At 46.5% G+C, this 72,089-nt stretch overlaps 2 protein-coding genes and 3 pseudogenes across 2 annotated transcripts; 2 read left to right on the forward strand and 3 right to left on the reverse strand.

Moving 5' to 3' along the window:
• The first annotated feature begins 19,406 nt into the window (after window positions 1–19,406).
• Window positions 19,407–20,289, forward strand: LOC136472354 (uncharacterized; annotated as a pseudogene).
• Window positions 20,290–20,514: 225 nt separating this feature from the next.
• Window positions 20,515–25,632, reverse strand: LOC136476557 (choline transporter protein 1-like; annotated as a pseudogene).
• Window positions 25,633–29,061: 3,429 nt separating this feature from the next.
• On the forward strand, window positions 29,062–33,360 carry LOC136476556 (uncharacterized). The gene is given in 12 exon segments (XM_066474434.1): window positions 29,062–29,261; window positions 29,373–29,591; window positions 29,707–29,805; window positions 29,975–30,057; window positions 30,371–30,487; window positions 30,583–30,688; window positions 31,343–31,427; window positions 31,522–31,631; window positions 32,204–32,308; window positions 32,310–32,335; window positions 32,536–32,632; window positions 32,756–33,360. Coding segments are annotated over 12 exon segments (1,461 nt in total). The 5' UTR covers window positions 29,062–29,168; the 3' UTR covers window positions 33,077–33,360.
• Window positions 33,361–33,745: 385 nt separating this feature from the next.
• On the reverse strand, window positions 33,746–38,539 carry LOC136472355 (single-strand DNA endonuclease 1-like; annotated as a pseudogene).
• Window positions 38,540–43,979: 5,440 nt separating this feature from the next.
• LOC136472356 (probable ascorbate-specific transmembrane electron transporter 1) lies at window positions 43,980–45,075 on the reverse strand. Its single transcript, XM_066470070.1, has one exon. The coding sequence runs from the start codon at window positions 44,884–44,886 to the stop codon at window positions 44,179–44,181; it is 708 nt and encodes a 235-aa protein (XP_066326167.1). The 5' UTR covers window positions 44,887–45,075; the 3' UTR covers window positions 43,980–44,178.
• Window positions 45,076–72,089: the final 27,014 nt, after the last annotated feature.

A 72,089-nucleotide genomic window follows, 5' to 3' on the forward strand; every position in this document is an offset into this window, starting at 1 on the left:
TACAGCTTGTGTTCCTTTAATCGAGTTAGTACTATTCGAAGGTGATGTGCATGCTCTTCATTGTTCTTGGAGTATATCAAAATATCATCAATGAACACCACTACAAACTTATCCAACTCTGGCATGAAGATTGAATTCATGAGATATATAAAGAATGAAGGAGCATTGGTGAGACCAAAGGACATGCTAGGTATTCATATAGACCATACCTAGTAGAGAAAGTTGTCTTTGGTATATCTTGTGATCGGATCTTAATTTGGTGATACCCAGAATGAAAAATCAATCTTTGAAAACACCTTGGCACCAACCAACTCATCAAACAAAGTATCAATATGAGGTAAAGGATACTTGTTCTTAATGGTTACCGCATAGAGAGGGTGATAATCCACACACATCCACAGAGTACCATCCTTCTTCTTCACAAAAATAGCTGGGCAACCCCATGATGAAGAGCTAGGATGGATAAAGCCCTTCTCCAATAATTCCTCTAACTGCATCTTCATTTCTAATAGTTCTTTAGGAACCATGCGGTAGGGATGCTGTAAAATAGGAGCAGTGCTAGGTTCTAACTCAATAGTAAACTCCATGTCCCTATCTGGTGGCAACCCAAGTAGATCTTTAGGAAAGACATCTAGAAACTCACAGACTATGGGAATAGAAGCAAGATCAAGAGAAGCTTCAATATGATCAACAACTGGTAAGGCTAGATCTGAGGGCATAAGGAGAGACATCCTATCCTCGGAAGAAGGAAGTCGTAACTCAACAACTCTCTACTTAAGGTTCAAAACTACCCCATAAACTGGCAACTAGTTCATGCCCAGAATTGCATCTATGCCTTGCCCAGGCAGCACCATGAACTGGAGGCGGTAAGTGTGAGTGGCTAGCACTAATATGACTGTGTCCACCCGAGTATTAATGCACAATTATGCACCCAGAGTACTGATTCTATAAGCAATAGGAATAGCCATAAGAGATATATTGTGCCTCTATGCAAACTCCATGCTCATGAATGAATGTGATGCACCAGAATCAAACAACACATATGCTGGGTGGGAGTCAATGGTTCATTCTACAAAATCTCCTTAGCCTTAGTGAAGTTGACTTTCTTAGAGCGGCTTACGGGCACCTTCTTCTTGATAATCGTTCTCTTGACTAGACGAGAGTTGGCTGAAGGCTGGGAAGACTGCGTAGGCCGGTTCTGTGGTCATTCCCGAGCATAGTGGCCCTCCTTGCCACACTTGAAATAAGCACCAGACTTGTTCCCCTATCCCTGATGAGGCGGAACCTACTGTCCCTGAGGATGTTGTTGCACCTGCTGAGTAGGTGCATGCTACTAGGTGGGAGGTGCCTGGTAAGCCTACTGAGACTGACGGGATGACTATCCACCTAACAACCTGCACCATCTAAGCCCATGACTGACTAGAAGATCCAGTGATCATCCGCTTGCTCTTCCACTCCACCTGAGAATCACGCTGAAGTCCCTCCATAGAAATGGTTGCATTCATCAAAGCACCAAAAGTCTGATATCCCCCAATGTATAGCTCCTTTTGCAAGATGCAAGAGAGGCCATGGTAGAAACAATCCTTCTTCTTCTCATTAATGTCTACATGGATCCTAGCATACTGTGTAAGAAGGTTGAATTTGTTCACATAATCCATCATAGTCATACTCCCTTGCTTTAGATCTAGGAACTCAGTCAACTTCCTATTTAGCAAACCAGTGGGAATATAGTACTCATGGAAAGCAGTGGTAAACTCCTACCAAGTCACAAGGTGGTCCACTGGCTGCATGGCATTGAAAGTATCCCACCACGCACTAGCAGACCCTAGAAGCTGCTGTGCGGCAAAGCGCACCTTTAGCTCTTCAGTCACAGTGAGCAGCTAAAACTTTTGCTCTAGAATACGAAGCCAATGCTCCACATCCAGAGGCTCAGCAGTCGGCATGAACGTGGGTGGGTGTGTCTTCAGGAAGTCCTAGTAGGAATAGGGACCCTCAGGAGCACGAGCACCACCCCCGTTCCCATCTTTGTCACCAAGGCCTCCACAGGCGAAGCCACCTATAGCCTAGGCAAGCATCTCCAAGCCATGGGCTGACTCGCGCCGAGCAACCAGCATCTCCGCCATAATCTCCACATGGCTCATCAAAGGTGGTGGTGGCGGAGGAGGAGCTAGAAGTGGGGCCTCGCGGCTATCCCCATTGGTGTTGCCATTGTCCTCACCACGACCGTTATCACCCTGATCTGCCCCAGCGCTGGTACTCCCCCGACCATACCTCAGGTTAATCTATAAATAGATAAGAACTAACCATTAGGGACAACCCTCTAGATTAGGAATAAGAGACTTAGAAAAATGATATGGCTTTTTATTAAAGCATTCTTTTAGGTTATCCTATCAATTCACTAATCCAAATTATACGTGTGGGGGGAAGTTTAGTTTAAGCAAGATTCTCTTTTCATGATGCATGCATCGGCCTACCCGTTCACTCAAGCCGAAATATAGAGGCATTCATATTTTTTTGGCACATCGCACGCTCACTTTCCACTTGCTAAATGATTCTTATGCAACATAACTACGTAGTTAGTATACCTGTAGAAAATTGATTAGATAAAACTAGTGCCGCTATCTTAGATAGACCATATTGCTAGGGCTTATACTTATTTACGTAATTTTTTCGCATCCTATTTTTCGCAAAGCTTTTGTTAGTCAAATTTTAGGTTTTGAAAAGAGTTATGAAACTCGTAACTCAATATTAGCTCTGATACCATCTGTGGCAGAACCGCCCGAAATAGCATGCTTCCGAAGGCGCTCGTCTTCCACTATACACTAAGCACCCCCAAAGTAAACTATATCGGATAGTTCCGTCGAGCACACCCGAAGGGAGAACTCAAACAATCCATGTTTTTCATCCAGGATCTAATAATGAGAATGAGTTTACAATACTTAGTCTAATTCATACAATAAGAGTTCTTAGAAATACATTATTACAATACCAAGTTCAAAGTGCGGAATTTAATAACAGAATTGAAATAAACATCTAACGATAAGATACAAGGATCCGTCCGTGCCCACCAGAAGAATCCTCCACACAATAGCCATTCCTCAAGCTACACCTGCAACAAGGGTGAATAAACCCTGAGTACACAATATACTCATAAGATTTACCCGACTAGTGAGAATAATTTCTTGACTTTAAAGGATATGATAAGCTTTATAGTTTGTTGGGTTTCCTTTTTGTGAAAACATTACTAGTAGTGAATCCTTATATATATGTTTTATTAGCAGTCATGATTAGTTCATTAGCTATTCATTCTATGTAAGCACCTATTTCTAATTTCAAACAAGAGTTGAGCAATCAGATCCATTTCACTATCTTTCATCTTCTAGTTATTGCTACGGTGCTAGACCATAGCCAAGTCATACCATATCACACGGTGATTCGCAAACCAATGTATCCTAGCTAGGTACCCCAAAACACATGCCCCACATTTACCCTAGGCATAAGCAAGACCAACCCACCACTCTCCTGTTAAGGGGTCCAGGTCCCCATCCAAACTTGGACTCCAAGCCCCCACTCCTGAGTTCCGGACTCAGTGTGGTGCTTAGACCTCCACCATCCCTGCCTCCATTCAGTCGGTCCGAAAAGAGCCAGAACCCACGATAAGAGAGGAACGAGCCTTCCCGCTCCCATAAGCAAGTATGTGCTCAGCATAATAAGTCTGTGACCTGACTAGAATCCACAGCAACGGACGGTCCTTAACCGACACGGATAGGGGAAATAGTGTAACCAAGTGTCAGGGACCAATACTAGGATACCAAAAGAGGAGGAGCTAATGGTCATCAATATTGATTCATCCGAGCAGTCAAGAGTGCGACTACAGCTCCAACCGACCCCTAGGTGCACGGGCTCCGCCTCACCTGACCTCCGGATCAGGGGCCCTGCCTCGCTCGCCCTCTAGGTTGGGGGCCCACCTTGCCCAACCTCTGGGTCAGGAGCTCTACCTCGCCCGGCCTCTAGGTCAGGGGCTCCATCTTGCTCAACCCCTCTGGCGTAACTCCTAACGAAAGCCCATACCGCCGCCAACCACTACAAGCCAGAAAGTACAATCCAAGGTCAAACTTCTAGCATCGTGCAGGGAGTGGGCATATTTCAACCTGACCCATGTCCATGACATGTCACTCTAGGGAACTCACATCACCAACAGTGATGGACGCATGGTCACTATGCTGCCTACTCCCTTTATGGCCGCTGACTAGCACGCTGGTTCGCCGCGTCGCTCGCCGGGATAGAATGAGATTTCACGACCCGCTGACAACGCCAGGGCGTGGCATCAGCGATGAACAGGCACCCGGCGTGGAGCCATCCCTATCGCCATCTACAGTGTCAGTGGGACCCACATAAAGGAGAAGAAAGGCCTAGCGGTTCTGGAAGCCTTCCTCTCCTTAGCTCTTCTATCTCTTTCTCTATATGTAACCTGCTCTTCCCCTTCATCTAAAAAAGGGAAAGCTAGACGCCCTAGGAGGGAGGATGGTGGTTCACCACTCTACATGGCTATCGACATCAAAACACATGTCCTAACACGCCTTAGGAGCACATGCACATAAGAGACTTGGGACCTATCCCTCTCTCGCTCGTTTGTAACCCCTACTATAAACTTTCAGTGCTAGTAATATGAGCAGCAACAACGAACTTTAGTAATATGAGCAGCAACAACGAACTGGACATAGAGACTTTCTGCCCGAATCAGTATAAACCTCGTCTCCTCTAAGCACATCTTTCGAGCCATACGCGCAATACTAGAAATTTACTAGTTGGTAACTCGAAACACTGACAGTTGGCACGCTAGGTAGGGTCTTTTTACGTGTCTCGATGTCCACATCAGGCCTCGGATGGCTAGTCACGACATCAGCTAGGTCCCGGGCACGCATGTGCACTTTGGGAAATTGGACTTCATCGTCACGATAGGGGAAGAGTTGGTGGAGGCACCCATCGCCATCCAATCTCTCAACTCCGCCGGCCTCAACATGATCGACGAGGTGCTTGAGGAGCTACTGCTGCACGCACAGGAGGCCCACACCCCTTAGAGTGACCAGCTCCTCGGCTTCGATTACAGGAGGCAAGAATGTTAGCTCGGTAGCTTCCTAGGACCCCAACCATCATGGGAGGACTTAGGCCGCCTCACCTTCTCATTCGCCAACATCATGACGTAGCTTGCTGGAGGAGAGCCGCTTTCCCCAGAATACCTCATCCAAAGTGCCCCAACAGCGCTCCCGTTTGGTCTATGCAATGCCACCAAGACCGTTGGCCACCTTGTGGCACAACGCAGGCCCCCATCCCCCACAAACGATGAGTTCATGGGGATGACCGATTATGTCATGGAATCTTTCCACGACCTCCTCGTAGGAGAATCAGAGTCGCCCTCCAACTCTGACTCTAGCAGGGGGAGCCATCACCCCTCTCATGAATGTTTCATGGTAGGTACCCTCGAGGGGTACGTCGAAAGCATCACTGAGGGAGAGGCTACCTCAACGAATGGCTTTGACGATGAGGTCGAGGGGGATACAGGGGCCCCACCTCGCCTGCGGGTAGATCAGCAAAAGGCCCGTCACCAAGAGCTTGAGGAAGCATTACTCCAGCTTGAGCAGGAATGCATGGAGCTTGAATGAGAGATCAAGCGCCACAGAGACGGTGGGCATGCGTGCGCCATGGCCCGTGAGGTGAACCAAAGGATCATCGAAGACGACGAAGCCCTCCCACACTTCACTCGGGCAAGCCAGAACATCGCTACCATGGCAGCCTTGCTCTAGGGTCTTTCAAAGCCTACAACACCCGAGGATCATCGGGCCTATCTCAAGATTCGCACACTACTCGAGCATGCGGTGGCGTAATAGGCCAAGAGCCCGCTGTCCCAATAATGCGAGCTTGATGCCAGCTAGCGTGCGCCCTCAAAGCAACCCAATAGGGATGTGTCAGTCCACCAAGCACAGCAAGGTGGTAGGTCATGCGCCACGGTCCTGGTGCATGAACATCTTGGCCTCCACCGTGATGCGCGCGACACCCTCGACACCCGTAAGCGTATCCGCAGGGATGTGAGGGAGGAGGCTAGCTACGGCTACCATCATCGTCGTGGCAGACGCTACGACAGTGGTGAAGACCAAAGCCCGAGCACCGATTTGTCGGGACCTTAGGCCTTTGGCCTACACATCCTCAATGCCGCCTTCTCATCGTGGTACCGACCGCCGACCAACATCCCAAAATACTTTGGGGAAACGAACCCTGAACTATGGCTCGAGGATTATCGGCTTGCTTGCCAAGCCGGTGGAGCAGATAATAATGATTTCATTATCCGCAACCTTCTATTGTTCCTAGCCGATTCGGCATGAACATTTTTGGAACACCTTCCGCCCAACCGAATCCAAAGTTGGGCGGACCTAAAAGAGATATTTGTGGGAAACTTCCACGGCACATACGTGCATCCTAGGAACCCATGGGATCTCAAAAACTACCGATAGAAGTCCGGGGAAACTCTTTGTGGGTACATTTGGCGCTTCTCCCGGCAGTGCAACGAGCTGCCCAATGTCGCGGATGCCGATGTCATAGGAGCTTTCCTATCTAGGACCACCTGAGAGTCCCTAGTTCACAAGCTAGGACGTAAGGGCCGGCGAACCACTAAGGAGTTCCTCGACATCACCATCAGCCATGCTTCAAGCGAGGAGGCGGTCGGGACAATTTTTGACTGCCTTAAAGGCAAGGCAAAGTGGGACAAGGACGCCGGTGAAGGCGCCTCTAATTGTCCCAACAAAAAGAAGGACAAACAGTGGCGCGAGGGCTTGCTTATGGCCACCGCCGATCACAAAGGGGGTCGGAAGCCTGCCGAGGGTACCCTAGACCACTTCGAGAAGTTACCCGAAGGGCCATGCCCAAACCATGCTTTCCCCATCAAGCACCTATACAAGAACTGTGTCCTCATGAAGTAGTTTTTGTCTAGAGGCTCCAACAAGGGGGAGCATGGGAAGAAGCCCAAGTTGACCGTAGACGACACCGAGGGGAAGGACGATGGATTTTCGGTGCTGGATGGCTGCCTCATGATCTTTGGAGGGCCGACAGCCTATGACTCCAAGCGCAGCTAGAAGCTTGTGTGCCATGAGGTCTATATAGCTGTGCCGGCCATGCCTACCTTCCTCCAATGGTCGGAGTCCGTCATAACCTTTGATTGAACCGACCACCTAGAAAGCGTCCCACAGCCGAGAAGATATCCGCTCGTGGTTGACCCAATCATCGGCATGAAGCGGCTCACCAAAGTGCTGATGGATAGAGGGAGCGACCTCAACATCATGTACACTGAATTGCTCGATGCCATGGGCATCGACCAAGCACGCATCCGGCTGACCGGGGTGCCTTTCCACGGCATTGTGCCAGGAAAGTAGGTCGTACCACTTGAGTAGATCAATCCACTCATCACCTTTGGGGATCCAACCAATTACATGATGGAGACCCTTACCTTCATGGTACTCAGGTTCCACGGAACCTACCACGCCATCCTGGGACGTCCATGCTACACAAAGTTCATGGTCATCCCCAACTACACCTATCTAAAGTTAAAGATGTTGGGTCCACATGGGTCATCACCGTCGGCACCTCCTTCCAGTGTGCCTACGAGTGCAAGGTCGAGTGCGGCGAACACGCTGCGACAATTGTCACCTCCAAAGAGCTTGTGGCCATCAGGGAGGGGATCGTCAAAGAAACGCCCGACCCTAAGCGGTCGGCCAGTCCTTTTGAGCCTAAAGAAGGTGCCAAAGAGGTCCTCATAGACCCCAGCGGCTCTAAGAGCAAAGTGGTGTGTATTGGCACCACACTTTCCTCTAAATAGGAAAGCATGCTCGTTGACTTCCTCCACGCCAATAGAGACATCTTTGTATGGAGACCCTCAGACATGCCAAGCATTCCAAGATAAGTCACCGAGCATGCCTTGAAGATCAGGCCAGGCTCTAAGCCGGTAAAGCAGTGCCTGCGTCGCTTCAATAAGGAGAAATGCAGGGCCATCAGCAAGGAGATTGTGAAGCTTTTGGCGATCAGATTCATCAAGGAAGGATACCACCCCTAGTGGTTAGCCAATCCCATTCTTATACGAAAAAGAGTGGGAAATAGAGAATGTGTGTTGACTACATGGGTCTCAACAAAGCATGTCCAAAGGATCCATTTCCTTTGCCATGCATAGACCAAGTAGTCGACTCAACCTCAGGGTGCAAAACCCTTTGCTTTCTTAATGCGTACTCCAGGTACCATCAAATCACGATGAAAGAGTCCGACCAGCTCACGACATCTTTCTTCACCCCGTTCGGATCATTCTGCTATGTCACAATGCCGTTTGGACTAAAGAACATGGGAGCTACATACCAACACTGCATGCTCAAGTGTTTTAGGGATCTCATCGGGTGGACCATTGAGGCCTACATGGATGATATCATGGTCAAATCCAAACGGGCTGACCAGGTCATAGCCGACCTTGAACAGGCCTTCGCGAAACTCTGAGCAAACGACATTAAGCTCAACCCCGAGAAGTGCGTTTTTAAAGCCCCAAGGGGTATGCTGCTAGGTTTTATCGTCTCCAAGTGTGGCATCAAGGCCAACCCAGAGAAGATCTCGGCCATCATGAGGATGGGCCCAATTGAGAACATAAAGGGGGTACAACGAGTTATAGAGTGGCTCACCGTGCTCAGCCGCTTTATCTCATGCCTCGGTGAATGAGGTCTCCCCCTCTATCAGCTTCTGAAGAAGGCCGACCATTTTGAATGGATGCCCGAGGCCCAGGAGGCACTTGACACGGTCAAGCAGCTTCTGACGAAGGCCCAGATACTGGTACCTCCAACCGATAGGGAACCGCTTCTGCTCTACATTATGGCCACCACGCAAGTGGTTAGCGCTGCCCTAGTGGTAGAGCAAGAAGAAGAGGGACACACGCTCAAAGTGTAGCATCCCATGTACTTCATCAGTGAGGTCTTGTCTGATTCTAAGACTCACTACCCCCAAATCCAGAAGCTCCTATACGCCATCCTTGTCGCTAAGAGGAAGTTGCGTCACTACTTCAAGTCGCATCCGGTGATGGTCATGATGTCCTACCCTCTCGGCAAGGTCGTCTAAACCCAGGATGCCACAAGAAGAATTGTGAAGTCAGCACTCGAGCTGATGGGTCAAGGCATTTCATATGCCCCTCGGATGGCATCAAGTACCAAGTGCTGGCCGATTTCATTGCAGAGTGGACCGAGGTCCAAATGTCGCCAGCAGTCATCGACCAAGAGTACTCGATGATGTACTTTGATAGATCGCTGATGAAGAAAGATGCCAAAGTGGGGCTAGTCTTCGTTTCGCCCCTTAGGGTATGGATGAGGTACATGGTTCACATACATTTCCCCTCCTCCAATAATGTGGTTGAGTATGAGGCACTCATCAATGGCCTACGCATCGCCATTGAGTTGGGTATCCGATGGCTCAATGTCCAAGGTGACTCCTAGCTAGTCATCGACCAAGTCATAAAGGAGTCAAGCTGCCACAATGCCAAGATTGCTGCATATTGCCGAGAAGTTCGCCAGTTGCAAGACAAGTTCAAAGGTCTCGCCAAGCACCGTCGCTTGGGCCACCGATGCCATAGGTCGCGCCAATGCCTCAGGCGATGCTACGGTTGTGCCCAGCTGTGACCCATCTATCATGGCCACCGCCACCTCCACCTATGTCGGCGGGGTCATGACCGGCTATGTCGCGCCCGCCATGGTCGGTAACCACATCCGCCCCGCCGTCGGTAGCGGTATCGTGGCCGTCACTGACTGCTCCACAACCTTTGAAGGTGCCCCTTGAATGCCTATGTCCACCTATCCTATCGAGGGCATAGGTGACGTGGTCACACTGGTACCGCTCCTACCCGAAATGGGCATGACACCAGCCGATGGCGGCCGCCCCGATTGGAGGGTGATGCCCTTCTTTGGCGCCAGTGCCAAAGGATTCCGCTACCTGCCAACGCTGCAAGGGACGAAGAACATAAGTCATGATGAAATCCGACTAAAATAGGAAAAAACAGAGGAATTGATAACTCACCTCAGCGTCGTCGGGTGGCAGATGCGTTTAGGGGACGACCCCCCCGACCCTTGCTATGCCTCATCGAAACGACATCATTTTGAGCATGTCCCCTACTCCTGGGTAGAGGGGCTCACCCCTAGCAGCTCTTGGGCACATTGAAGGAACATCTTGGGGCATGGCCCTTGCTCCACGTGGCTCTTGGGGCATGACGGCGGAGCCGCCTACCTCCGCTGGCACCTTAGGCACGGCGGCATAGTTGCCTGCCGCTGTTGGCTCTTGGGGTAGGCCGACGATACGTCCCACCTCCGTCAGTTCCTAGAGGGCATTGTTGGAACCACCTGCCTCCACTGGCTCCCTAGACGTACCCTCCCCTCCATGGAACGGGAAGGGTCCCAACGCCTACAAGGACAAACCGATGACTGCCAGCGCATCCTCGTTCTCTAGGTTGTCCCTCTCGATATCATCGGCTACCATTTCTTCTTCCTCCATCACCTCGTCGTCGTCACCATCATCATCGTCATCATCATTGTCAGTGTCCTCCCCTCGTTCCCATGCCTGCAGCTTCCACTGCTTCTTCCTCTTCTTTTCATCCTTTGCCTTCCTCAGCCGCTCGCCCTTGGCGTGATTCGCTGCCCTCATGGCCAAATTACTCGGCATCAGCGCTGGGTGATCCATGAGGATGGGGTCCCTCGACTGGTATTGCCCCTCTCAAAGTTAGTCTCACAGGGTCAGGAAATCAATTAAAGACAAGGCAAGAGAAAGGAAAACTTATGAAGACAACATAGCCTGGCTCTAACCGCATCGAAGCATGCCCCGACACCAAGTAGACAAAGTTAGGGGCGGCACCCGCATTGTCCCGCAAAGGCTCCATTGCCTTCTTGATGCGTTGCACAATCTTAGAGTTGGGGATCGTTCCCTCGGCGAGTGCCGTTCCGTCGAATGACGCCTCAAGCACCATCACGTATAGCAGGAGCACGCGCGTCATCAACGGCGCCACCCTCCTTGCATGGTAAGCCCTGATGACACCTAACCCTTTTAGGCCATTCTCCTTCAGGATGTGAATGGTGGTGATGTGGTCTCGAATCTTCTTCTTGTCCTTCTCTGAGATGCCCCACTTCCTCCATTGCTCCGGGACCTCTTCGATCAGGTGCCCGGTGAACTCTGGCAGAGGGACGGTGGTGTCATTCTTGAGGTAGAACCATTACGAGTGCCACCCCTTATTAGACATCAAGAGCTGCATGGACGGGTACTCGCTGACCCGATTATTCCGAAGTTGGATGCCGGCGCACCCCATTAGCATATGCAACTCCTACATACCGCCCTTCTCCCTCTTCTTCTAGAGGTTGGTGGCGAAGAAATAACTCCACAAGTTGAAGTGGAGGCTAATCCCCAGGAATCCTTCACACAGCGCGACAAATGCCGCCATGTGATGGATCCCGTTGGGATTGAGATGCTGTAGCTCAATCTTGTAGAAGTGTAGTAGGCCTTAGAGGAATTTGTGGGTGAGGGTCATGAGCCCATGCTCATGGAAGTGGGCGAATGACATCGTGTAGCTGTCGGGTGGCGACGGCGAATCCTCGTTGCTGGGTAGCAACCACTCCTTGGCCAAGGTCTACGCGTGAAGAAGACCACGATGGATGAGGCCCTCTATGCACTAGAAGGTGATGTTGAAATGGCACCATGGATCCATTGGAGGTGGTGCGGATGGATGCAAGCTCAATGGCGATGGAGATGTGAAGGTAGGAAACCTAAGCGTTGGCGGTGGTGGCATGGCTATGGAGGGGCGACGGGTGCAAGGAAATCAACCGCACGCCTAGATCTCTGCGCCTACCATGACCTATCACCATGTCTTGTCATGGGGCGTGCACACGCAACCTATGGCCGTCCCCTTAGAAAACATGCCAGATGTTTTGCCTCCTCGAATGGGCCACGACCCATCATAGGTAAGAGGGATACAGAGCCGAAAACGCTCCTATGGCCCGTCTAGGCCCAGGAGTTCGAAGGTTGGCCCACCGATGGGTTCGACAACCGCTCTGGGCACCTTTAGAGTGAGGGGTTGAAAGGGATGGGCCCGCTAGCAGCCAATACTCGGGTGCACGAGCACCGCGGGCATCCTAGGCCATGTTTGAGTCTCGGCCAGATACGATCCTTGGTTTTTCCTTGAAGAAAGGTAGAGAGCACTCGGGACCGGTCAAACAGACCCGAGAACTTATGGATTGACTGCTGAGAATCTAGAGTTGGTCACCAGCTGACCCAAGCTGGACCCCACGAATAGGATGTTGGGGCCCCACTCGGACTAGCCCATTAACAGCTCATCGAGCACCATGATTCGTTCATAAAGGAAAATCATGGCATGGCTCAGCCCCTCCATTTTTATCAGAAAAAACACTTGAGGGAAAATGATCACAAAGGCAAGCCGACCCTCGACCGGACCCCTGCTACGGGCGGGGGCTCGAGGAAAGTTGGACTCGCAAGGAGACCGAACATGCAGTCGTAGAACGATAGACAGCTGTAGGGGTTAGAATCAGGAAAGACCTTTTCTGACCCACCAAATCTCATGGCTATACCCCAAGGGGTCCGATCACGACAAAAGGGAATCACCGTCCCTAGGACACACCATGAGTGACAAAAGAAGGCCAAGGCCCTCAAAGTCCTCCCATTCAGAAAAGCCTCCGAAGGAGTATTTTACTCCTCCGTAGGCTCGAGGGCTACTGTTGGGGAACAATACTAGGGTACCCAAAGAGGAGGAGCTAATGGTCATCAACATTGATTCATCCGAGAAGTCAAGAGCATGACTACAACTCCAACCGACCCCTAGGTGCGTGGGTTCCGCCTCGCTCGACCTCTGGGGGCGGGCTCCGCCTCGCCCGACCTTTGGGTCAGGGCCCCTGCCTCGCCCGACCTCTAGGTTAGGGGCTCCACCTTGCCTAACCTCTGGGTCGAGGGCTCTATCTCACCCGACCCCCTCAGGCATGGCTCCTGATGAAAGCCTGTACCACCGCCAACCACTATGGGCCAGAAAGTACAACCCAAGGTCAAACTTCTGGCATCGTGCAGGGAGCGCGCACATCTCAACATGACCTATGCCCATGACATGTCACTCTAGGGAACTCACATCACCAATAGTGACGGATGCATGGTCACTATGCTACCACGACCTGTACGGCCGCTGACAAGCATGCTGGTTCGCCACGTTGCCCGCCGAGACGGAATGGGACGTTACGACCCGCTGACAACACCGGGGCGTGGCATCAGTGACGAACAAGCACCCGGCATGGAGCCATCCCTGTCACCATCTACAGTGTCGGTGGAACCCGCAAAAAGGAGAAGAAAGGCCCGGTGGTCCTAGAAGCCTTCCTCTCCTTGGCTCTTCCCCCTCTTTCTCTCTGTATAACCTACTCTTCCCATTCGTTTATAAAAGGGGAAGCAGGACGCCCTAGGAGGGAGGATGGCGGTTCACCACTCTATATGGTTGTAGACATCAAAACACATGCCTTAACATGCCTTAGGAGCACACGCACATCAGAGACTTGGGACCTGTCCCTCTCTCGCTCGTTTGTAACCCCTACTACAAACTTTCAGTGCTAGTAACACGAGCAGTAGTGACGAACTAGACGTAGGGACTTTCTCCTAAACCAGTATAAACCTCGTGTCCTCTAAGCACACCATCCGAGTGAGACGCGCAATACTAGAAATTTACTAGTTGGTAACTCTAAACACTGACACCAAGCTATGCCCCGTTGGCCGTTGAACACAACCAATTACACCCATCAATACCCATACCATATCCCTACCCAGTCTCCATTTCCTTTCACCATTTTATCATGAGAGTAATAATAATATTCACCTTTTATGAGAATGGTAGGTTACTCATGCTACCGATAGCCCAAGCATAGCAGCTACTCGACCTATGCTAGTAGGACTCTTAGGTAGGTTATCTATGCATGTAGTTTCAATATAAATCCTGTAATGTAAATGCACATCACATATGTATATCTAGTGATCATTCAAAATAAGGGTTATGCATCGGGGCTAGCCTTGGGTAGGTGGATTGTCAGCTTATGTTAGTCATCGGTGGCTATAGGGCTTCCTCCTATATGAGAACCTCCTCCTCATACTCCTACTCTCCGGCGATCACGAACTCCACCAACTCATTCTCTACATGCATGCAATAATGATGCAACACTTAATATTTTGGCAACAACAACTCTTAAAATAAGAATACACATGCTAAGCTACTAAGCTAGCTCTAATGACTAAGATACTAAGCTAATCATTATCTCTACCAAATAGATTTCAAGCTCACCCTACAAGTGCTTAACTTTTATAAACCAATATCATGCTATTATTCCTTTAGCCTTAATGGGTATTTAGCTACCATATTAAATAGTCTATTCTAGGGCTACAAAAATTACAGTGAACACCCAATAATACAATGAAGCTACTATAAAAATTTTAGGGTTAAAGCTATCACGGATTTGCCACAACAATTCCTACAAATATTATCATAATAATTAAGCACTCTCAAATGATTTAATAGCTCCTAGTATCAACATGTATATATATGAACTAAATGCACTAATAGATAGAGCATAATTTTAGGAACTTAACAAAATTTATTGCACAATTTTTGGATACCTACATGATTTTATATGATTTACCAAAGATCAGCTTAAAACTAAATTAGAAAACTATTTCTAATTCATTATGAAAAAGAAAAACAAATTCTCACACGTGGCCCATGCGACGCAGCGCACGTGCGCGATCATGTGGCGGCCCATAGGTACGGCCCACACGAGGCCGTCCTATAGCGCGAGGCGGCCCACAGTGGGGGAATCCCGCGTGCGCTAGCATATTAGCAAAAATGCCCTTAGACTATGAACAAAACAACTCGTAGTCCACGTTACTATTCCTAGAGGTAGCACCTATGCAAAAGACCCTTGTACTCTCTCCTCTTTACAACAGCATGGTCCCTGGCCTCCCCCGCGTGCTCCGGCACGGCAAGCTATGGCACTATCGACAGCGCTGGCCACCCAGGACCCATGTTAACCTAGCTAAGAGGCCAAATCTCACCAAGGGGTCGACGCGAGGCGATGGGGCAGTGGTTGCACGAGCTAGGACACCATAGAAGGACCTCTCCACAACGGCAGGCACCCTGCGTCAATGGCGATAACGTTCAGGTGAGCTAAAGCAACAACAAGGTAGTAGGGGTAGTGGGTGAGCAACGATGACTCACCAGTGACCTAACCGAGGTGTCAACTCGGCTAGAGATGACTCGAGTGAGGCTGGCCACGTGCGCACTGTGAGGTGAACGACGGACCGCAAAGGCATGACCGCGTCAGCAGCGAGGAGGCGGCACTAGAGCTATGACTAGCATGCTCAAGCCAACCCTTGTGAGGTTCGAGTGTTTTTGAGAGCCAAAAGAACTAACTCATTTTGCTAAGTCTGGCAATACCGAACGTGTCTGGTATTTGGCCAGGCACAGTGACCTTCCCTGTTTTCTCGGATTGGTTCGTCGGGAGTTCCGATAAGAGTCGGGAGTTCCGGGAGTCGAAAGTCCTGGTAATCATCGAGAGTTCCGACGCCTCGTAGCTTTACTGACATGGTGACCGTTGGGCTATACAACCAATACCGGACGTATCCGATATTGATACCAGACATGTCCGGTATTCCCAACGGCCACATAACGGATAGTTTTTCAAAGAGGCTATAAATACCCCTTAGCCTCCACCTTTGGAGGCTACTGATTTTACTAACATTCTCACACATTTTTGAGCCTTAAGAACACTCTCCAACCCTCTCTTAGTGAGTGATTGATTCAAACTTGCAAAATCCATCTTGTGGGTTGAGTGAGATTCAAATTTGAGAGTAAGCCACCCTTGAGCACTTATGCATATTGTCGATCTCGTGATTTGCATTTGTTACTTTTGGACTCTTTGGTTCTAGATGTCTAGGCATCGCCAGAGAGCACCTAAGACATTGTGGTGTGCCTCGAAAAGTTTGTAAAGGTTCTATTCCACCGCCGCAAGGAAAGGAATCAACTAGTGGAAGGAGGAAAAGGAGTTGAAAAAGACTTCGGCTAGAATAACCTTTGTGGTCCTCTAGAGTTGACCTTCACTGGGTCGCTCGCAGCCCCCTCAACGGAGAGTAGGACTCGACGAGTCCAAACTTCGGTAAAACAAATACCGTGTCTCGATCTCTCTTTTTATTTGGTATTTTCTGATCTTCGTGTGTTGCTTGTGCTTGCAATCAGGTTACTTGTTGGTCCCTGCAACTTGGTGTGAAAGGAGAAACCGAAAGGAGCAAGTTGGGAGTTGGTCTGTAGAATTCGTGAATACCGGACGTGTCCGGTATTTCTCACTAGCGCATAAATTATTTATTCTCTGTTCTAATCTTTGTGTTGCAGGGTTGTAGCTTCTAGACTTATTTAGTACTTGTTATTTACTCTTTGATTGATTTGTGAGGGGTTTAATTCTTTGATTTAAAGTTTCCAAGAAATTAGAAACTCCAATACTAATAGTTTTCGCATTTTGAAGGGTTGAATTTTAGAAATGCCTATTCACCCCCTCTAGGCGGCATCCTCGGTCCTTTCAGGGAGGCATGGTGGAGAGGGAGAAAGACAGGCTGTCGTGCTCTGGCGCGGAGGAGATGCTGGCCAACGGAGCGGAGGCGTGATGGAGAGGGAGGCGCGGTGGAGAGGGAAGCGCGGTGGAGAGCGCCGTCGCCGAGGCGGCACGACGGAGCACGGTCGCGGAGAGTTGTCGCGGTGCTGCGGTGAGGTGAATTTTTTCTTTTTATTACAAGGGTTGGGGTGAGTGGATGAGCAGATAAGATGAAGTTATTGGGCTACGTCATGGCCCACCATCGGCATCGTCCTGGCGGACGGACGCCCTATACCCAACATTATCGTTGGATTTATTGTACCTCTAGCAGAGCTAGTTTGATAGAGCTCCATCTGATTCTAATTGTCTATAGAAGCTGATTCTATGAGAGAAATGATTCTATGGCTAGAAGGGATTCTCTTTGATTCTTTTAGTATAAACTCTCAAATTTACGATGGAGAATCACTTCACAGAATCAGAAGAAGCTACTTTTTTTCAGCTCCCAGCCTCTTAGTTTATTCGAGGAATCACTTCACAGAATCAACGAAGAATCACTTCTCCCTAAAAGACTATTTGACAGAGCTTCTACGGGCCCACAATCTAGCGCTGCCTCCTTTAAATAGTAGAAAGAGATTAATGTAACATGTGAGTTTTGCTAGATTTTTTTTAAAAAAAAGATCTAGCAAACCTTTTAAAACAAAACGGCATGCTGTTACTGGCAATCTTACATGCTTGGGTTAGTCGGGTCATTAGTCGGGTTGATCAAAGACATATATAAGTAGTCCTCTTAACTCTTGATCGATTTTGTTTTGCGTGAGAGAGGGTGCATTATCTTTAGTTCTTTTTTTATTATCTCAATTTGTCTTTAGTAATTTTGTAAAAAACACGTCTTCACCGGATAGGGATGCAGGTGACTAACTTATCAACGTATCAAAGCCTCTGTATAGGCGCAAGGGCGCTACTATTAGCAAAAATGACCAAGCCACATGCTCCCTGTCCACTCTTCCCATTATCCATTTTCAATAGACCACGGCTTAAGGCCCCCTTTAGAATACATGATTTCTTTTTCTTATTTCTTGTGAAAATGAACCGACTCCTATACAATTTCTACAAAATTTCTGTGTTCTAAAGGGATGCTATATGTATGTGACATATTGTCTACAAACATCTATTGGCTGAAGCTCTAGATTACGCCACCTATGTTTAAAGTCATAACTAGCGTTGTTCATATTACACTAGTGGCCCAAGTTTACCTCCTCTGAGTCATTACATATCGTTATCCAAGCTAAGATGGCTACCTCACCGCTGGCCAATGCTGTCCACCACCTATCCCCGTCTCCTCCACCTCACCCTACCTTAACCATCACTGCCACTAGGCCCCACTATGGATCCTTCTTATCGTCCATCCAATGTCGCTCCCTTAGTGGCGCCTTCGCTGCCATACATCCACAACCACCATACCATACCACCAACCTTTGAACCCTTAAGAAAACTCCCAAACCACAATCCATGTTGTAACATGCCCTCATCTAATCTTTTGGGGTCTAAGTTGCAGGTCGATCACTCACATGACGAAGGTGCCTATTATAGGATAAGATAAAGCACTTGTTGGCCCACAGGATCATCGGCTCAGCTGAGTCACCCGCTAGTGTTGCCGAGCACCCACTAGTCGTGCTAACCACGAACAAGCGTTGTCCGTCCCACACACTATGGCTAGAGCTAGAAGAAGAAGGGAGAACAGAGCATGCACACACAATACAAGACACCAGCGTTGGCCGAAGCCCTATCTGTGAGATGGCAAATTTGAACTCACTTTACTGAGTTGCTGTGGTAGTCTATTTATACAACTCTATCTATCTAGTCCTAGTACAGCCCACATGCTGTAATAGTAACTAGATAACATACATGACTGACTCTGCGCCGGCCACTGTATGGTTACAGTGCTACAGGTGAGCCGTGCGGCACCTGCACCTGCAGCGGCTACAGTATCACAACAGGGGGCCTTTCGGTGCCGTCTTCCCTTGCTGTGTTCATACAAGGAAAAGCAATAGTTTATTCTAACAGCACTCTCGTTGCACTCACATTTTGAGTTCTTGACACGTGTCCGTGCGTACGTGACAAACTTGGGCCGGAACACGAATGCCAAACAACAATCTGGACGTACATGAAATGGATCCTTGGGCTGCACCGCTACAGGCTAGTGGAGCGCGGCGTGTATCTAGGGATGAAAAATAGACAAAAAAAAACATCTTTTGCACGCTTTCGTTTCTCTATTTTTCTGGTGGAAACGAGATCTATGTTTGGAAAAGTCAGGATAAAAAATGGGATCAAAATAAATATGCATGTATGAAGTTACACGATATTGTTGAAGTGATTAGTCTAATATTCCAAACAAAGTAGAAAATGGAAAATTCTGTCTGGTTTCATCCCTACATGTACATGTACCCATGCATGCCCCTGCCATTGCCCACCAAACCGTATGCACAGTAGCACACAAGGGGCGGATACTGCAGACATGGCAGACCGAATCATGCAGCAGCCATGAGCCCATGACCGTGTTGAATGAGTAGTTGGAGCACACCCTCCACCCATCTGCATAAGACTTGACCGCTACTCCGGTCCGATCCATATATACGTAGCCACATTGTTGCCGATCGATCGAGAGACATTACTACATGCTAGTAGCTAGCTGCAGGTCAAGGGTGTACGTACGGTGGTACGCTGACGTACGCTACCATGGCTTGCTCCAGCTGCCGGCTCGCCGAGGCCTCGCTGCTGCTCCTCGTCGTCATCCTCGTAGCCGCCGTCGGAGCTTGTGCTTCTGCCGAGGCGGAGATGAGTGCGAAGACCATCGCGGCGGCTGCTGCCGGGAGGAAGGACGATGTCGTCACCCAGCAGCAGCAGCAGTGGATCATCCTCGCCGTCGTCGTCACCCTCTCCAGCAGCGGGAGGAGGAGGAGCAGAGAAGAAGGAGAGCAAGGACGATAACGGGAACAAGGAGAAGGAGAAGGAGAAGCCCAAGGGCGGCGCGACGTCGACGAAGAAGCCATCGCCGCCGGCCAAGTGCGTGACGAGCAAGGACTGCCACCTGAAGCGGCTGGTGTGCGCCAAGAAGTGCACCATGGCCGCCCACAAGAAGTGCGCCGCCAAGTGTTCCCATTCTTGCAACGCCCTCCCCATCTGCACCTGAGTACCTGATGAGTGATTGTTGGAGCCCTTAGCTTTTTGCAAGCACTGTACGTCCAATTAGAAAAAGCTGGAGTCCTTGGCCTAGTTTAGATTGAGGTTAGGTATTAGTATTTGGTACTGTAGCACTTTCGTTTGTATTTGACAATTATTGTCCAATCATGGTCTAACTAGGCTCAAAAGATTCGTCTCGTAATTTACAATCAAACTGTATAATTAATTATTTTTTTATCTACATTTAATACTCCATGCATGTGTCCAAAGATTTAATGTGATGGAGAGAGAGTGAAAAAAACTTGCAATCTAAACAAGGCCCTTGTTCTTCCTTCTCGCACTGGATACTGGAGTAGAGTAGAGTAGCGCTAGGATCATCGAGTCTCTCCCCTTTCCTGATTCCTGCCTTATGCGTGTCAGAAATGTCTGAGTGTGTGTGTTTTCTAGTATTTGCCTACTGCTTTCCTTGTCTTTTGTCACTGCCAATGCTGGATTGCTTTGTTGTAAATCATAAGGGTCTGTTTGGAACGTAAAAATTTCACAGAAAAAACACAAGAACAGAAAAATTTTCCAGCGTTCCAAACATGCCATAAGTTTGCTTATTTTCCTATCTGGATGACGATCCAAGGGCACGAAATCATGAAATGCAAGTAGTCATGCCTTTCCAATTTCCCACCTATGACAGACTCAGGGGCAGCAAGCTGTACTTGTACATACATACAAGATACAACCTATGAATCCATCACCGTCATATTTACAGCTTACAGATATTACGTCAGGGAAGCAAGCACGCACAATAATCCATCCATAACTATAATCACCTTGATTACTCGCACTTTCACCCCAGTGATTCATATAAATAAAAAGACATGGTCAAATAAAGCCGACCAACCAACATTACAGATAACACGCCATTCAGTTTCAATTCTAGCTCTAGCCCTACTCGTATTTGGAAGACAATGGTTCATGGCCCCTGTGTCAGTCTTCGCAACTCGTTCTCCTCATCCAGTGTCTCCATCAGTAGCGGGGGCGCATACTGCGCGCTTCCCTGATGCTCTTCCGAGTCCTGGCAGAATGACAGGACCATAGTGTCGATCGACATCTCCACCACTGCAAAGAAAAGCTTTGCAACTATATAACCCAGCGCCCACGACAACTGCCAATAAAAAAAAGAATGTTGCACGTTTATCAGTCATCAGCTTCTTCATCCAAATTATGTTTGAAAAAAAAGCTTCTTCATCCAAATTGCACCAAGATAGAGGAACTCAACCATATGCTGCAAAGCTTGATGATCACTTACCAGCACGGGGACTAGTGGCGATGATATCTTGTTATGGCCAGATCTGTACTTGTGCTTATCCAACATAAGGAAGGCAAACATTGCACACAACAGGCTAACACAAAGCTTGCCCAACAAAAGAATCACATCCCCAATGACATTCACTTTCCCAATACGCAATATGTTGTTCATGATTAACTCAGTTGCTAGCACGGAAGCCATGCAGAATCCTTTCCCTGTAACTGGCAATCTGTAGTACAAAATCCCAAAATATATTTAGCAACCTATTGGGGTCAGAATAACAAGCATTTTTCATCATACTGCTACAAATGCACGCTAAACTAATTGGGAGGAAACTTAGAGAAATTAGAACGTATATAACGCCTTCTAACCAGAAATCTAGCTATAGACAGAGAACATTGATACCTACCATGACATAAGCATTTCGATTCACTGATTTCAGGGTCCAATCAATGCAACCTAAGCAGCACTGAGATGAGGATGATACTGTCTTCCCAAACCTGCTTTCACGGGCAGAATTAACAAATTTCAGCCTGCGGCGTAGTGACTCGAGTATGAATCGCACCCACTCTACGATGGACACAATCAGAGAGCCCAGAGCCACAGATCCCAGGCTATAGCGCAATAAGCGCTTCAGGGAAGATACCACAGTATGGAAAGGGATATCATGCTGCATCACAAATGTGACACCAAACATCAGTCACATGAAAATAGTATCCCTCTGGTAATAAAGCTATAAACGAGATGAAAATCCTCAGAAAATTGAGATCTATTTCGTAGTTACAATTCTTTACCAGAGACCAGAGTTAGGTTTCTGAGATGCTTACCGATATTTCACCACGTGCCCAGTAGTATGAAGCAACTGATCCAGCAATTATAGTTGAAGAACACCCGATGAAAAATTGTGTTGCCCAGTAACAGCCAAAAAAATGGAAAAGAATGGCGATGCCAATATGCGGGGTGTAATGGATACTGTAGCCACAACAGCTGTCACAATTTACTTTGCCAAGTTTGAGATCATAGGAACAGCAATCATTATTACAATCATTTCGTATAACTTGACCGGCGCTGAAAAGATGAAGTGTTGCTGAAAACCAGAACATGTAAAAGATAGCGAAGGATGAAGTATGGCACAACTGGAAAAATAATAAGTGCCTGGACTTTGCCAATGACCTTTGCAGCAACCTAAATCAAGTTAACTCAGATAAGTGCTCTAAAAATACAATGGAGGAGCAAATGAGAAAAACCTTATAAATGATGTCATATAAAAAGTTTGACGCACTGTCATGCTATCAGATATAAATTAATGCATATGTTAGCTGTAACCCCCAGTAAAATATCCATTTAATAAAATGGTTCACATGTGAAACCAATAGATTCAGCACTGTACATACCTTCAGGACAGATGTTGCTATCATAATGCGCCGAGCAATAGCTATTGAAGTCAGGAAAGCAAGTATCATTATCACTGTCATCAAGACGGAAGCAGCATGAAGGTGATTTATCTCCTGATTGAAGATGGACGATGAGATAATGAGCAGCTTAACAGGATATTGCTCAAAATGGCTCCAACATGAGACAGAAAACATACCCGTCCACCTATGCTAACATAAGGATCACTTTCACCAATTACAACAGTCAAAGGATCATGGCCAATCCAACCAGCTGAGTACATAAAGTAGTTAGAAGATGTGAAATCGTGTATAAGATTTAAGTGTGAGAAACAATAACGGTCATATTATGATACTTAGTGTGTCTATAGTGAGAAGTATCCCACCTTTTATATAGAAGAACATTGTAACAGATATCACAAGAGCATTGAAGACCACCACTGTTATCCAAGACATCCCAGCAACAAAAAAGCGAATCATGAGTAACCAGATCACAGATAGGAACAGAGGGAGTAATCCCCCACAAAGGATTAACACAGGCCAGGACTTCCCAATATCTGCAACATATCTCTGCAAAAAACCGGAAAATGTCACTTTTAAAAAGGAAATATAGTTTTGAGTTCAGATAATGTATAAGCAGACAGGCCGGTTGATATCTAATAAATAACAGTTTTGTTGTGCATATTCATCGCAGGTGTCTGCTACCATCTTCTTGTTTTGGATGATTCATACTTCATAGAATCATTCGTGTAACTTATAGGTTAAAAGCATGCCCATCATCAAAACACTTTTTTTAAACTTCTATTAAACCTGTTGCACACATGTGAAAAGGAGCAGCATTTTGTTTGTTGCTAAATTCTTGATACAAATAAAGTAAATTGACAGAGTGCAAGTAGTTTCAGGAGCATCACAAACCTTCATGACGGCAGATTTGCTGTTGATTGCATCATGAATTGTTTTGTCTATTAGCATGTTTTCATCGATGCTGACACCACCCATGGCCTTCCAATGCTTCAAAGAGGCATTGGATGCCCGTGCAATAAACTGGCAGCTCCAGTAGACTGAAGTGACAGAGATCAAAATTAGTGACCAGAGGTCAATTTCTTAAAAGTTGGTATGATGCTGCTAGACATCAAAGACCTGATATTCATGTGAGACTTACCATTTACACTTGGAAAGATGACAGGGTAACAAGGACCCTGCAGCTGGAGAGAACTATTCCTCATGTCTGGTGTGAGGTACTCGAAGTAATCGTAGTCCCTGTCAATCCAATCATCGACAGAGAGGCGTATGTCACCTTCTGGATAATCGCAAACAAAATTCAAGCCATCTTCGGCAGGAAGTGGGCATTCCATCAGGCAGATGGCTTTAGCGTCAGGTAGGTCGATGTGACTGGTTTTGAGGCCACTTTGGTAGACCTGGTTGGGGTTCACCCAATAGCGAACATCCAACTCACGCAAATCAGGATCGCCATGCCTGCTCCCACATATGTTCCCTTTGTAGTCCAGTCCGTACGTCAGCCTGTACAATCAAAGAGGAATAAATCGTATATAGAGTAGTTATTATCCGGATGATAAGAGTATGCCGTTCCAGTGAGGAATAGGAATCTGCTTAAGAGAACTGATATTAAATCTGACGTCAGCAAGCCGGGCAAGGGCTCTAGCGTTTGCACAAGAGATTTTTTTAGTCTTGTCTACTAGTCTGAATGGAGACCTCAGATTCAGGCGGCAGTGACAGTAAGAGGTTCCAGTACTCCAGTGGGGATAGTGATAGAAGTGGTGAATGCAGGAGTAAAATCGACAAAGGTGGAGCATTGAGGTAACGGAGAGGAGTATAAACTATAACGGACAGAAGGTTGATCCCTGGACCTGAATGGTATTTACTTCACTGTTGGTGGTTGGTTGCTGGTAGCTGGCAATTGGTGTAGCAGAAGCAAAAGTTTGCAAGAATATGAAATCCATGATATGGAACTTGTCACCACGAAAAATGTCTTGAGGTCGGTCCATTGCAAGAACAACCAACCATGACACGAGCTTACGTTGTTTTTCAGGTGTGCAATTAGTCTCAGCTACAGATTGCGTAGATGGTCTTTCTTTCTTTCTTTTTTACTGGATGCAGCCAAGTTTGAGTACGAACGAAGCAGCTGCAGATTCCACTACTGTGTACTAGTAATTAATATAGTTGCCTAGTTAGTGAGAGTAACTAGGGTACAGCAACCAGGAATAGCAGTGCCAAGGAGTTGCCAAAAAAAAAAAGAGGAAGTGTCGTCTGACTGAAGAAGTACGAAACAGCAGCAAAATGAGGGTGGAAATGCAGGAAATGGAGGAGGCGGGAATTAAAGAGGAAGAGGTGACATTTGATCGACCATCTTGCCTCTGTAGCAGCCCTCCAAAGCAGGCAGGCAGGCATGGAAGTCGAAATGGGAGATAGCGAATGCCGGTGGATATTCGATTTCAGCAGGGGTTAATGTCTGAGTTGAGCTTGGTTGGTGCTGATGGTTAATGGTAGAATAGCTAGCGGACAAGGAAATGAATAGATCTAGTACTTAATCAACACAGCGAATCGAGGAAGCAGGCAGGCAGGCAGGTTGTACAATAAAATGTAGAATGGGGGGAGAAGAGCAGGGGAGCAAGGCGATGAAGGTCTGAGTGTGACTGAGTGAGTGAGTAAGAGCACCTGAGTGGGTTGCCCCGGTTGAATCCGAAGCTGGAGTTGACAATCATGGCGACCCAGAAGGCGGCGAAGAGGAAGAGGAAGGGCCAGTCCCGGCACTTGCGGTCATGGCGAATGACGCCTCCTCCGGGCCCGGGGTCTGGTTCGTCGTCACCGGCGGCGGCGGCGGCGGCGGAGGGGTAGCGGCCAATGATGGCGCCTAGAGGACCTCCTCCACCCAATACCATTCTGGCTCTACTCCGCCTCCTCGACGCAGGAGCAGCAGCTACGGCTTTTGGTGTCGGTGGTGGTGGTGGTGGTGGTGAGGTACCGTGTTGCTCAGTTGCCTGCCAGCGAAAGCTCTTGGGGAGGGAGAGGGGAAAGGGGTTTGTTTCGTTTCGGCCGGGGATGGGTGTGTGGGTCACTGGGTGTGGGACGGGAGCTTTGAGTGATGCCACTCTCTTCGCTACTTGTATATCTAGTGCTGTGAACTGTGAACGTGTCTTCCAACTCCAATCGCGGTCGCAGTCTCCTCCCCTCACTTGTTTTTCTTTCTGTTTTTTTTTTTTTTTTTTTTTTTTTGCCGCCGGGAGTTGGGGTTGAGGTTGAGGTTGAGGTTGAGGGTGGGTGAGAAAGTTGACCAAGATTTATTTGTGAAAGTCAATCCATTAATGACCTCGCTCGGCCTCGGCTGCAGCGCTGTACCTGTAGCCCACGCAGGAAGCAAAGCGTGCATACTCTACACACTAGTACTGCTAGGACTCTAGGAGAGGCTGGTTCCGGGCCCTTTTCTTTTTTGTCGTGTTTCCTGGGGCTGCCGTTTGACCCAGAGGTTCCCGCTTATCGCTCTTTTGGTTTAGGTTCGTACGGCTTATAAACCATGACTCGTGACTGAGTGCTTGTTTAGTTCCCAAAAACTTTCTCAAAAAGTGCTACAGTAGCCATTACATCGAATCTTGTGATACGTGCATGGAGCATTAAATGTAGACGAAAAAAAACTAATTGCACAGTTTGGTTGGAAATTGCGAGATGAACGTTTTGAGCCTAATTAGTCCATTATTGAATAATAATTGCCAAATAAAAACGAAAGTGCTACAGTAGCCAAATTCCCTAAAGTTCGCGAACTAAACACAACCTTAAAGCACCGTCGGCTGATTTGGTATAAGAGAAAAATACTATTTGTTGGCTGATAAGCCATGACTTATAAGCCGAATATGACCCAGCGAACAGGCCGTATATCTATGACTCTAAATTAATTTATTGTTAGAATATATTTCATAATTAATCTAATAGCGATGTTTATGCTGAAATTTGATGGAATGTTGTGAGAGAAAAATACTGTTTATTCGCTGAAAAGTACTACTGCAATAGTGCAGCAGAACAAGGCGATTATTTCGTATTATAAATGGTGATATTTTTTATTTATAATTGATCAAACTGAAGGTAATAAAACGTCACACTGCGCTAGAATTGTATTCTTCTTGCGACGAAGGAGTATAATAACACGATCATGTGGCGGTCTTTTCCTTTCTCTGTTCTACGGTAATATCCAGTTTCTATTATACTATTCTGGTGGCGAAGGCTTATAGACCTACGTTCCTTGGGGTCCTAAAGTCCGGAGAAACTGCATGTTCGCTGGTTAGGTTTCTGGGCTGGTTTGGACTGGCTGGTGCTGATTTGTTGTGAAAGAAAACACTAGTTGATTGATTGAATAAGCTTGACTAAAACCAACAAACGAATATGGTGAAAGAGTGGACTGACCAGGTCTCTATAAGTAATATATCTCATCTACATTGACGAATGACTTTTCAACCTTGCAAGTACTGCATAGAAAGGTTGCTTGCACATGCCTCTTTCTTTGTCGCCTTTTCATCAAGCTTGGGTCTGTTCGGCAAATACTATAGACTCTAGTCCTGATAAGTTTAAATGAACAGGCCACGATCAAATTCTCTTTGATGGTCTTTTTTTTTTTTGTTAAGGTTGTTTTGTGTCAGTTTTTTTTATCATATATTGTTTTCCTTCATTTTTTTTTTCAAATGAGCTGCCACTTGGCCTGGCTTGGTGTATTTTTGTCAACCCAATTTAATACACGGTTTTTATAGCTCCTTTTATAGTTAACCGAAGTACGCAGTTGGATAAAGTAAGCTAGCTCGCGGGGCTACAAAGGTAGCAGAACACGTACAAGACAAGCTATCTCATGAGCGCCAAACCAAGCTGGCTTCTTCACATCAGACCCAAGTACCATCACGAGACTGTTCTTTCTGTTGAAGAGGCCAAGTACATATAAAGCGAGCCCTGTTCACTTGAACTTATCAGCCAGTTTATCAGTTAGAATCTATAATATTTTTCTCTCACAATAAAATAGCTTCAGCTGACTTATCAGTCGACTTATGTATCAGCCGAACAGAGCCTTGCTCGAATATCTTGCTGGTTTCACCTATTTAGCCGTTGGTCGTAAGGTTTTCAAATATGATTGGTGCTGATTTTTTACACAATCCGCTAAAAACTGTTGTTTAGAAGGGAAAAAGGAGATTTGGTCGAACCTAATACTCAAGAATTCAAACAAGCATCTTGTCTTAGGAATTAGGATGGATGCAACTCCGCAAAATCTGCATACAACATGCTACGTGTGGGTTCTACTCCGTTCTCCATTCCATAGGCATAACTTGATTTGGAAGACCTGGGCTCCCTCACAGGTAAAAATCTTCCTTTGGTTGGCATTCCAATGCAGGCATTGGACAGGAGATAGGCAAGCTAGCAAGGCATGGCCTGAAGGCGAGGGAGCGTTATTTCCTTTGCGACCAAGCACGGAAAACAATTGATCACATCGTCGCCACATGCCCATTCACCAGGGAGCTTTGGCATTGTACTGTATCCTACGAGTCCTCGGCCGCCACCTCTCCCCCCCAGGCAGTAGCTAGCGATGACCTTGCGCTGGTGGCGGTGGCTACGTTCTCTCTATGATGGTCACCAACGTTCGGGCATGGACTCCCTTCCCTATTCACGTTGGTTTCTTGGCAAGTTTGGAATAGCGGAATGCCGGATGCTTCCGACTAGCGTCTGCTACAGTGAGCGACCTACTTCAGATCATCAAGGCCGAGGCCGAGGCCGAGGCCGATCGTTGGATAGAAGCTGGTGCGAGCGGGCTTGGAGCCTTGGCTGGTAGGTAGCTGCTGTAGGAATCAAGCTGGATTCTAGGTTGTTCAATATAAAAAAAAAATGTAGCTCCTAATGTATCCCAGCGTGTCTGGCATCTGTATTTCTTGTAAGATAAGCTCTCTTTTTAATACAAAATGAAATGATATGCAACGCCAGTGCATGTTCCAGAAAAAAAAAGAGAATTCAAACAGGCCGGCTCCATAGGATACATTTATTTTAATTTTTATATGTGGTTTTTTTTTCAGTGAATAATTTTTATATGTGGGGTTATTATTAGCCGGCCGGTTCTACACGTCGAACCTGCGAGCGGTACAGGACAGGTACTGCACCTCCATGGGCCGCACATCACATCCCTGTTCCTCAGCCTCTCCCTGCCAGTCCCACCGGCCCACCCGCCTGCCTGACGCGCCCTCCAGCGCCGCCCGCGGGCCGCGGCCACTCGCGTGTACGTACTACGCTGGAACTGGATGCGCCTCGCCGTCCGGCGGTGCAGGTGCAGCCAACTGACCTTACAGAACCTGTCCTCCTCCTCCTCCTCTCTCTCTCTCTCTCTCTCTCTCTCTATTGCTGGGATGCAATGCAAGACGACGATGCGATGCAGGTCTCCTCAACAGCAAGAATCAGCCGTCCGTGACTCATGTCATGGCATGGTAAATTTTTTTTTCCATGCTTGCGATTAACTTTTCAAGCCAGGCCCAAGGGAGTAACTAAGCTGGTGGGCCGACGGCTGGACCGGGCCCCCACATCCAATTTGCTTGATTTCGCCGAGCAGACAGATCGGGTCGGGTCCTCCGCCGGAGCCGGCGACGAACAAGCATGGTGAAGGCGGTGGTCGGCGACGAGGCGCACCTCAAGGCCTTCGAGGAAACGCTCGCCTCCTCCTCCTCCTCTCCTCCACCTCAAGCCCAGGTCGTCCACTCCCTTCCCTTCCCTTCCTTCCATTGCGTACTTGCGGCTCCCTCCCTCTCATCGATCCATCGCGAGACACCCTCTGATCTGGTTTCATCTGTTAATTCCCAGGTGGGCCTCGTCGTCGGCAAGCTCAGCGCATCCTCCGACCGTGCCCTTGTCTACGCCCTGCTCCCCACGCCGCTCACCGACGCCGCCGCACCCGCATGCTCCCTCCGCGCCGCCCCCAAGTCCAAGCCTTCCAAGGGCGGCGGCCGAGGCTCTTCCTCCTCCTCCTCGGACGCCTCTCTCGACTTCGATGTCGAATGGATCGCCGAGCACGCGCGGCAGGTACTGTACTATACGCTCCCTCCCATGCCCACGCGCACACCATCAATTCTTATTCTTCAGCAATTTCTTTCAATCTGTTGCGTATCACTATTCACTATTTCATGCATGCTTTTAGGTGTCTAGGATGCTGCTCGGTGGTATGAGTGTCGTAGGTGCTTACGTATGGGCTTCCGAGGCATCATTCAAGGCCACATCGCCTGCTGTATTATCGCAGGTTAGCACTGTCAGCTTCTTCGTTTCATTGGTTCTCCCCTTATGCTAATGCTATGGTTCAGGATCAATCAACCGGTGGCTCTTCCTTCAGCTGCCAGGCTCCGCTTGCTCATACCATGCTTCCGAAGGCTTGGATGTGAATTGTTTACCTGTGTCATGCCATCTTTCAGGTTATTCGAGCGATTTCCCAAGCCTGCTATGGCAGTGCATCCGGTGAGAGGCTGCTCATCCACATTTCTTACTGTCCTCGAAGGTGCTGCCTTATCTTCCTACATGTTAATTAACGTTGGCGCTCTTCTCAAAATAAGATATGTTTGTTTGTCCACTGCTCATCTGCGTAGCAGTTTAAGTACTTGATTAACTTGGCGTTTGATGCTTACTTCTGCTATAAATGAATGAAAATTCCATGTATGTATATCCGCTGTCCTTTTGGATATCAACAGGAAGTATTTTTCCCCCCTTTGAAATCTTGTTTCTTCAGTCACATTGCATCCTTGTATGGAGTTATCAGCTAATGTTAATGGGCTGCGATTTTTTTATGAAATATATATTTTCATGTGTTACAGATGGGCCTGTCGTATATGCGAGGTTGCATCAGCAAGTCTGCGTCCGTGTGATTTTAAATACAGCAAACTATTATCTTCTCTTCAAACTTTCAGATGCACATATAATTTTGAGATAAGGTACTAAATTTAGCATTTCTTGTATCTTTATGACATACACAGACAATACCAGTTTATCTGGTTTGAGTCTCTAATTACTACACTTGTTGGCATAGGCTAACATCTGTTCAAGCTGAGCCGTTTAAGAAAGTTATTTTGAAGGCAATCAGTCATCTCACAGAGGAAGTGCAGAATGCCAGAGCTTTGGTCAATGGGCTTCTGGTAAGTTATGATTCTTAGCCTCTATTGCAGATCTGCAGTTGGAGAAGTACACAGATGCCAATGCCACAAACTTAGGAATGCTCATCACCTAGATGAACACGGGCGGCTAGTTCCATGTAGTTTAAAAGGTTTTGTTGACTTTCGTAGACCTGCTCTCGGAAGCTCTAAGGTCAAACTGATTCACTTCATATGACAATCAGCAATCTAATAAAGGGCACGTACCCAGTACTGCCACACATGGTGCGTTCTAGGGAAATGAATTTCTGAATTGAATTGAAGTTCCAATAGGCAATTCTTGAAGTGGACTGTCCATTACATAAAATAATATTCCATATAAATTATGCCGTTCCCTTTAACCCATTGCCGATAATTCATCATATCATATTATGTAAGAACATCTAATGTCTGCACTCGAAATAATAAGATAAAATTTATTAACTGAATGAGCCATAGCATAAAAGGCACAAAAAAGGTTACCCGTTCACACCTTTTTCTTCTTCTGTAGCTTCCAGCTTCTAGGAGCCACTGGTATACATGCTTATTAGTTCAACACTCAACTAATTAGAAACAGAGTTGCTGATTATATTTGAGAATGCTGCTCCTTCTACAACAGCTTGCTAATTATGCATTTTTGCACCTACTTTTTCCAAGCAGTTTTCAGAAGACATGAACATTAGTACAGAGGACCCACACCAAGTTGATTTTCTTGTGCCATTCAATAATGATGTGCCTGTTGAAGGTGTGCCTTAGCTAATGCCATTTCCTGTTCTGTTTGATGGCACATTTCTGTTGATGTCGTTACGAGGGCCTAACATTGTACGGTTGCACTAAAGAATGCAGTTTAGAGGGAGTTGCTGGGCTTATTCGCTTTGTTGGATCTGTCAGCGCCTTGGCGTATTTAGGCCCGAAAGAATCTATTTCAGAAGCTATATCTGATCTAAAGGTAGTTAAAATATCATTCTCTACTGTTTTGTCTTTTTCACCTAGTTGCATTGTTTTCCATGATGTGTGCATACGTAGTACTAGTTCCAGTTTGTTACAAGTGCTGTACAGGCCGTTGTCTTTGGCAAATTTACTTCCATTTGTTTTGAGTTCTCCAGATAAGAGTTCGGAAGGGATTGTTGATGCATTGGTGATCAAAACATGACATGATTTTCGGGGGTTTTCAGTTGCATAATCTCAAGATTCTTGTTCGAAGTTAGTTTGATTGGATTCAGTACATATGATATATATTTTTTTAAAGGAGATTTACTCTGCTTTTCAGAAAGCAATAAAGGGTCTTACACGCTGGGGATACCAGCTACCATTCAGAACATATGATATTTTTATTTGACTACATATATGTTGTAGAGTGGGCATTGATTTGACTGATGTAGATTCTGGCGGAGGCAGAAGTTTAATTTGGCTCGCACTATTGCATAAGCATAGCTGAAGCCGATTCTTGTTTGAAGCATCATTTTAGTTATGAAAACTAACAACTTCTTGTATGGGCTGCTTCTCTTACTCCGTATCTAGGCAGACATCATTACAAGTCTAAAAAGCAGGTTGGATATAATCCTTGATGAGGCAGATGATGGCCCTGCCACTGATGAATTGGAAAAATCACCATCTCAGAAGGCCTACTCAAGTTATATTTCATGAGTTGAGGTACATATGCTGTAGATAGCCTTTATTATACGTTGAAAAGATTTTTGTTTTAAGTCTGGCTCGTTGATTAATGAATGCTGTAGAACGTATTTAGTCATTGCATAACGACATTATTGTATTGAGCTTAACATGCTTCCTTTCCTCTCTTGATGATAGACAACAAGTCTCACAACTGACTATCCGTTTTCCCCTTCAAACAGAGAACCTTATAGTTTCTCATTCCCAAGAAGAGTTCTGATACCTTGGTTGAGTGGCACCTATGTTTGTGATTACTTGCAACAATCAGAGACAGCAGAGGTAGTTTTGCAGTGCCCACACAACATTTCATTTCCTCTCCTTGAGTCCTACTTGAGTGGAACTGTGTAGCATTCTCAATCCTGCTAAAACACTTGACACCCTTTTGGCTTACATGACTTTCAGGATGCTTTGGATCGCTGCAAGGAAGTGATAGCATTGGAAACAGCCGTGGAGAGCTCTTCAATCCTGGAATCAGAAAGTGCAGCACCTTGTAGCACACTAGAATCCTTTTGGGATATGGTGCCTGGATCTCGCAGCGGAGGACAAGGTGGATCCAGCAAGCTGGAGGACAGTCATTCTGTACAGAACGATGATTCAAGCAAAAGACAAGGTGGTGGGAATTTCAACATCGTAGCTGCTCTGATCGTGCTACTGGTTGCTCTGATAGCTGGATTGGTATTCTCACACTGCTGGTTCCAATACCTGAACCCACCTGCACTATAACTGCGTTGTACCACCAGTAGATGAGATACCAAAGATGTTAGAAACTGTTGAAATGGAGAGTTGAATTTATTTTATGTTAGAAACTGTGTTTACATATTTTTTTTAATGTCCTGTCGCCCTTGTTTGCAGCTAAGCTAAATGTGCTTACTCGCTAAATGTCTACAGGACTATATACTTATCTTCTCTGTTGTGCCTGCCTGAGAATGAATCCTATCTGTCTAGGCTGCCAATTGGATTTCCCCGTCCAATTGAAGACAGTTGAAAGGTTTGTTTTCCTTCTATAGTCATGGCAATGGAAAGAAGGCAATGATTGATGCCGCAACGCGTGACAGTTTTTTTTTCCTTTTTGCTTAGATTACCTACAGCCATCACCTTTTCTTTTGTTCAACGAGATCGAACTGAAAACAAATTTGCATGAAAAATGAACCGAGCAAGGAAATGAAGCAAGCAAATCTGATCGACGGCCGCCTATTTGGATCCTGGCACCATGGTCCATGGCGACGCTGCCTGGCTCAGGCGCGAGGCACCTCTCCCAGATTCCCATCCCACACGGCGAACCAAACGATCCCATAAATCCAAGGTCCGCCTTGGGCCCTTGGTCATGTTACTCTGCACTGCATCGCCGCCTTGTGCTAAGGGCATGGCCGATGCCCGATGCCCCCGTCAGCCTGAGCAAACATACATCATTGTACACACCACATATGTTCCCCTGTCACACCAATCGGTGACTGGATTTGTTTACATACAATACAATCCACAATGTTAGTAGTTAGTACAGCTCGTCTCTTATACTGTTTAGAAACAATCTGAGCTCCCTCGCTTTCCTCTCGTGTTCTGGAGACTGACTGCTATCAGCCTCACAGTCCTGGTCAGGCTTCTTACCATTCCTTCTACTCTTATCCACTTTAACCGGTGAAGGTGAAGAGAGATCGATCATGGCGGGTTCTACTACTTCACTACTCTGTCCATCGCTTCTCTGTGACGAATCAGCTTCGCCTGCTGTCCCAGTCCCATGCCTGAACAATGGTGATTCTTCCACCTGCACATCAAAGCCACCTGTTCCAGGTTCAAGCTTGCAACAGGAGGGTTCTTTCTCTGGCAAATTGCTTATATCCCAGAGGGCTCTTCTTTCTGCTTCCATACACAGTGGTGGTCCTTCTGGAGCTGCCTGGGGTTTATGAGCAGCGCAAGGTGAGGGTGATGACAGATCAATTGGCTCATGATCCAGTGCTGAATTCTTCACGTCGCACAAAACAGTATTTCTTTTTGACTCCACTGATCCAATCGGCAGACTTTGGCGCTGCAGATCAATCCCATCCATGGTTACTGCATCTGAATCACTGAACTTTCTGGATCTGGCAATCTTACAAGATCGTACAGGTGGTGATGGAGAAGACAGATCAACAAAATCCTGGAGCGGTGCCACCATCTGTATATCTGCTGTCTGAGTCTGAGGGCCATTGGCTGTACATGGAAAGGTACTGCTTTCAGATTCAATTTCAAGTAGCAATTCTTGGAGCTGCGCATCCACATCTTTTACGGCAGCAGCAGCTTGACCTGATTTCTTTGGCCTAGCTCTCCTCTTTTGCTTCTTCTGAGCATCCTTGTTTTCCAAAAAATCAGTTATTTTTTCTGGGCAAGCACTGCAATTGCATAGGTGACAGGTAAGGCATGTCAAATTTCCCATAGATAAAATACAAATCCAAATGAAAATTTATGTTAGCTAAAGCATCACATCAGCCAAGGCAACTGATTCCATATAAAATGGAATCCAACTAGCAAATTAGGCTTCTACAATAATGCCTTTTGTTCCTCTCCTGTATATTATCATAGAACTTCATTATAGAAATCAGCCACAATGGGTATTGTACATGCTTTTTGTCCCTAAAATTTACTGAAATACACCATTTAATGTTTTCTGATCATAGTTAGAATCTGTACATGTCACGTCCACAAATAATGCTCTGCAATAGAAACATGTGATGTTCTACTTCATATATTGATTTGATTTTGAAAGGTGAGTCCAGTCTGTGAAACACCACTTACGAAGGACTATGGTAGGAGGAAAAGTGTAATTACCTTCTAACAAGATCCCCTGGAACAACTGAAACTTGGAGCCCATCTATGTTTCTCCATGAAACCTCATAATATTCATTTCCTTGAACTTTTCGCTGCTTCACAATCGCCAGTACAGGGCACGGCACTGGCATCTGAAAATTAGATAATCAGACTTGAAAAGTAGATGTCATATGATCAGTTCAGAAATGCACTCAGAAATCAAAGCCTACCTCATCCAGTGAAGGTTTTATTCCTAGATCTGAAGACTGTGGATCGGAGATTTGAAAACCTTCGAAGTTCTCTCTCAGCAATCTTTGGAAGGATATATTCATCTGCAGACATGTTTTTAAGGAAATAACTCAGGGAGTTCTCTCATGTACACAAATGTGATACTACTACCTTAACATTGAATATATCTGATAAAACCAAGCATAACAATTAGGGATTTAGAAGGTACCAGTTTTCACAGGGCTCCACTCAAAGTATTGCTCACATATCTGTTGCAGCTGTGACCGAAGAAATGGCTGCTGGCTGCATGCCCTGGAGACAGAATGAACACTTAACATCAACCAATAAGCCAACTAGACCAGCATTTGACAACCTGGCTCATTCCTACTAGTCATTCCAGAGAGTAGGAAAGATGGAAGCCAACCTCTGCACGGCTTCTGAATCTGGTGAATGACATTTTGGCTCCAGATATGCATTTATTATGTCACGAAATTGACCACCAGAATCTTGGTTAATCCCAACCTCTGTAACGAAAAAACAAGATATGAACAGCAAATTTCCAATTCTATGTTCACTGTGTTGGCGAAGAAGTGTGATGTAGCTAAATAGCTGGAGAAAACTACAAAAAGATTGCTTACCACAGGTACTTGCTTTTGGGCACGTTCCACCAACCCTCCCAGCATTGGCGCCACTATTTTTTCCTTTACATTTTCTTGTAGGTTTAACTCCATCGGACAAAATTTGATCAAGAATGGCATCATCCCCCACAGACTTAACAAGGCGGCATGCTAATTCCTATAACGATTATAGACAAAATTACAAGAAAAAAGAAAACAGTGATAAGCTTCATTACTTTGATTTTATGATTACGTATGGAGTTGTGGACAGTAAACAAAACAAAACAAACAAAACAGTTGCAATACAGTTAGTATAAGACACTACTAAATAATAAGTATTGCTGGGTCAAAAGTCCACACGTGCTGTCTGTGACTTTTGGTACTTACCGGGCCAAAGCCATGGACTCCATTAGAATAGTCACTACCAAGAAGAACTGCAAGTGATATCTGAAAAGATTATGAAAGTTGAAAGAAAGAAGTCATAAATTATGCAGTCTTGCAAACAAAATTAGGAAACACCATGAGAAAGACTATATTAGTCAGAAGCAAAGAATAATTTAAATGAACAGGTAAAGGCAAGGGAGCAAAAAATAATGAGAAGACTTTAACAGCCTGTTCGACTGGGGCTGAAACGATTCGTATACGATCGTGGATTATTACTGCTGGCTGGTTTGGTGTGAGAGAAAAATACTGTTCTGACTGGAAATTTACGATCATTTACGACCAAGCGAACAGGGCGGTTGAGTCAGATAGAGTGATGTTGTTATTGCATATTCATTTCAGGGTCAAGCAGATTGGGAGATGAGTTATCTACTTATGTTGATTAGATAACTTCCAATAACCTTCAGTTCAAACCAAGCAACAAATGCAAGGTTGCACTACTATTCACTGGAAGATTCTTCTACCGTCAGATACTACAACTTAACTGGTACTTACTTTCACACTGTAATTAGAAAGGGCAACCAAAAAATTGATTTGCTGTCTCTCTCAAAGACAAAATGTTTTTTTTTTCTGGTAACTCAAGGCGGACACTTAATTTTTCTGTATTCCTAGATACGGCATTGGATGGAACTTCTCAATGATGGTTAAGAAGATATACCATAAGTTTAGCTGAAGCAGGAAAAATCATGCAACGTACCAGTGAGTTCCTGCCGAAACCAAGCTTCTTCTGAATGTCTTCCATTTCATAGCAAATTACATAACCACTCTCTCCTGATCAGAGAGAGCGAGCATAAGCAAATCACTAGGGTCTAGGCTACATAAATAAGGCACTTCCTAGTATAAAAATGAGGGCAGATAATGCATATAATATAAGACTTCTTAGCATGATTAACGAAGTAGAGCAATAAGGCTCAGAAAACAGCTATTACCTATGAAAACATCTCTATAAACTGTCCTTGCACCAAACAGGAATGAATCTGAATCCGATGTAAAACAGCCATCCTGAAACAGAATAGATGGTACATCAGAAACATGCGCCTATTGTTGGTTTCATTAGCATCATGACACAGCATTGTACTTACACACAAGGAGGCAAAATTAAGCAATGCACACTGTGCCTCTGCTTCTTCCACACTATTAAAGAACAGAGCGGTTAAACAAAGAGGCAGGGTTAGTCATGTGGCCATGGCATTACTGATTTACTGGTACATGTGCTACTTAAAGTAGAGTTTTCTTGGAGCAGAGAGAAGTAGTACCCATCCAAGCAAGGGATGCCAAGGGCCAACCCAAGATGCTTGGCTTCTTTGATCATGCGTGAGAACTCTGAGCTCTTGTTCCGGCGCAAAGAAGTCAGAGGTTGTGAGTTGGCCTCCTCTCGAGTAGCCTGGGGTGAAATTGATTCCAAAGGAGAATTTAAATGACTGGGGGTTAAGAAAAATTTAGGGGGACAGAGCATCAGCAGCAACCTCAGCAGCATTTACTCCCAGGCGGCGCCTATAAGTAGCCAATTTGACTGAAGGAATCGCCCCATCTGAAGGCAAGAGCGAGAAATGAAGAAATTTTAGGCTGATTTGTTATTTGATTCAACACGGCCATTAGGCATTGCCATTTCATTTCGGGTCCAAAAAGAAACGAAAAAAATAAAGAGAAACCTGAGACAAAGATGAGGCTGCAGTTGAGGGCGAGGAGGGCTCGGATGCGGTGGAAGAGGTTCTTGAGGTAGACCTTGTCCCTGAGGAAGGCCGGGGAGCGATTGGCGCTGCAGAACTGCACGAGCCAGCAGGAAAGATCCACGCACACCTTCTTGTTCCTGACTCCAGCACAATTCATATGAAGAGGGGGATTGGAGGCGGCGGATGAGGGAGAATCCGCAGCCAGGGTTTGGGGTTTGGGAAGGGGATGGGGATACAGATACAGATACAGTGGGAGCAGACTGCTGATCTACTTACTGGAGGTGCTGGAGCGGGAGCTTCTTCTTGCAGGAGTCGAGGATGTCCCAGAGGTTCTTCACCCCCATCGCCGCCGCTGCAGCTGGAGGTCGCCTGAGCCGGAGAAGCCAAGAAGCCCCTAACGGAAAACAGCCACTGCCGGAGGGTCGCGAATTCCTTTGCTTTTGTGGGAACGAACGGGACCAAATTTCAATTGCGTTTAAATACGCTTTTACACCCTGATTGCGGAAATGAGTCAATGGCGCTATTGGAGTCAATTTACTCGCCAAAGAATTCCTTATCTACCATTGAAATATATTACTCGATGTTTTTTCTTTTCTTTTGGAATTAGAGCATCTTCAGCCGTCCCCATTTCCTAACCCCTAATGAGAAAAACTGTTATTTTGAAGATCTTATAGCTCCATTAGTTCTCTAAACCTAACCCAAATGAGAATTGTTTTTCTCAGTCCCTCGAATCATAACCTCACACCCCTCAAATAAAGGGGAGACATCTCCTTCCCTAATCCACTATTTTTCTCATTGGAGATTTGATTTTCTTGTTCTGCTGGAGAGAAGACCTTCGAAATCCCAAAATACTTTTTATATCTCCCTTAATAATTAGTTTTTGGGGTTGGAGTTTTCTCCTACTGCTGGAGATGCTCTTATATTACTCGATGGTTGATGTCCCATTTGTCACCTGAGAAGTAAACTCCATAAACATAGAGACATACATTCAATACATAGAGATTGAGATCACAAGTTCACCGTGAATACATGGTCAATAGATGTCATAAGGTGATCGTTGGTACATAGACAAGTCATATAAATCAACAAAAAGGCCTCTAAAATAAACATGCATGCCGCACGCACAGTAAATTAGGTTCAAAACAAGCTAAAATAAATATTTGAACACATCACAGATTGCATTAAGTTCATAAAGTAAGCCTTCTCTTGCTCCTAGCTTATTGGGCATGGATAGCAGGAACCTCTTCTTGCTTCTTGTGCTCACACAGGGCTATCGAGAAACATTGGAAGCAGCTTATTTTCATTGACCTCAGCTTGTGTTTTCCCTCTACACTTGGTTGTTCCTGCTTGTTTCTTCTCTTTAGTCTTGTTTGCAGTTGCAGCAACTACATGATCAACAATTTGTTGGCCTAAAACACATTTCTCAATAGGAATGGTGTCGTGGGTTCGTAACCACGGCTAGTGATTAGTAGATCGATTAGTGGGTTGATGTGTGGGGCTTCGGTGGTTAACACTCAAGGCGCAAAGGGTTTATTCTGATCCGGAGCTTGAAGCCCTATGTCCAATAAGTGAGTTTTTCGTGTTAGAATGCTCAAGCGAGTTCTCACAACGAGAGAGAGATGGTACACTAAGCTAGTTTTGATTTGGGGTGTTTTGGGATTCATCGTCCCTTTCTACAGGGCCTTGCCCTGCCTTATATCTCGGAAGATGAGGGGTGAATAAGGAGTTGGGTATCGTGGTTTCCTTGGTTACCAAGGAAGCTCTAAGGTTTCAGCATTCTTGATCTTGGAGTCGTTGGGGGCATCCGACGCTCCATCCTTCGTGGTCGACAGCCCAGAACCGTCTCTACATCATCTGCGAGGATCAGGAGCAGGGGGCCAGGAATAGGTGCTACCGTTGTATCTGCCCTAGTCCGTCTTTCTATTGTCATTCGTCACACATGCCAACAAAGAAGAGCCTTCCCAGGAGAGACTGACACGACTTCCCGTGCCTCTGTCTCCCTCTTTGTGCCGAGAGGTCACGCGCTCCATCTGATCGTGGTATGTCAAGCCCTGGCCATGACCCCTTCGTCCCGAGTGGCCGTCAACGCCTCACAGGGGTGAGGAAATAGCGCCCTAGCTACCAGGACCATGAGCTCTGCGGTTCTGTTCGTGTGTGAGGATCCTGACGTCTGTCGAGGTCTGGTAGGAGACTCCCAAGTCGCCGTAGATGAAGGGTTGGTCGGGATGATGGGGTATGGGCCCGGCGCTAACATGCCACCTTTGGTTAGTCCCGAGCATCGACGCCGGGACCTGGATTGAGCTCCTCGAGAGCCCTCAGGTTCCCGAGCGAGGGATGTGTTCGCCAGTCCGACCAAAGGCGTCCTCCACGATTGATGAGGTTGCCCGTTGATCAGGTTGTCTTGGGCCTAGAGGGCCTTTCTCGGTATCCAGCGGGGGAATCAGTTAGGGGTTAATCATATTGTTACGATGCTGATCCAAGGGTTTAAGTACCCCTTTCACTATCGGAGACGGCTTCTTTGCCGAGTGCTTTTTATCGGGCACTCGGCTAAGAGGTTGTTTGCCGAGTGCCAGAGAGAATGCACTCGGCAAACAACTGGCACTCGACAAAGAGGTGGTTTGCCGATAACATTCGGCAAAGAGGTGGTTTGTCGAGTGCTCGGTACTCAACAAACCAGAACACTTGGCAAAGGGCCGCCTCCGTTAACGGCCGGCAGGCGCCATTAATCCTTTGCCGAGTGTCTTCTCCTGACACTCGGCAAAGAGGCTCCTTTGCCGAGTGTCATTTTTTGACACTCGACAAATCATATTTTTTTTTTACTTTTGACCTCCAAATTTTTTCTGCAATCCTCATACAATACCTGGTATTCCATGTTCTAATGTGGCACATTTCTCGGACTTTTTCTATATTTCTTTAATTTATTTCATTTAATTGAATTTTCTTGGATAATTCAAATTATAACCGCTAGTCATTTGAATAATGAAATAAATGAATGAAAAAATGATATTCATTTTATTTAGTATAATGTGAGGCCGTATCCAGGAACATACCATCAATTTCAAACATCTTGTTCACGAAACATGACCACGAACTTGCGGTCGAGTTGTTTTTACATTCTATAAAAAGCAAACGAAGTCCGAAAATCATGAAACTTGCCAAGATGTCATGATATCATATGTGGAGGCTGTGATAAAAAAATTGTGGAGGTTTCGTGCAAGTTTGTCACGTACGATGCTTACCACCTTGTCGGCCTCTTCCCGAAATCATGAAACTTCTTCGGGGATTCTTCGGTTTGCAAGCATCGTACGTGACAACTTACGCGAAACCTTCTCAAATTTTTATCACAGCCTCCACATATGATATCATGACATCTTAACAAGTTTCATGATTTTCGGACTTCGTTTGCTTTTTATAGAATTTAAAAACAACTCGACCGCAAGTTCGTGGTCATGTTTCGTGAACAAGATGTTTGAAATTGATGGTATGTTCCTGGATACGGCCTCACATTATACTAAATAAAATGAATATCATTTTTTCATTCATTTATTTCATTATTCAAATGACTAGCGGTTATAATTTGAATTATCCAAGAAAATTCAATTAAATGAAATAAATTAAAGAAATATAGAAAAAGTTCGAGAAATGTGCCACATTGCAACATGGAGTACCAGGTATTGTATGAGGACTGCAGAAAAAGTTTGGATGTCAAAAGTAAAAAAAATGGTTTGCCGAGTGTCAAAAAATGACACTCAGCAAAGGAGCCTCTTTGCCGAGTGTCAGGACGGCTGGCACTCAGCAAAGATTTTTTAATTTTTTTTTAAAACCCCTCTTTTACCGAGTGCCAGATCGGTGGCACTCGGCAAATATTTTTTTTTAAAAAAAACCCTCTTTGTCGAGTGCCAGGCCAGGTGGCACTCGGCAAAGAATTAAAAAAACCTTTGCCGAGTGCCAGATCGGGGGCATTCGGCAAAGGGTGGATTTAACCCCGACGGCTGGGCCGGCCCACACACAACGCACACACGCACGCGCCAGCGCCGCCCCTGCCTGCGCGCCCGCGCCAGCGCCGCCCCCCGCGCCGCGCCACCGGAGGAGGAGAGGAGGAGAGGAGGAAGAAGGAGGAAGAGAAGGAGGCCACCGAAGCAACGGCGCCTTCGCCCTCGCGTGCTCCTACAGCGGCGCCGCAGCAACGCCGTCGGGGTGTGGCGCGGCCTCGCAATAGCGGCGACCCGCATCCGGCCATCTCCGTCGCCATTCTGCAGTGGTGAGCCCCTATGCCGTCTCCACCTGATGGATGTGGATGCATGAATAGATTAAGATGTCCTGGTTAGGGTGCCTTCGTGGACGCTGGTTATGGTGTATAGTTGCAAATCTGAGGTTTAGCATGGATGGATCGTGGATGCATGGATTGATGTTTGTCATAAATTAATATAGATTATGGAATATATTAGTAATGGGATAAAGATCCTGAATTTGTAATCCCTGATCCTTGCTTATCCTGATTACGTTGCTAGGTGTTCCTTACATAATCTTGTGCATGTCGGCATCGTGCCGTTCATATATATGTGCATGTCGGCCATCGTGCCGTTGGTTTTCTTGCAGGTTTTGGAAACCTCACCGTGCAGGGGAGGTGCTGCCGAAATTTTGTATTGACAGTTTTATGTTTTTTTTGCAGAGAAGAGTCCGTCGGAGCGGAGCCGGAGTACCTCGGCGACCCCGATCGCCTTCCTCGCCGTTGTGGGTCTGCCTGCACCGCATCGCTTCGCCACTGCACCGACCCACCACGGCCCCGCTAGCCTGACTCCATCGCCACCCTAGGTATAACCCCTCTTTCTGTATTATGGTCGTAGATCACGTAACCCAGTTAGGCGTCTCCCGTTCGAAAGAGATACGATTGGAAATATGCATATGTTTCTATATCTAAAACCGTATCTGTTTCGAATTGTCCACGTTTGTAAATAATTGCCGATGTTAATGATATATATGTGATATTGGTGATGTTTGTTATATATATCTTCTGTTTGTTTGGATGTGATGTAAAAAACAAATAAAAAGGCTGTTTTCAGTCACTTTGCCGAGTGCAATGGCCATGACACTCGGCACTCGGCAAAGTGACTACCTGGGAACTATCTGGGAACATGCTTTGCCGAGTGCAATGACCATTGCACTCGGCAAACATCACAGATTTGTCGAGTGCCACGGGCCAGGCACTCGTCAAAGGTTGCCTGTTTACCAAGTGTCTTGTTGGCGGCACTCGGCACAGTGGCCACCTTTGCCGAGTGACTAAGTCAACGACGCTCGGCAAAGCGGGTACCTTTGCCGTGTGCTTGACCTTGACACTCGGCAAAGCCGCCGTCACGGCCACTTTTCTTTGCCGAGTGCCCGATAAAGTGCACTCGATAAAGAGGTCTTTGCAGATAAACTGTTTACCGAGCGCCCTTTGCCGAGTGTAACACTCGGCAAAGGCTTTGTCGAGTGTATATCGGCCATTGCTGAGTGCCTGAGGCACTCGGCAAAGAAGCCGCCTCCGGTAGTGTTTGTTATGTATTCATCAAATGGCCTATGGTAGATTAATTATAGCTACTCCTTTAGGATGGATTTGAGCCCCGGGCTATAGGGGGCTGCAGCCCGAGACAAACCCAAGAAAAGCAAATAGCACCCGCCCTCAACTTAGTCTAGCTATAACCCATAAGAAAGTGGTCTGCAAGGCCCAACCCCACCCGACAGTCACCCTAACAGAGGCAGCGCGAGTGCTCCGACCCTTGAGCGATTGCGTTCACGCCTCCATTCTCTATGGTGCGTCGGCGAACCTCTTCCTCCGACCTCGCCTCTTCGCACGGATTAATGGACTACTATAGGATTTTACAATTTACAACGTGTAGATGATAAAAAAAAAACACATTCCACACCTTACCAACATATTATAGGTAGAAATACAATTCCGTACCACAGTAATTAGTATTTTGTACTGTACACAGCATCATATGTTTCATCATATACTAGCACAAGTCGACCGTATACATATATGACGAGAGTATCTCGTAGCATGACCGATGACGTGTCATCGATCAAGATGGCAGCTTGACGCTCACATAATGGTGTTGTACCTGGTCCCGTCGATGTTGACGGTGGCAAGCACGACGGCGACGCCGAGGAGGAGCACGATGACGGCGGTGAAGTTGACGAGCAGCGCCTCTGCACCGTACTTGGGCAGGCGCAGGGGCTGGCCCTGCATGAAGGTGAGCTTCTCGAGGAAGCCCAGCTGCGCGGTGCCGACGGCGAGCACGAAGATGAGGAGGCCGAAGACGGCGTGCCATGGCAGCGTTCTGCGCCTGGTGGCGGGGGAGGCGCCGGGGAAGAAGTAGGTGAGGAATCCAGCGGTCCACTGGAGCCCGTAGAGGGTGATGGCGGCGATGCCGACCCAGGAGTGGAGCGAGTAGAGGTTGGGGATGCCGCTCTCGACGTGGAACTTGAAGACGGCGTAGACGCCGAGAACCCCGGCGGCGAGGCCCGCGGCGTGCAGCGCCAGGTGCACCTTCTTCCTGGCGTCGCGCGCGAGCGGGAGAGAGCGGTAGCTGAGGATGGCTTCTCCGGCGAGGACGATGGGGCCGAGGACCATGAGCACGGGGTGGACGTTGAAGATGAGCGGCTTGTCCTGGGAGCGGAGGGCGAGGCCGCCGCGGAAGTGGATGCACCAGAGGAGCACCAGCACGATGGCGGCCACGGCCAGGACGTGCGCCACCAGCGTGCGCGCGTCCACCGCTGCCTTGTTGGACGCCGGAGCACCGCCCTTCATCAGGTCGGATTATGGATTATTGCAGCTCGTTGCGGTGGTCGGGTGGTGGCAATGGCACGTATGGCGTCCAAACTTCCAGAGCACACACAAGTGGATGAGTGGATCAACTAGGCAGGAATAGGAAGGAATCGGATCGGAGCTCAAGGAAAAGGAAAGGAGAGAAGCAGTCAGCAAGCAGCTGCTCGATCATTAAAACTGCAGAAAGAGAAAGAAGGAGATGGCAGTTAAATGGGTGTGGACGTGGTTGCTCTCTCAGTCTCTCGGCCGCTATTACCGGTAACCAGCCAGCCACAAACCAAACCCAACTATATGTCACCTTTTTCTTTTTTCTGGGTTTCTCTTCCAAACAGAAATCTCTCCTTTTTTTTTCAAGTCTGTTCTTGGGTTCCGGTAGATTTCAAGTAGTGGTAGTTTAATTTAACGGGAGGTGATTAATTGAAAAAAATATATTCTATAACACAACTGACAATTTTTTTATCACACAGCACACGCAAAGAATAATTAAGGCACCACTAGCGAGTTAAACGTACACCATCTATCTATGCCCTGTTCGTATGGCTGATAAGTCTTGGTTGAAAGTACTGTTGGCTGATTTGTTGTGAGAGAAAAATGCTGTTCGTTGGCTGAAAAAAGTATGGCTTATAAGCCAAGCAAACATTAATAATCATTCGTCCAAGAAAAAAAATCAGACATTTTTAGAATAGTAGCACCGACATATACCTTTGCCTTAGTCATTGTGACGACTCTTTAGTGGTCGATTCAAAGCTACAAGTTAGCTTTTTAGGACAGGAGTACCCAAATCTATGTACTGTGTTCTTATTGTTCTAAATAATAATTTGGAGTCCTTTTTTTTTTTGAAAAAAAAGCCTTATTGCTTCTCTGATTTCTTTCATTGCACCAATGCAAGGGCCGATCGAGCAGGAGATTCCTCAATAAAAAAAAAGGAAAAAAAGACTATCAAGTAAAATGAATAGTGGAAGCAGAAATTGTGGCGGCAAGCGTTTCATGCGTAACATCCGTCTTGCCGGCCACCAGCGGGTATCTTTTGTCCTGGTGAGTTGGGGAGGGACACGACTCAACTTGGACGGGAAAAGCTTACTGCTGTCGTATACACCCATGTCAGCACTTGGTACTAGTAGTAGTATATCGCTAGACAATATGATCCACAAGTCGAGAACTCGATCCAAGTGCACATATCTCGATTGTCTATTTGGTATTTCTTCCTGGCTCTACTTGAAGCTAAAACAAGAAAATTACACTATCCAGGTGGCACCCCACGCATATATTATATGTTAGAAGGAGCTAAGCTAGGTGATCTCTAATCTTACTTGACATGGATATAAACTGATCATAGGTGAGCAACTTCACCAGATTAAAAAAAAAACAATCCCCTACAATTATATTGTTTAAATGAGATTGAGAAAATTAGTTTCGGATTAAGGGGTTGTTTGGCAATGCTCCTTGGAACAGATTCTCCTTGAAAATCACACCTTTTTTTAGCTAAATATCAGGCCTCCCTACACATTTTGAGCAAGGAGCTAAAATAATCTGCCCTCACAGCTCCTTATTCAATTATACCAGAATCACTTTAGAATTAATTCTCACATGTTCTGCGCCCTGCTCACTCCACTAGAGAATCAAGGAGCTAGAGCTAAGATCAGAGAGTGGATCTATACCAAACAAGCCCTAAAAGGGGCTGCGTGTTTTAACATATTGACAACAAATTATGTCCTCTATATTACCTTTCCTCCATTTTCTCTCTCTTTTACATATATACCCTACAGTGTAAACCAGATTTCAACAGCATAAAAAATCCAAACTTTTCTTATTCTACCGCATACACGATTCAACAACATTTCAATCCATAATTTTGAATTCTATTTTTAAATAAAGTTCAAAACAAAATATAGGTCTGAATGCACAAAATAGTAATCCACATAAGCATGCAAAAATAAAGAGAAATCTATTGCCCATGGATTTGCTACCCATGCTTAACAAGGTCACCAGTGAAGTTGTTCATGTGTTGCACAATCTTTGATCTTTTGATGTACTTCCAAAAATTTCTTGATTCGGTCTTGATTCATCCCAGGCCTCATAGGTGTCCCCATATATATAGTTATAGTTGAAGTCTTCTGATTGCCCTTGCTCATTCTCTATTATCATGTTGTGCATTATCACACATGTTGTCATGATATGCCACAAAGTATTTTGGTCCCAAAATCTAACAAGTCCACACACAACTTCAAGAATGATTGTTGGATCATGATAATGCCCTTTAAATTGTCCATGCCATGCCAAAGGACAATTCTTCCACTTCCAATGTATGCAGTCGATGCATCCAAGCATTCCTAGGAACCCTTTTGGTTAACCAATTCCCATAAGCCTTGTAATGTCCTCTGTAGTCTGGTGTTCAGAATTATTCCTGTCCAAATACCTTAATTATAGTTTTCACAAATTTCCTAAAACTCAATATGGTGGTTCCCTCTGTAATTTGAAGTGAGTCATCAAGAGAATGAGCTAGGACACCATATGCCAGCATACGAAATGTTGTTGTAATCTTCTTCAAAACATTATGGCAAAGGTCCTTCGACTGCATTGCGTTTGTACTTGAAGTATGAAACAATGCGCAAAAACATTTCTACGGATACATGAGGACCTCTACAAAGTAATCCACCACCCACAAGCCTATCATGGCCTAGATGCTGCTTGTCCCTGATGTACCATCTTATGCCACTACTAGGAATATCCACTTCTATGACGATCAACTTTCGTCACTGAATGAGCCAAATTCGTTATAATTTCAGTTTTATAACGAATTTATGACGAAAAATGGTTTGTCATAGAAGTCACGTCACACTTGCACATCTATGCCAAATATGATAAAATCATCATAGAAGTGTCTTGATCTGTGACAAAAAATAGACCGTCATAGAACTGTTTTGGCATGCGTGGCAGGGGCTGCCACGCTGGTGAGCGCTTCCGCTAGAGATGCTTTCCATGTGTACATGCTATAGCCCACGTATACATGCTATAGCCGGTTGCATTGGAGATGGTTTGGGTACATGTCACCTTCTTATTGCACAATGTGGCCATCTCTAGTTCTTGCACAGTATCAGGTTCTTACTGGATCACACGTCGGGTCCCTAGTTGTTCCACATATCAGTTTTCTATTGGCACACATGTGATATTGCGGTTGGATCACATATCACTTCTTCATTGGACCATGTGTCGTATTTTTATTGGTCCATGTGGCTATTTCTTATTCGACCACGAGTCACGCGTGTTGTCCAGTCCACGTTTTGTATTTTTATTCGGCCACAGTGGCTTCACGACTTCCTTCCACATGTCAGATTTTAATAGCCCACATGTCGAGTCCTGGCTATTGCACGTGTCATGTACTAGTTCATCCACGTGTCGCATTTTTATTTGATCACTGTGGCCTGTCCTGATTCTACCGCGTGGAGTACAGTCAATTCATCATTGAAGTAATTCAAGATCGTCACTACTGCACAGACTGACTACATAACTATTTAGCATAGAAATTAAATAACAATTACATTTCACACATCAGCAACGAACCACTGATAGAGTATCACCACATCAAACCAACATATGAGTCCACACATCAAACCGGCACATGAGTCCACACATCAAACCATAAATATTCACTGCATCAAGCCGTAGGAGTTAAAGATTGAGAGTTACCAGAAGAGCTAAAGCGCATGCATAGCTCGTGGAGATTGTTGTACTCCTCCCTGTTACGTTTCTTGTATTCCTCAAGCTCCCTTTCAGTCTTTTCTATCTTCCTCTTCAGTTCATCCACTTGATCGACAAGGGCAACATAACTTTCCTATTCAGCAGCAAGTTGTTCCTGAAGCATTCTCTCCTTCGATGTCTCTGTTCTGGTGGAGCTTGTCTGGATACCAACATTCTTCAAAAAAGGTTGTCGCTTCCCTAGGAGGGGGCCTTGCCTTGGTAGACGCAGAGGACCTTGCAAACAACATCAGCACTAGTCATTGGTTGCTGCCCATCAGCAACAGGTTCTGCTTACATAGTTTCCATAGCTTCATGAAATTCAATTAGTAAAACATTAGGTTATAGATAGTGTAAGAGGACTTTAATTGAAAACCCAATAGATTGATTTATAACATGTAATGCATAGGTCTTCCTCGGCCTACTGCTGTAGAGATTACATAATCTTTAGTAGATTTTAGGAGATTTCCATAACACTAGGCTCCTACTATGTTTTCTTCTTTTATGGTAATGGCTTCAGTAGATTTCAAGGGAAGCAAAAGAAGGTACTTACAACTGTTGCTCTTGCAACATCGCTTAGGCCCTTTTTTCTACTGGTATGGAAGTCCCTGAAGACTTTCATAGCATTAGCATCTTCATTAGGTGGACCATTTTCTTCTTTAAGTCCTTGATCGTGTTCTGCTGCCTTCCTATAGGATCTCTGGTATGCCTAGAGGGGGGTAAACAGGCCTATAAAAATTCAACTTAAACTGAAATCAAATTCACCCACGGCACTGCCGCTTTGTGAGCGTGGCACTGTCGCACCTACAGGAGAGATTAGTTCATAGTTTAAAATCTACCCAATGAAATTTAGATAGGGTAAATTTCTTAGCTTCCTGTAGGGTGATAGATCACAGATTGACAGCTGAAAGTGGTGGGAACACCACACACAAGTAGATCAGCCTCAGTTCTAGAAATCACCTCAACAACAACAAGAACATAAGTGAAGCAACACAAGCACAAGATGCCACAAGGATTTATCTCGTGGTTCAGCTCACCACCAAAGCTTGCCTATGTCCACGTTATTGAGGTATACCACTAAGGCTTAGGGATTTGCAACCCTACCTTGTTCTCAAGTTAAGAGAGTGAACTCTTGAGATGAGGGGTGATTTTACTCACTGTAAGAGGTGGTTACAAACCTCTCGGGGCTCCCACACAAGTTGGCAAGCTCCATGGGCGATGCTCTAGCCGGCTAGGAGCCAAACTCCAAGAGTAACAAACACAACCACCGGCTAAGACGTGAACCAAGTGTTCTTTAGAGTTTAGGAATCAATGGAAATGCTCTCTTATCAGGTTTTGGTCCCTTATCCCTCAAGGATTGATGGGGAAATCAATGGATTTGATTGGGGGCTTGAGGTCAACAATGGAGTGAGAGAGAGAGAGAGAGAGCTCCTGCTCTATTTTGAGTGTGCTAAAAATAAGGAAGAAGGGAGCAGGTTGGTTCGTTTGTCTCACCCGTTGGGAAAGAAAGGGAAAGGTATATATGCCCCCTGGCCCCAATGGTCACTTAAATCGTAGATAGTTGTTGGGGAGAAAACGAAAAGGTATATATACCCCTAGCTTCCAACGGACATTTCACCCAAGAGGTCGGGCGAGACGAGGTCTGTGGCCTTGTGATCGGGTGAGACGAGGCTGCCACCAAAGGGTCGGGCGAGCCGAAGCCCATGACCAAAGGGTCAGGCAAGACAAAGCCCGTGACCAATGGGTCGGGCGAGCTAGAGCCCATGACCTTAGGGTCGAGCGAGACGAAGCCCGCAACTAAAGGGTCGGGCGAACTGGAGCCCACCACCTTGGGGTCACACGAGACGGAGCCCACGACCTAGGGGTCAGGCGAGACAAAGCCTATGACCAAAGGGTCGGGCGAGATGGAGCCCGCGACCTTGGGGTCGGGTGAGATGGAGCCTGCGACTAAAGGGTCGGGCGAACCGGAGCCCGCACCCAAGGGTCGGGCGAACCAGAGCCCGCACCTAAGGGGTCGAGCGAGTCGGAGCTCACACCCTGCAAGACAGTAAGGATAATAGTGAAGTATAGACTGTCTTGGCTGTGAATCTGAGGATGCACGTGGTTGTTTGAGCACTTGGTAGCACTTATTAGCTTAAGAATTGTGCCCCCTTTATAGTACGACTTTTCCTATACTCAAATTCAATATATAAAAGAATTGAAATCTCCTTTGAGTTTGAAGCCATCTATATTTATAGTTGGGGGCTCCTCCGTTTTGTGTAGCATCCTCGAATATAAATTCTCTGCTTGTCATCTCGATAAATCTCATTAGTTCTCTAATTGCGAGGTCATTATCACCAAAACCGACATTTATGGCTTGATTGCACTTTCAATCTCCCCCTTTTGGTGATTGATGACAACCCAATTAGAGCTTACAAAAGATATAAAATAAATACTGAGACTTTTTGAGTCATGAGTGTAGAGTCTCCCCCTAAATATGTGAATAGAGAATTGAATTCTCAAATTGGCATAAGAAGCCAAGATTCACATTTTAGTAAAAGTGATGGGGCTCCCCCTACATCCAAGCTCCTATGGGGTGCTGCATACTGTGTCAGGTATGTAAAACATGATGCAAATGATAGTTTATGCACACATGTGCTTGCTATTGTGTGGTAGAGTCGCACTTGACTATATGAGCAAGACAGAGTCAAGCACCACATAGCTAGCTCAGACAAAAGGATATGCAACCTAGCACAATAAGATGACTTCTAATCCACACAACTGATACATGTCCATATCCGATAAACAAAGAGTCAAATAGTAGCATTATTTCACAATTTAAAGTTTTGAGCAACTCTCAAACTTTCTACCTAGTGAAGACTAACACTCATCGAATAGGACATGAAGCGCAGCTATTGCGAAAAGTTGTTGACCCCTCTAATTTTCTCCCCCTTTGGCATAAAGCACCAAAAAGAGAGGAAAAGAAGAAAGATCAACACCTACTCATCATCTCCCTGGATGTTAGTCCAGTCAATATCATCACCTCCTACAGCAGTCCCTGGCACCACCATCACAATCATCATCGTCGTAGAGTCAATACATGCATGGCTCTGATGGTGAGTGGTGGTGGTGTAGTAAGTGTAACTGAGTGGAACGCCTCAGCTCCTATCTCTGATGGTATCCCTCTAGGGTCTCATCCCAATCTGCTGATTGTCCCTACTGCTCCTCCTCATCATCTGAATCTGTGTCAGAGAGACTCGGAAGGTCATACTGTGAAGAAGGTGGAATAGGAGGAAGTGGTGGAAGGCCCTGTCCATGCTACTGACGTTGCTCAAGTTGTGTCTCATACGCTCTGTCAGCTGCATAGGTGCACTTTTCGAAGATTGCCTTCAACCACTTGCCAAACTTCTTCATCTTGCCTCCACTATAAGACCTAGAGCGGGCAGATTCAGGGGTATCTACATGAGCATGAGAGCTCCCCGCTCCCTGAGTAGCTATAGCAGGCCGAGTCTTCTCAATTTTTTAGACGGTGTGCATCCCATCCTTCAGAAAATAAAATCTAGTGACCCTCTCAATCATGAACATAAGGTAGGAGGCATAGGGCAGACCCCTCCTCCCATCCTCTACGACAAATCTCAATTTAGTCCACATAAATCTAGGGATATTAAACATGTCCCCACCTAGAGCGAATCTAGCCAACACATTTCTCACATAGCCATTAATATCTGATGCTGCTCCATCCTTTGGGTTGATGGTGTTCCTGATGAGGTTGTTGAGGATGTAATAGGAGCTATATAGACCACTCCTCTTGCCATCTGCAATCCTTCTATGTCTCCACATGTAACTGATGTCATGGATCTTAGCTCGAGGCTCATCATGAATGTAAGTGTAACCTCTGTGCTCCTCCCTAAAGCCAAGAATCTGGCTGAAAGTGATAAAATTGAATTGGTAATGCCGACCATCAGCCATCTAGTGAATCTCATTAGAGGTCTGGTCATAGAAGTATGAGGCATGAAACTGTGTAAGGACTTCCTCATCCCAATTATACTAGAAATCCATGTTGTCTAAAAGCTGGAACCTATCACAAATTTTGATCACCTTGTCAAACTCAGGCTCCTCCTTCTCCTGCATCTCATCCCAATCAATATACTGTATCTTGATAATCTTGGTTTTCTTGGATGCAAGAATGACAGTGGCATAAATGTTGGAATGAAACTCATTCTAGAATATGTAATAAATGCCCAAATCTTTGCGCACTGCATAGACATTGATCTCCCTTACCTCTTCCACCAGCTTCTAACACTTGGAATAGTTGACAACTGCATGCTGGCGGGAGTCATCTGGAGGTCTCATGATGATCTACCCTCAAAATCTCTTATGTATCTGCCATCAAACTCAGAAAGATGTTGTGGGGTGTTGAGAATGGCATCAGTGGTACAACCTATCATCTCCATCCTCTCCTCATCTTCAATGTATTGCTCACGCCTCCCCTTATCACTAAGTCTCCTTGGAGCTGCACTACTACCTACTGTTGTTGACTTCCCTCAACCACAGTGAGGTGGATCCTTGTCTCTTTGCTCATTCATCTTCCTTTTCCCCCTTCGGTCATCATCTCCATACTCCATCTTCTCAACCGAGGATAGGAGAGGAGAGGGAAGAAACTGCTTAGGCCAGGGGCAGTAGTAGCGATCAACATCATTGAGGGAGAGCTAGCAGCTGCTGCAGCACTGCTAGAGATTGGCAATGCGTGGACAAGCGATGGCGACGATGCGGGCGTGAGAAGAGAGAGAGGATGAGCATCAGCATTAGGGGGGAAAGAGAGAGAGAGGGAATGGAGTTACTGTGGTCCTAAGGATAAGAGGAAGAAAAAATGGACCTTGCAGTAAAACCGTTTGGGCCGAATCTCAATTGAGATTCAAAGTGCGACACTGTCACATGGCAGGCGCAGCACTGTCGCACTCCCCAAAATAGTGGGAGTTAGCTATAATCTATATAACTCTCTCTGTATTAGATATGGACACATGTCACCTATATACCATGACCAAAAACAAATAATCAGTACAGACCATGATCATGATACATAAGTTGTCTTCTATAAATCATTTTCATGCACAATATAAAAATTTTTAACTCTTTTGCCTAGATACTAGTTTATCAAACAGAGGCATGCTAAAATTCAAACCATGTTATGAGAATCAAGTATATTTAGCTCACTACATAAAGTACAAAACCTTGATTCATCGAGGGGCTTTGTGAAGATATCGGCTAGTTGCTTTTCGGTGCTCACATGGCGAATTTCGATATCTCCTTTGGTTTCGTGATCTCTCAAGAAATGATGATAGATGTCTATGTGCTTGGTTCTAGAGTGACTTACAAGATTGTTTGCAAGCTTAATGGCACTCTCATTATCACATAATAATGGGATTTTGGTAAAATGACATCCAAACTCTTGAAGGGTTTGCCTCATTCAAAGTAGTTGAGCACAACATGCACCAGCTGCAACATACTCAGCCTCGGTGGTGGAAAGGGCTACATAATTTTGCTTTTTTAAAACTCCAAGACACTAGGGATCGTCCAAGGAATTGACATGTCCCTCGAAGTGCTTTTTCGATCTACTTTGCAACCAGGCGTAATCAGAAATTCGAATACCCAAGTAGATCAAACTTAGAGCCCTTAGGATACCACAAGTCAAGGTTAGGAGTGTATACTAGATATCTCAAGATTCTCTTAACGGCCACTAAATGACACTCTTTAGGGTTAGCTTGAAATCTAGCACACATGCACACACTAAGCATAATATCGGGTCTAGATGCGCACAAATATAGTAGAGAGCCAATCATGGAATGATATACCTTGGTATCCATGACTTTTCCTTCAATGTTGAGATCAAGATGTCCATTAGTTGGCATGGGAGTTTTGATAGGCTTGGCATTCACCATGTCAAACTTCTTGAGCATATCATGGGTGTACTTTGTTTGGCTAATGAAAGTTCCATCCTTTACTTGCTTGATTTGAAATCCAAGAAAGAACTTCAATTCACCCATCATGGACATCTCAAATCTCTTGGTCATGATCCTACTAAATTCCTCACAAAAAGAATGATTAGTACTACCAAATATTATATCATCGACATATATTTGGCACACAAATATATCTTTCCCAACTTTGTGAGTGACAAGGGTAGGGTCGGCTTTGCCTATTTCAAAGCCTTATTTAAGCAAGAATTCCTTAAGGCATTCATACCATGCTCTTGGTGCTTGCTTAAGCCCATAGAACACCTTTTAGAGTTTGTAGACGTGGTTGGGGAACTTGGGATCTTCAAAACTCGGTGGTTACTCAACATAGACAAGTTCTTGAATGGGGCCATTGAGGAATGCACTCTTCACATCCATTTGATATAGCTTAAAATTGTGATGAGTGTGCATATGTTTCCTCAAAGTCCAAGCCCTCTACTTGAGTAAAACCTTGAGCAACTAATCTTGCCTTGTTTCTTGTCACCACGCCATTCTCATCTTGCTTGTTGTGGAAGACCCACTTGGTGCTAATAATATTGGTGTTGGGTCTCTCCACCAAGGTCCACACTTGGTTTCTTTCAAAGTTATTGATCTCTTCTTGCATGGCCATCACCCAATCTGAGTCTCCAAGTGCTTGCTCAACCTTAAGAGGTTCCAAAGAGAAAACAAATGAGTAATATTGACAAAAGTTTGCTAAATGTGAACGAGTTGTTACCCCCCTTTCGAAGACTCCCAAGGATGTTGTCAATGGGATGATCCCATTATATTGTTTGCATGAGCCTTGGATAATCAATGGCCTCTTGTCCATCTTCTGGATCTTCATTATCTTCTTGCTCGAATATAGGTTGTAGGTTCTATTCTTGAATCAGAGTTGGACCTGCTGCTGCTGTTAGAGGGAGTGCGGCACTGCCGCTCTTATGTATGGCATTGCCGCTCTACTGATTTGCAGTAGGGGTCGGCTCTCCCTCAGCATCAAGTACGTCAGTGAAACTTTGTTCATTCAGTAGCTTGAGGAACCACCACTTTAGTGACTTTATCTTTTCATGGTCTAATATCACCAATAGCCAATTGCTTGATTGCTTCACATGGTGGATCCTCCTTTCCTACAACACTTGAATCAACTTGCTCCATTTGAGAGCCATTAGATTTATTAAATGTTATGTCTACCGCTATTTCAACTCTCCCAGAGGTTTTGTTGAAAACACGATAGGCATGTTTATTTGATCCATAACCAAGAAGAAAACCTTCATCAACCTTAGGTGCAAACTTAGAGGTTTTGGGTTTCTTATTAAGTATGAAACACTTGCACCCAAAAACTCTAAAGTAGGACACCTTTGATTTGTTACCGGTTAGAAGCTCATATGAAGTTTTCTTCAACTTCTTGTGTAGGTAGAGGCGGTTGATGGCATGGCAAGTGGTGTTGACGGCTTCACACCAAAAGAGGTCTAGCATCTTGTACTCATCTAGCATTGTCCTTGCCATGTCAATTAGTGTACGACTCTTTCTCTCTACTACACCATTTTGTTGAGGGGTGTATGGAGTTGAAAACTCATGCTTGATGCCCTCTTCATCAAGAAACTCCTCAACTTGGGTGTTCTTGAATTCGGTCCCATTGTCGCTTCTCATTTTCTTGATGGGGATACCGAACTCCTTTTGAAATCTTCTAACAAAAGTCTTCACTTTGTCTCTAACTTGACACTTATCAAACAAGAAAAATACCCAGGTGAAACGGGAATAATCATCAACAATAACAAGACCATATTTGTTACTCCTAATACTTAGGTAGACAACTGGTCCAAAGAGATCCATGTGTATGAGATCCAATGGTTGTGTCGTGGTCATGATGCTCTTTGATGGGTGAGGTACGCCAACTTGCTTTCCAGCTTGACAAGCGCTACATATCCTATTTTTCTCAAAGTGAACATTTGTTAGCCCAAGGATGTGTTTGTCTTTTAGAAGTTTGGCCAAGTTCCTCATCCCAACATGGGCTAGTCGATGATGCCAAAGCCAACCCATGCTAGATTTTGCCACTAAACAAGTCTCAAGCTTAGCTTTACTTTTGTTGAAATTAACTAAGTAAAGCTTGTTCTTTAATTGACCCATAAAGATAATAAAGGAATCCTCCCTTCTAAATACTTCCACACCCTTATTTGAAAAGAGACAATTGTAGCCCATCTCACACAATTGAGAAACGGACAACAAATTATAACTCAACGAATTAACATGTAATACATTTGTAATTGAATGCTCAAGGGTTATAGCAACTTTACCGAGACCAATCATATCCCCTTTGAATTGTCTCCAAAGATAATATTTTCATTTGAGTGCATCATTGGGGAATATAATGAGAACATACTTCTTTCTCTGGTCATATGATTTGTACATCCACTATCAAGCACCCAACTTGATCCACCAGAGGAGTATGCCTGCAAAACAGATTTAGTTGCTTGATTTAGGTCCCCAATTTGACTTGGGGACTTGCATGTTAGTCACAAGAAATTTAAGAACCCAAATAGAAGTATTTCTATATGTGTTGGCTTCCTTTCCAACATATTTGGCAACCACTTTTTCACTTCTATTGTTCCTTAAAACAAAACACGAAGTCAAGCTTTGTCGAGGTGGTTGAAATTTTGGTTGATAGGCATACTTGTTCATAGTGCCCCACACTGATTCCTTTGGCTTCTACTGGAACACCTTCTTATTAGGCTTAGTTTGATCAGGGGCAGAATTGGTAGCCTTCCCATTTTTGTGGGGAGTGGCACAGCTAGCCTTCACTGTGACAGTGCTGGACTGCGGCACTACCGCTGTCTGTGCAGGCTAATCTATACCAACTCCTTCCTTCCTCTCAAACTTGACACACTCATAGCCATTTATGATCTTTCTTCCATTTGTCTTGGCTCCTGCAGTGTGCCCAAGCCCATGCTTGATTGAGGGGTGTCTCCCATGCTTGAATTGAGGCACTTGTGGATTATTTGCCTTCTTGTCACTTCTTGAGCCTTACCTCATTGAGTCTAGCAATTTCTTTTCTCATTGCCTCCATGTTTGCAAGGTTAGTGGAATAAACATTCAAATCAATATTGTAACATTTTCCACAACCTTGACTAGTGGAGGTAGTAGAGGCATCCTTTACCTTAGAGGGATGTGAGTTGTTGTCCCAAAGAATGTTATATTGTAGCTTAAGTTCTTTGTGCTTTTCATCTAAGTCACAATACCTTTTCTTGACAGCAATATTTTTTTCTTTGTGATAGCATGGTCCCCTTGTTCTTTGGCCAAAGCCTTGCACAAGGATTCCACCTCACTTCTCTCTAATGCAAGAGCTTCTTTGCTAGCAATGTAGAGATCCTCTTGTTGGATAAGAGTCTCTTCTCTAGATTCTATCTCGGCTTGGACACTCTCTAAATCCTCCATTAGCTTAGTGATGAATAATTTGGTCTTTCCATCCAAATTTTTAGTTATCATATTTATTTCTTCATCACTAGAGCTATCACTAATATCACTACTAGAGATATCACTAGGAGGTGGAGGAGCTTTGGTCTTGGATTTAGATTTTAGCTTCTCACCCTTTGCCATAAGGCAAATGTGAGGGGAGTAGTAGTCATCATTAGACATGTTGGTGAAGAGTCTTGGTGAAGAAGATGGCTCATGGATAGCAATGGTTGCAACTTTCTCATCTTCTTTACTTGAGCTTTCTTTAGTTGAGTCCCATTCATGCCCAATGTGAGCCTCTCCCATGTACTTCTTGCTCTTTCTACGGTTGGCCTTCTCCTCTTTCTTGTCCTTCTTGTATTTGTTGTCCTTGATCTCATATGGATACTTGGCAATGAAGTGATCAGTGCTTCCACAATTGTAGCATGTCCTCTTTTTCTTGTTTGGGAAGCTTCTCTTTACTACCTTGTAGCCTTGCTTCTTTAGCCCCTTGTGATACCTCCTCATAAAGAGAGCAACATCATCCACTTTCTCGTATTGGTCATCATCATGTTCACTCTCACTAGAGGATGAGGTGGTCTCTACTATTTCTTGAACTTGCTTGCTTGCTTTGGGTTTGCTAGTTGAAGCTTGCTTGTTGATCTTGGACTTGCTAGTAGAGCCTTGCTTGCTTGATTTGTTGGCCTTGAGAGCTACATCCTTGTTGATCTTGATGCCTTCTAGCTTTGCTTGCAATTCTCCAAACTTCTTCCTCTCATTTGCTTCTTCTCTTTGCATATCAAAGGTCAAGATCCTCCCAAGTATATCATTTGGTGTGAAGTACTCAAAGTTCTTCTTTTCTCTAATTAAAGTGACTATGGTCTCATTTCTAGGTGAATAAGCTTCCAACATAATCTTGACAATTTTATGATCATCTAGCTCATCACAACCATAGCCTCTAATCTTATTCACCATTATCATCAACCTATCAAACATCTCTTGTGGCCCTTCTCCATCTAAGATGACAAATCGGTTGAGCTTGGACATCAATAAATCAATTCTTGCCTTTCTCACTTTGTCAACTCCTTCATGTGCAAGATGCAAAGTATCCTAAATTTGCTTAGCAACATCCACACCAATCACTCTATTGTACTCATCACCATCCAAGGCACTAAGTAGCACACTAGTAGCTTGACTGTTGAGGTGGATGATTCTCATTTCGTCCATGGTTGGATTCTTAGGATCAACAGGTGGCTCAAATCCATTGCAAATAACCTCCCAAATTTCAGGATGAAGACCTATAAGATAGGCTCTCATCAAGTGCTTCCATCTGATAAAGTTAGTCCCATCGAAATAAGGTAACTTGCCCATGAGCACATTGATGAAAGACTTGCGATCATGGTTAGTCATAGACATAGAAGAATAGTTAAAGGATACGACAACATATTTATTGTCATCATTCTTCTTGCCCTTTCCTTTCTTATTCTTCTTGCTATGTACTTGGTAGGACTCATCACCATCACCATCTTCGGTGCTGCTAGATAGCTCACTTGAAGATGCATTGGAGGCTTTTGCTTCTTGTTCCTTCTTCTTTCTTGCTTCTCTTCTTTTTCTTCTAGCTTCTCTCTTGAGTCTTCTTTCTTATTTTCTTTCTTTCTTCTCTTCTAACCGTTGCTACTCCTTTTTTCTCTCTCTTGCTTCTCTTTTCTCTTTTCTAGCTACTCTTTTTTTTCTTTCTTCTTCATTTTGAGCTTTTTCGGCATCGGTTGCCTCCAGCTGTGGGAGCGTGGAGTTGCTTGCTGTAGAGGCGCTAAGCTCACTACTGTCGGTGTCATGCAGCCCAACGTCCTCCGGATTGACGTTGATGGGCTTCATGACACCAGATCCTCCCCTAGGCTCCATACCTCATGCGGTGAAGCGCACACAAGGTAACCCTTTTTTATACCACTTGCAGGATCTCTGGTACGCCTAGAGGGAGTGTGAATAGGCCTGTAAAAATTCAACTTAAACCGAAATCAAATTCACCCATGGCACTGCTGCTCTATGAGCGCGGCACTATCACACATGCAGGAGAGATTAGTTCACAGTTCAAAATCTACCCAATGAAATTTAGATAGGGTAAATTTCTTAGCTTCCTACAGGGTGGTAGATCACAGATTGATAGTTGAAAGTGGTGGGAACACCACGCACAAGTAGATCAGCCTCAATTCTAGAAATCACCTCAACAACAACAAGAACACAAGAGAAGCAACACAAGCATAAGATGACACAAGGATTTATCCCATGGTTCAGCTCGCCACCAAGACTTGCCTATGTCCACGTTGTTGAGGTATACCACTAAGGCTTAGGGATTTGCAACTCTACCTCGTTCTCAAGTCAAGAGAGTGAACTCTTGAGATGAGGGGTGATTTTACTCACTGTAAGAGGTGGTTACAAACCTCCTAGGGCTCCCACACAAATTGGCAAGCTCCACGGGCGACGCTCTAGCCGGCTAGGAGCCAAGCTCCAAGAGTAACAAACACAACTATCGGCTAAGACGTGAACCAAGTGTTCTTTAGAGTTTAGTAATCAATGGAGATGCTCTCTTATCAAGTTTTGGACCCTTATCCCTCAAGGATTGATGGGGAAATCAATGGATTTGCTTGAGGGCTTGAGGTCAACAATGCAGTGAGTGAGAGAGAGAGAGCTCCTACTCTATTTTGAGTGTGCTAAAAATGAGGAAGAAGAGAGCAGGTTGGTTCGTTTATCTCTCCCATTGGGAAAGAAAGGGAAAGGTATATATACCCCCTGGCTCCAATGGTCACTTAAATCGCAGATAGCCATTGGGGAGAAAAAGAAAAGGTATATATACCCTAGCCCCCAATGAACATTTCACCTAAGTGGTTGGGCGAGATGAGGTCCACGGCCTTGAGATCGGGCGAGATGAGGCCGCCACCAAAGGGTTGGGCGAGCCGGAACCCGTGACCAAAGGGTCGGGTGAGATGAAGCCCACGACCAAAGGGTCGGGCGAGTCAGAGCCCGCGACCTTGGGGTCGGGCAAGATGGAGCCTATGACAAAAGCCCGCTACCTTGGGGTCGAGCGAGATGGAGCCCGCGACCTAGGGGTCGGGCGAGACAGAGCCCGCGACCAAAGGGTCAGGCGAGACAGAGCCTGTGACCTTGGGGTTGGGCAAACCGGAGCCCGCACCCAAGGGGTCGGGTGAACCGAAGCCCACACCCAAGGGGTCAGGCGAGTTGGAGCTCGCACCCCACAAGACAGTAAGGATAATAGTGAAGTATAGACTGTCTTGACTTTGAATCTAAGAATGCATATGGTTGTTTGAGCACTTGGTAGCATAGATTAGCTTAAACATTGTGCCCCCCTTTATAGTATGGCTTTTTCTATACTCAAATTCAATATATAAAAGAATTTAAACCTCCTTTGAGTTTGAAGCCATCTATATTTGTAGTTGGGAGCTCCTCCATTTCGTGTAGCATCCTCGAATATAAATTCCCTGCTTGTCATCTCGATAAATCTCATTAGTTCTCTAATTGCGAGGTCATTATCACCAAAACCCACAATTAAGGCTTGATTGCACTTTCACTTCCTCTTGTTCTCCTTCTGTTCACATTGCACATGAGTTTCACTTTATATTTATACAAAGGCAAGTGTAACAATAAAATACAACCATCACTTACAAATTTTTGCATCTGGACAACATAGGAGCGAGATCCTATAGCCTGATGGTACTTCACTTTCGCACGGTTTTGATTGTTCTTCTTAGATGTTTCCTATAGCTTCATTTGTGTTAGACTGTAGCACAAGTAGACGATAACAAGACTAGATAGGAAATCGATGGGTTCACACACCTTGTTCTTAGCACTAGACCAAATCTTGACAAGTTCACACCACTGTGCATCATTCATGGATGAGATAGGAGAGGTCATACGGATCTGATCAGCAGGGACACCAATGAAGTATTTTTGCTTCAACCTGTAGCGTGCCTACCGTACTACAGACTGCATTACATTCCAGCAAGCTTCTTTTGTTGGTGAGTGAGCACTGTTAACTCACTGCCTTCGCTGCACATAGTAGTGTGAATGAAAAGTAAATCCATTAAAGTTGGTCAAAGCAGAGTTAGAGAAAAATGAAGACGTAACTGCTCACCTTTTCCTCCCGAGGTGGGTTGAGGGTGCCTAGACCGGTGTTCTATAGCACATGCCTGATCTTCAAGAAAGCCTTACTCATGATGTCAATGGCCCAATTGTCTTTATCCTCCAAAGGGATCCACCTGGAGCTTCATCTTGATTCACCACGTGCATGGTGTCATCCTCCTTCACCATAGGCATGGCGTCGTCCTCCTTCACCATGGGCACGGCATCATCCCCCTCCTGTGCACGCTTCACAGAAGGCTCACCCTTCACCATGGCTGTGGCTAAGAGTGAAGTAGGTTTGGAAAAGGCAACCACATGTTCCTAGCAATTTTAGATCTGCAGTGGGAATGGGAGGGCTCGGGAAAGGAAGGAAAACAAGCGGAGTTGCGAAAGAGATCGCGATGGTTAATATATCACTACTACCGAGGAGCCATTGGTGTTTTTTGGGAATAAAGAGGAGTCATTGGTGTTGAAATGTTACTGCACACGCAAGAAAATCCAACCTCTGTAGGTTTGATGTGTCTGACACACTGCACAGACCTTAGGTTACATTACAAACAAGTTAAAGTTCCTATAAAATAATGATAACATCCATCTAAGAGGAAATTAACGTGTCCATAGACAATCAAACAACATTGATCCATTTAAACATATCATGATCGAGAGATACATCAAATACAACTTTATTTACTACTTTGCTAATGACTCCAACTCCGAGAACAAAGGAACATAGGGAAGACAGTAAGATCTGTCCATGATTTCTGGTAGGATGTCATGTCTACCATACGGAATGTAATGTGTAGGGATGACATGAACTTTTTTGTTGTCCATGCTATATGCGATGATGGCTCTTTCCACCCCAACCCCAACAAAGAAAACAAAATTCTATTCTGGGTGAACTATAACCGTTGTATAGCACGATTCAAAATCAAAGTAACCCATTTGTTTCTTAGTCTTTCCAAACAACTTACACAGGCTAATAGTATGCTTCAATATCCATTTATTATTAGTACCATAGTCTTCAAGGATCCAGATTGAAAGCTTGGACATATTGCGGCCACCAACAATACATTGACACAAGTGCCCCTGAGCTTGATGGATGGAGCATGAAAAACCACGCGGCCTCTTAGGAATTTTCCTCCATGCCTTTCCCTCCATATCCATAGCAAGTATACAACGATAACCCTTGTAGAACCTAATATAGTGCAGACAACCATTAAGAAACACAGTTACTGATTTTGAAAATGTCCACTCAGCCTCCTTGCCCCATTTAGATTCCTTAAGATCCATGCTGCATTTTTAGATGAGTAGATGTCCACACCCATGCACTGACCATCCTCCTCCAAATATTCAAACACATGGAAGTGCAAGGAGGCTGTTGGATCGAACCCCAATCAAGCCTCACCAATAGAATGGATTCTAGGTGGCAATACCTTCAACTGCTGGGTTGCCAGATTGCAGATGACATAGTGGTATCCATCAGCCCCAAGGCACCAGCATAGGATGAGGTCATTGCAGCAATCTAAGATAGCTACCTTGTTCATGGTAAAGGGCAAGAAGGATAAGGAGAGATAAACACCGGTGATGTTGGTGAAGTTTCTTTGGCCGTAGATTCCATCGTAGAAGAAGCCAGCCACAGTCTAGGGGATCAACTTATAGTTGTTTGAGATGAGGCATTTCCAGGAGCGACAGGCACATTTATAGCAGAACAAGGAGTGGGCGGGGAGGTGGTGGAGGATCTCGACAAAGGCATCGTCCATGAGACTGGCTAGTGCGTTCCTCTTGTTGGGGGCCTCCACCATTTTGTCAGTGTGCATGCAGTAGGATGAGAGCTTGCTCAATAATGAGATCATTGAGGAGGAAAATAATCCAACAAAGATCCATCAGTGAAGTCCACAACTCATACCAAAGTGCAACTTTAACAACCATTAACAATTTTTATGGTATGACCTCATCTAAATTTAGAGTAGCAGCACATAGATATATATAACTCAAATTAGAGTAGCAGTTAATGGAGCTATAACCATTACAATTCTAGCTAAATCAAGTCCAACCATCACACTTACAATCAGTACATGAGCTCAGAGCTTCTTCCATAGGAGATAGACAAAGATTAAGAGGACTACAATTACAACAGTTTTGAAGGACGAAGAGGGTGGATTAGCTATTGGGTTTTGAAGATAGAAGTCATCATCATGAGCTAAGGCTGGATTTGAGTTGGTTCTGGACTTGAAGGCAGCAATTCCTTCTTCATAGGAGTTGTACTTTTTATAACAAGCACCACAAAACCTATGAACTTGTCTGTGGTAGTTAAGCTAGTTGTAGTAAACTCCTAGCTCATGGCCATCGAACACAACATAGCAGGGATGATTCATCTCAAATCTACACAACCCGAACATGCTACCTTAGTTTTCATAAGTATAATGTTAGTGAACAAGTGATAGTGATCATCATTGGCATAAGTAGCAACATGTGCAGCTTAGACATTAATTAGTGGCCTCAGTCATATGAATTATGGACACAAAGCATTGATTTGCTTTCGATGTCTTCATCTTGTTTGGAACCAAATGGATAACTTGGTTGTCAACAAGGAGAAGACACAAAAAACAAACATATGAGCTGCATCCTAATACATCCAACAGCCATGTAGACATCATTGGCACAAAAATGTAGCCTCAGATATGTTACAAGTTCAAAATGCCATAAGGACTCACTGGTGGCACTAGAGCATATGAAACAAAAATATAGAATCAAGCAAGCACTGGACAGAAGAAATAGTTTAAGGCAGAAGTGAAGGGCCTATTTGTTTGCCTAGACAGATCTACAAGTGACACACGTCAGTAGAAACCAACCAGTGCCACCTCCTAGTTCTTTTCATCATCATTGGCCTAACCAGATTTGAAATGCTACAATGTTTCTTGTATACCTCATGTTCAAGCAAGGATCAAAACAGTGAAGTGAATAGGAAAAGGCAAGAAAGGAGACATGCAAATCGGATGTGTCGCCTCTGCCACGGCACACAACGTACACAGATGCCAATGCCGCCGCGCTCCACCAGGAAGACCCACCGCCTAGCCTACAAAAGGACGCCTGAGCCACCACAACACACTGGGGATCCTCCGTTGCCACCACCGTCACAAGTCCAACAGGCATAGATTTAATTCCACTTATAGGGGATATATTCAATATATAAGTCAACCTATCCACACAGAGAACATATACTACTCCAAAGACATGTTAACACAGCCAGGCGTCTAGCGCAATGGTGAAGATAGTCTATTCCTTGCTTTGGGTCCTAGGTTCGACTCCTAGGTCTCATGGTTTTTTTGAGTTTGAATTTATTAAACCCCAACGGCAACAAGTGACACGCAAGCCGTCGGGTCCCATAGGTTGGATGGAGATAGAGAAAGGTCCCATAGGTATACATGACACGTATGCTATCAGGTCCCAAAGGTCGGATGGTCCCACAGGTACACGTGACACGCAAGCCATCGAGTCCCACATGTTAGATGGGGATGGAGAAAGGTCCCACAGGTATACATGACACGTAAGCCGTCAGGTCCCAAAGGTCAGATGGTCCCACAGGTACACGTGACACGCAAACCGTTGGGTCCCATAGGTCAGATGGAGATGGAGAAAGGTGCCGTTGGGTCCCATAGGTCAGATGGAGATGGAGAAAGGTGCCATCGGGTCCCACAAGTTGGATGGAGAAGGGTCCATAAGCACAAGTGACACGTAAGTCATCGGGTCCCACAGGTCGGATGGAGATGGAGAAAGGCCGCACAAGTTCGGATCCCACAGGTCGGATGGAGAAGGGTCCCATAGGTACACGTCGCATGGAGAAAGGATCGAGCGAAGACTTTTATGATGAATTGCAAGAGTCACGGATGAGTAATTGTAGGTCCCACAGGTACATGTCGGATGGAGAAGGTACCTTGTGGAGATCTATGATGAAGCGTCGTCGTTATAGATCGAATATTGTTCGTCATAGATCAGTAATTAGTTCAATGACGAAGCCCTATTCATCATAGTTCTGAATAAGATCGTCACAGATGAGTAGAAACAGTCGCGCGAATTATCTATGACGAAACACTGTGCTATTCTATGACATTTTTTTGTGACGATACCCGATTTCATCATAGATAAGGGGGGGTTCAAGGTTCGTCACCAATGATCTATGACGAAACCAAAATTTTTGTCATAAAAAGCGTTTTTAATGATGGATTTAGATTCGTCATGAAAATTTTCGTCATAGAAGTGGATATTTCTAGTAGTGTGCCCTGCCATCCTAGATACCACCACCATTATGGGGCCGCTTGTTGCTCTGCACATGAGCAATCATCAAAGCCGCGACCATGTCCATGCCTAGCACCTGGCAGCGCTGGTTGCAGGAGGGGTGCTAGTGCTGGTTTCTTCATGATCTGATTGCTCTTCCTCCATCTCCACAATTCAAAATCTGGCTCCTCTTAATGGTGCTAGTGCCGATGAGGGTGTGGCTCCGATCTCTACTGAAGTAGATGTAAAAAAATCAGACATTAAAAAATTGAGAGGAGCCCTCCCTAATAACATTACTCATAGGCTATATATGGAGACAGCCAGACGTGTGCATTGTGCCCTACCTACCAGAATTGCATGAGCATGTACAAGCGACAGCTTGGTTTAACCTTTTTGTTATCACTAGCAAACATGCCTGTGTGTTGCAACTGGATGTACGATTTATTACATAATCACCATGCTTCTGAATTCATCTTGGTATTGAACTCCATATTTGGCCAAGACACATACTGCTCTAACTTATGTATGAGTAGGTACGGGAGTGGAAGCCATTTTGATAAAATGTTTGTCGGTGTTTTGGGTCCGGCGGGTCCTCAACCGACTAGTGAAAGTGTACTGTGTGCCCCTAATCCCGGATGGTGATGCAAAGAGACACAAGGTTTATACTGGTTCAGGCAGTAGGTGCCCTACGTCCAGTCTAAGAGAGCGATCTTGTATTCCTTGCACCGAGGTGCTTGTAGTAGGGGCTTACAAGCTGGACAAGAGAGGGAGCTAGTCCCAGGTCTCTACGTAGAGTGGCGTGGGTTGCTTGAGATGTTGATCTCTTGTAGTGGGGGAGCGTGTGTGTTACAGAGCGTTGTGCGTTGCTTGCATGCATGAGTCTCCTCCCTCCTAGAAGTGGCCCCGGTCACTCCCTTTTATAGTTGAAGGGAGGCACAGGGGCAGTACATGGATTTGCTACGTGGTGTTTTGTGAGCAGAGGTGGTATGTCTGAGCTCTACAGCTCATCACTGTGGTGGCATGGTTGGTGGAGCGGCCTTGTCCTCGGTGTACTGGAGCGACACGTTGGTCACGCCTGATCCTGTGCGACGTGGGAGCTCCTGTGGTGGCATGCGCGCCTTCTTCTGTTGGAGGCATGCTGGTTATTATATGTTTGACCGGCGCGGAGAGCCAAGGCTAGGTAGATGCGACAGCGTGGGTGCGCTGATTCTAAGGCTACAGGAGCTTGGCCCTATGCATGATGTGGGGGCTCCTGTAGCTTGACGTTGGGCATGGTGCGTACTACAGACGACGTGCTAGTCCCAGAGTGCTGACAACATAGAGAGCCAAGGCCCAGTCAGTGCCGAGGCTGAACCATTGTGGGGGGCTCGGCTGGTGCGAGTCCCGAGGCTACAGGAGCCTAGAAGCGGATAGCCGAGGCTTGGAGGGAGCAGTTGGTTTTGTACATTGATTCCGAGGCTACAGGGACCTAGACTCGACTTTCCATGCCGCGCTGTCCTTGGAGCAAGGTTTAGGCAGCACAGTACAGCACGGGTGTCAGCCGTGGGCATAGTGCCGAGCACAGCGGCCGATAACCCCTGCCCCGTCCTGTCCCAGACGACATGGCGTCGATGTGACTCCCATCTCGTCGGCCACTCCACTGTATCGTGCCGTCATTTGGCTGACGTCACGGGAGTGGTTGGACGCGTTAGTTGGATGTGATGTCCCGTCAGAGAAGTCGATCAAGGCAGCGGTGACGGGGTTGATGCCGAGCCGGCCTCAAGTGAGTTGGTAACTGGCTGCTCGTCCGAGGCCTCATGGCGTGGGGCCTCGGGCGAGTAAGAGAATTGGTACCTTGTCTGAGGCCTCATGGCGTGAGGCCTCGGGCGAGTCAGAGAATCGGTACCTCATCCGAGGCGTTGCGCGCGGGGCCTCGGGTGAGTTGGAGAATCGGTACCTCGTCCGAGGCCTTGTGCGTGGGGCCTCGGGCGAGTCGGAGAATTGGTACCTCATCGAGGCCTTGTGGCATGGGGCCTCGGGCGAGTCAGAGAATTGGTACCTCGTCTGAGGCCTTGCGCGCGGGGCCTCGGGCGAGTCGGAGAATTGGTACCTCATCGAGGCCTTGTGGCGCGGGGCCTCGGGCGAGTCAGAGAATCGGTACCTCATCGAGGCCTTATGGCGTGGGGCCTCGAGCGAGTCAGAGAATCGATACCTCATCTGAGGCCTTGTGGCATGGGGCCTCAGGCGAGTCGGAGAATCGGTACCTCATCCGAGGCCTTGCGCGTGGGGCCTCGGACGAGTCGGAGAATCGGTACCTCGTCCGAGGCCTTGTGCGCGGGGCCTCGGGCGAGTCGAAGAATTGGTACCTCATCCGAGGCCTTGCGCGTGGGGCCTCGGGTGAGTCAGAGAATCGGTACCTCGTCCGAGGCCTTGCGCGCGGGGCCTCAGGCGAGTCGGAGAATCAGTACCTCGTCCGAGGCCTTGTGCGCGGGGCCTCGGGCGAGTCGAAGAATTGGTACCTCATCGAGGCCTTGTGGCACGGGGCCTCGGGCGAGTCAGAGAATTGGTACCTCTTCGAGGCCTTGTGGCGCGGGGCCTCGGGCGAGTCAGAGAATCGGTACCTCATCTGAGGCCTTGTGGCATGGGGCCTCGGACAAGTTAGAGAATTGGTACCTCATCCGAGGCCTTGCGCGTGGGGCCTCAGGCGAGTCGGAGAATCAGTACCTCATTCAAGGCCTTGCGCGCGGGGCCTTGGGCGAGTCGGAGAGTCGGTACCTTGTTCGAGGCCTTGCGCGCGGGGCCTTGGGCGAGTCGGACAATCGGTACCTCATCTGAGGCCTTGCGCACGGGGCCTCGGGCGAGTCAAAGAATCGGTACCGCATCGAGGCCTTATGGCGCGGGGCCTCGGGCGAGTCAGAGAATCGGTACCTCATCTAGGCCTTGTGGCGCGGGGCCTCGGGCGAGTCAGAGAATTGGTACCTCGTCCGAGGCCTTGTGGCGCGGGGCCTCGGGCGAGTCGGAGAATCAGTACCTCATCCAAGGCCTTACGCGCAGGGCCTCGGGTGAGTCGAAGAATCGGTACCTCATCCGAGGCCTTGCGCATGGGGCCTCGGGCGAGTCAAAGAATCGGTACCTCGTTCGAGGCCTTGCGCATGGGGCCTCGGGTGAGTCAGAGAATTGGTACCTCATCCAAGGCCTTGCGCGCGGGGCCTCGGGTAAGTCGGAGAATCGGTACCTCGTTCGAGGCCTTGTGCGCGGGGCCTCGGGCGAGTCAAAGAATCGGTACCTCGTCCGAGGCCTTGCCCGCGGGGCCTCGGGCGAGTCGGAGAATCGGTACCTCATCTGAGGCCTTGCGCGCGGGGCCTCGGGCGAGTCGGAGAATTGATACCACGTCTGAGGCCTTGTGCGTGGGGTCTCGGGTGAGTCGGAGAATCAGTACCTCGTCGGAGGCGTTGCGCGTGGGGCCTCGGGCGAGTCGGAGAATCGGTACCTCGTTCGAGGCCTTATGCGTGGGGTCTCGGGCGAGTCAGAGAATCGGTACCTCGTCCGAGGCCTTGTGCGCGGGGTCTCGGGCGAGTCGGAGAATCAGTACCTCGTCCGAGGCGTTGCGCATGGGGCCTCGGGCGAGTCGAAGAATCGGTACCTCGTCCGAGGCCTTGCGCGCGGGGCCTCAGGCGAGTCGGAGAATCGGTACCTCATCGAGGCCTTGTGGCGCAGGGCCTCGGGCGAGTCAGAGAATCAGTACCTTTTCGAGGCCTTGTGGTGCGGGGCCTCGGGCGAGTCAGAGAATCGGTACCTCGTCCGAGGCCTTGTGCGCGGGGTCTCGGGCAAGTCAGAGAATCGGTACCTCGTCTGAGGCCTTGCGCGCGGGGCCTCGGGCGAGAAGGAGAATCGGTACCTCGTCTGAGGCCTTGCACATGGGGCCTCGTTCGATAGTAGCCCCCAAGCCTCGGGGAGAGCGTGAAAGCTCTCCCTGAGGTTTTGATGAGACTTGGCTTACGGCAGTTCCTGGTGGGATGGTGTTTCGTACTCGAGGCTTCGGTGGGTGCGTGTGAGCGCACCCACCGGGTGTAGCCCCCGAGGCCCTAGAGGAGTGGATTTGTCCCTCCAGGGGCTTTTTTCATGTTGAGTGAGGGGTTTTATCATGTTTGCCGAGCCCCCGAGTGCGAGTTCGGGTCGCTGGGCCTCGGCTTGGTTGCAGGAAGAGACCTCGAGCCTCTGCTCAGAGCAAGAGGGCGATCAGGAGTTTCCCTATCTTTTTTGTGCGGCCCTCGCGCATCCTTTTTGTTCGGAAGGAGGGGTTTTTATCACATTTGCCGAGCCCCCGAGTGCGAGTTTGGGTCGCTGGGCCTTGGCTTGGTTGCAGGAAGAGCCCCTGAGCCTCTACTAGGAGCAAGAGGGCGATCAGGTGTTTTCCTGTCTTTTTTGTGCGGCCCTCGCGCATCCTTTTCATTCGGAAGGAGGGGTGGAGTATGCCAGGCTACCCTCGGTGGGCGAGTAGTGACACCTCCAGTGAGCTATTACCGGGTAAGTCTGAGTGGAGGCCCATGCCCCATTCGATAGGGGTCGGCTAGCGGTCCAGAGACGCACTCCAAAAGTACCAGAGGGCTTCTCTAGTGGGTCCTAGGGCTGTTCGATTGGCCTCGGGGGCTCGGTGCCTCCCTACGGTGGGATCCCATTCAGAGACCTCCCTGCCAGTCTCGGACACGACTTAGGGCATCCCAAGCAATTGCTGGCTTAGGCCTCGGCCATGTACGGGCTCACCCATAGTCATTCCTGACTCTGTTTGTCCTGGGGCGGCTGTCAAAACCCTCAGGGGCCTAGCCTTCGAACCCCTGGACCGTAATGAGCTCGGTGCCTAGTTCCTTAGTCTGAAAGGAATTGGGTGGGGGATATTCCCTTCCCATTGGCTGATGATGGCAGGTGTGCCTTTTGAGGTGGTTCCTTGGGGAGACGGAATGGTGCCTGCCGTTGCTGTGGTCGAATGCGACGCGACGTCTGCGGATGGGATGTTACTATGTGCACACGGTTAATAAGAAAAAGGTGGACGCGTGGGCGGTTTGGTCGGATCTGGATTAACTGCGCTAGATCTGAGGGAAACTTTCCTAGTTTCGTCGCCCATCCATTTCGCCCTCTTTCCTCCCTCATAAGTATGTGATGAGCTGTGCCCCACCCCTCCTTACCTTTTTTGCCTGTGTTTGCCCTTTCTGCCCTCGAGCGGTTGCTAAGAACAGAGGAAGAGAGCGCCGAGGAGAAGAAGGGAGAAGGGGGAGGAAAGGAGAGAGAGAGAGAGAGATAGTGAGAGCATGCCTTACCGCTGTAGCCACATTCTCCACTGCACCCATGGCCGGCGGTGCTGTTGTCCTCCAGGCGGATCCTTGGGGTTCGTCCGACGTGTCCGTGGTGACGCTGTAGTCGCTCGTCGACGATGGTACTCTCCACCCGATCACCGACCCCAACAGACCGGAGTGGATAGCTTTGGGGGAGGAGTCGGAGCCGAGGCCATGCGATGGCTACATTATGAGCTTCATGTCCTTCCACGAGCACGGCCTCGGCTTGCCGGCGGACCGATTCATGCGAGCGTTCCCGCATTACTACGACGTGGAGCTCCACAACTTCAACCCCAACTCCATCACGCAGGAGGCCATCTTCATTGCCATCTAC

The sequence above is a fragment of the Miscanthus floridulus genome, chromosome 8, assembly GCF_019320115.1.
Source record: "Miscanthus floridulus cultivar M001 chromosome 8, ASM1932011v1, whole genome shotgun sequence".
Taxonomy (NCBI): Eukaryota; Viridiplantae; Streptophyta; class Magnoliopsida; order Poales; family Poaceae; genus Miscanthus; species Miscanthus floridulus.

Coding starts and splice junctions, on each gene's coding strand:
- LOC136472356 (XM_066470070.1), bottom strand. CDS start 44,886: ATGAAGGGCGGTGCTCCGGCGTCCAACAAGGCAGCGGTGGACGCGCGC.